The 67114-nt window shown below is 51.6% G+C and overlaps 5 protein-coding genes and 1 long non-coding RNA gene across 12 annotated transcripts; 5 read left to right on the top strand and 1 right to left on the bottom strand.

Moving 5' to 3' along the window:
• Positions 1-15674: 15674 nt before the first annotated feature.
• On the top strand, positions 15675-25827 carry RSPO1 (R-spondin 1). Its single transcript, XM_071453177.1, has 5 exons — positions 15675-15930; positions 19167-19358; positions 21188-21337; positions 22141-22329; positions 23105-25827. Exons 1-5 carry the CDS (start codon positions 15837-15839, stop codon positions 23254-23256), a joined length of 777 nt encoding a protein of 258 aa, XP_071309278.1. The 5' UTR covers positions 15675-15836; the 3' UTR covers positions 23257-25827.
• A 4098-nt stretch (positions 25828-29925) lies between these two features.
• GNL2 (G protein nucleolar 2) lies at positions 29926-41643 on the top strand. The gene is made up of 16 exons (XM_071453205.1): positions 29926-30248; positions 30327-30411; positions 32205-32299; positions 33179-33318; positions 34556-34740; positions 34987-35053; positions 36125-36283; positions 36837-36950; positions 37091-37219; positions 38198-38302; positions 38400-38558; positions 38702-38824; positions 39136-39569; positions 40194-40273; positions 40953-41047; positions 41463-41643. Exons 1-16 carry the CDS (start codon positions 30185-30187, stop codon positions 41610-41612), a joined length of 2184 nt encoding a protein of 727 aa, XP_071309306.1. The 5' UTR covers positions 29926-30184; the 3' UTR covers positions 41613-41643.
• Positions 41644-42283: 640 nt separating this feature from the next.
• Positions 42284-48177, bottom strand: DNALI1 (dynein axonemal light intermediate chain 1). Its single transcript, XM_071453207.1, has 6 exons — positions 48045-48177; positions 47843-47922; positions 47594-47763; positions 46394-46572; positions 43563-43727; positions 42284-42626 (listed from the first exon to the last, which is right to left on the bottom strand). The coding sequence occupies exons 1-6, from the start codon at positions 48123-48125 to the stop codon at positions 42591-42593; spliced, it is 711 nt and encodes a 236-aa protein (XP_071309308.1). The 5' UTR covers positions 48126-48177; the 3' UTR covers positions 42284-42590.
• Positions 48132-53418, top strand: SNIP1 (Smad nuclear interacting protein 1). 2 transcript variants are annotated; one of them, XR_011683526.1, is made up of 5 exons: positions 48132-48391; positions 48467-48569; positions 49614-50185; positions 51971-52364; positions 52473-53418. XR_011683526.1 is itself a non-coding variant. In XM_071453206.1 (4 exons), the coding sequence occupies exons 1-4, from the start codon at positions 48147-48149 to the stop codon at positions 52233-52235; spliced, it is 1185 nt and encodes a 394-aa protein (XP_071309307.1). In that variant the 5' UTR covers positions 48132-48146; the 3' UTR covers positions 52236-53418. The 2 variants fall into 2 exon arrangements, 1 of the variants encoding a protein (XP_071309307.1); XM_071453206.1 differs by having other exon boundaries at positions 51971-53418.
• A 1389-nt stretch (positions 53419-54807) lies between these two features.
• MEAF6 (MYST/Esa1 associated factor 6) lies at positions 54808-61296 on the top strand. 5 transcript variants are annotated; one of them, XR_011683527.1, is made up of 9 exons: positions 54808-54966; positions 55082-55197; positions 55283-55370; positions 55888-55933; positions 56432-56624; positions 59277-59306; positions 59409-59466; positions 60065-60098; positions 60543-61296. XR_011683527.1 is itself a non-coding variant. In XM_071453208.1 (8 exons), exons 1-8 carry the CDS (start codon positions 54871-54873, stop codon positions 60549-60551), a joined length of 612 nt encoding a protein of 203 aa, XP_071309309.1. In that variant the 5' UTR covers positions 54808-54870; the 3' UTR covers positions 60552-61296. The 5 variants fall into 5 exon arrangements, 3 of the variants coding, with proteins under 3 accessions (XP_071309309.1, XP_071309310.1, XP_071309311.1); XR_011683528.1 differs by lacking the exon at positions 59277-59306; XM_071453208.1 differs by lacking the exon at positions 59409-59466.
• A 2245-nt stretch (positions 61297-63541) lies between these two features.
• On the top strand, positions 63542-65473 carry LOC139602844 (uncharacterized). Of its 2 annotated transcripts, XR_011683498.1 has the most exons (4): positions 63542-63598; positions 63693-64017; positions 64094-64190; positions 64812-65473. It is a non-coding gene; the product is annotated as an uncharacterized lncRNA (long non-coding RNA). The 2 variants fall into 2 exon arrangements; XR_011683497.1 differs by having other exon boundaries at positions 63693-64190.
• Positions 65474-67114: the final 1641 nt, after the last annotated feature.

The following is a 67114-nucleotide window of genomic DNA, read 5'->3' as shown; positions in this document are numbered from 1 at the left end:
GAGGAGAATGCCCAGACTGCAGGGATGGGGAGCCAGGAGATGTGGCAGGGCCTGGAGAGGGGTCTGAACAGCGAGGTGGGCACACAGGAGCTGCCCTGGGCACACAGGAGCTGCCCTGGGCACACAGGAGATACCCTGGGCACACAGGAACTGCCCTGGGCACACAGGAGATACCCTGGGGACACAGGAGATACCCTGGGGACACAGGAACTGCTCTGGGGCACACAGGAGATACCCTGGGGCACACAGGGGCTGCTCTGGGCACACAGGAGATACCCTGGGGCACACAGGAGCTGGGCCAGCCTCACCTCCAGGTCCCCATAATGAACTCATCCAAAAACTGGAAGGGGCAAAAGGCAGAAAGAGACAGGGCAGAGCTGCCATGGCTGTGCCATGGTCCCTCCCACCAAGGGAGCCTTTCCCTCCTCATCCTCTGGGAGCCTGAGCCTGGCTCCCTGCCCAGCCTCCTCCACCCCAGCCTCAGCCTGCAGTGCCTTTCCCTCCTCATCCTCCCCATCCTGGCCTCCCCTTGCCCAGCTGTGGCTCTCAGCAGCAGCCTGGGGTGAGGATGGGGACAATCCCTGATAGAGAGGACAGGGATGAGGATGGGCACAATCCCCATGCCCTCAGAGAACTCTCAGAGACACTCAGAGAACCCTCAGAGAGCCCTTCAGAACTCTCAGAGAACCCTTCAGAACCCTCAGAACCCTTCAGAGAACCCTCAGAGACCCTCAGAGAACCCTCAGAGAACCCTCAGAGACCCTCAGAGAACCCTCAGAGAACCCTCAGAGACCCTCAGAGAACCCTCAGAACCCTCAGAACCCTCAGAGAACCCTCAGAGAGCCCTTCAGAACCCTTCAGAACCCTCAGAGAACCCTCAGAGACCCTCAGAGCATTTCAGCCAGATATGACCTGGTGTCCAGTCTGGCAGTGTCACAGACACTTTCAGGATGCACTCACTTTCCTTCTGCTTTCTCTGTGAGCGCCTTTTCTGCTTTTTGCTTGTGCTGAGATATTCTCAGAGGCTGCTGAGGCACCGGGGATGAGTGAGGCCCCTTCTGTGCCAGCTGGGAGTTTGTGGGCACTGCTGGGTGTGGAAGATGCTGTGGTGCAGAGCTGGGGACAGGCACAGCCCCCCAGCTGCACCAGGGGAGGGACAGGGATCCTGGGGGTCCCTGGGCAGGCTCAGCCTTCCATGGAGACACCTTCGAGAGAGGCAGAGGGTTTTGCAAAGCAGGAGCTGTAGAGGGATGAAATTGGACCAAAATATTGCAGGTTTTTAATGCAGAGTGTCAGGAGCCAGGAGATCCCTCTGTCTGTCCTGGATTGCCCAAACCCCTGCCAGGGGGCTCAGAGACCCAAAAATGCCCCTGTGGGTTTGATTATGACCCATGGAGCAAATTACCAACCTTAGATGAAGATCTGCAAGCCATGACAAATTAAGTAGAATGAAAGTGAATTTAGCACAGGGTGAAAAATAGATTTTGGGGTTTTCAGAATGGGGGTCCAGGGGGGCAAGATGGAGGGAACTGGGTGTGCCCAGCCTTTCTCCTTCTTCTTCTTGGCCTCCATCTTCTGCTGTGATGGTGGCACTTTTGGATTGGTTTAGAGTAGAAGCTCACTGTCTAACATAGGTGATAGGTATTGGAAAGTTATTGTAAATAAAGTACAGGTAGTTCATAGTATAAAAACTAACACCACCCCAAGGGCTGGAAACAATTACCAGCTTTGTGTGAGGAGTTACAAGCCACAAGAGTTTGAATAGAATGATAGTGAATTAATCACTATGACATGGTAAAAAATAGATTTTTGGGGTTTTTAGAATGGGGGTTCGGGGGGCAAGATGGAGGAATCTGGGCATGTCCAGCCTTTCTCCTTCTTCTTCTTCTTGGCCTCCATCTTCTGCTGTGATGGTGGCACTTTTAGATTGGTTTAAGGTAGAAGTTCACTGTCTAACATAGGTGATAGGTATTGGGAAGTTATTGTAAATATTGTGCAGGTAGTTTTTAGTATAAAAAGATAACACCAGAGTGCCTCTGTCTGACCTGCTGAATGGACCACAGCTGGACAGGAGAAAGAATTTTATAGCTAAGAAACAATAAACAACCTTGAGACCGAGAACTGAAGAGCTCTGACTCCTTCTTCAAGCGCCGGGCTGGGAAAAAGAGACTTTTAAAATATCTTGGGGTCACTGTGAGCAGCAGAGACCCCGAGAGTAGAGGAGGAGCAAGTCCTTTAAGGTGGGCTAGGGGATGTGGGGCAATTGGCACTCCCTGTGCAGAAGCAGAGTGGGGTTGTCCCCTCAGAGCCACTGTCCCAGCCAGAGGAGCCCAGGGAACCCCCTGTGGGTGTGAAGGAACCCTCTGCTTTCCATCTGGAGCATCTTGGCCTCTTCTCCTGCCAAAACAGGGAACTTCATGTCCTTTTGTACTGGAGAGAAACAACCTGTTTGGGATTAATTTAGGATCAGCCTCAAGAGCCATTAGCTAAAGAAAACCAAAGCTGCAAATGAGCTCCTGTCAGAGGGGGAGGAAATGCAGGACTTGCTGCTGGGTTTATTGAGCAGGTTTTAGTGTGTGCTTGACACTGAAATTGCAGATGTGTCTGCAATGACACCCATGGCAGCAGGGAGCTGTGAGTGTGTCCCTTTGCCTCCAGCCAGCCCCACTGCTCTGTTGGTTGGTCACTGCTGTGCTCTAGCCCTGCTGCTGCATCTGGAGCTGTTTATTTTACTTTTATATTATAAAATTTGGGTTTATTTCTCACTTGGAAACTTGACCTACAGCTGTCAGCTGAGGCTGCACCACTCCAGTATCAGAGAAGAGGTTTGCCTGCTCAATGTGCATGAAATACACATTGGGTTCATCAGATTTTTTACTCATCATATAGATTTTGGGTTCTGTACTCATCATACAGATTTTGGGTTCTGTACTCATCATGCAGATTTTGGGTTCTGTACTCATCATACAGATTTTGGGTGCATCAGATTTTTTTTTTATACAAAATACAGATTTTGGGTTCATCAGATTTTTTTTTTTTATACAAAACACAGATTTTGGGTTCATCAGATTTTTTTTTTTATACAAAACACAGATTTTGGGTTCATCAGATTTTTTACTCATCCAGTCAATGGAGCGATGTTGTCCCTGACAATGTTTGATGGCACTTGAGAGTTTCCTAGAATAGAAAGTTTAAAAAAAAAAAAGCTCTAAATATAAATAGAAAAAAGGTCTTGGCTATGGAGACTTGCAGCAGGGCCTGCTCAGCAGCTGCCAACAAACAGCACCCGCTCACCACCCTCCTGTGAGACAGCAAAGGTCTCAGGGACATCATTTACAAATAGGAAACCATTTAATGAGGTGCCAAGGAGAGTTCAGGATGAATGAAACATCCCTGCACATGAGCACTAACACACACAGGACAGAGGGAAAGCTGCAGGAAGGGTGAGTTTCCCCTCCTGCCTGAGTTTGGGTCTCTGTTTTGCACCTCTGTGCTCACAGCTGCCCCCACACAAGCTCTGTGTGAGGAATTGATGAGGATCTCTGGGTCCCTGTGTCTGGGGGGTGCTTGGTGCCCTGTTCTGTACCCATACCCCTGCCCTCCTCTTCCTCAGGGCTGCCAGGTCCATTCTGAGGCGCTGAGCACTCCGGGGCTGGTGCCAGCAGCTCCCAGGGACACTCAGGGACCTCCCTCCAGTGGGGGCTCCTGGCCAGCAGAGCATTGAAGGGGAACTGCCCTGGCCGAGCAGGGGACCCAGAGGGGCTCCAGGAGCCACCCCAGGGCTCCTCACACCCTTTGGAAGAGCCTGTGCCCTGTGGCTGCCAGCTCAGAGCCTGCCAGCTTGGGGACACTGCCAGGGTCCCAGGGGCTGCCTGCAGCTGGGCACACACCCCTGGCACAGCTCTGCAGGGCACCAGGGCCCCGAGCAGCCCTGGCAGAACCAGGGGTGAGGGTCCCTCATGGCTGCTGGCCCTCGAGGGGGCTGGTGGCCACCAGCTCCTCTGTGTGGCTTGTACAGGAGCACAGGCCAGGGCTCCTGGGAGCACCTGAGCCCCTGAGCAGGCTCTGCCTACCCCAGCAGCCATGGTGGGGTTCAGGTGCAGGATCTGCCCACCCCAGCAGCCATGGTGGGGCTCAGGGAACACCTGAGCAGGCTCTGCCCACCCCAGCAGCCATGGTGGGGCTCAGGTGCAGGATCTGCTCACCCCAGCAGCCATGGTAGGGCTCAGGTGCAGGATCTGCTCACCCCAGCAGCCATGGTAGGGCTCAGGTGCAGGATCTGCTCACCCCAGCAGGGATGGTGGGGCTCAGGGAAGGTGTCTGAGTCCCTGAGCAGGATCTGCCCACCCCAGCAGCCATGGTGGAGCTCAGGTACAGGATCTGCTCACCCCAGCAGCCATGGTGGGGCTCAGGGAACACCTGAGCAGGCTCTGCCCACCCCAGCAGGGATGGTGGGGCTCAGGTGCAGGCTCTGCTCACCCCAGCAGCCATGGTGGGGCTCTGGGAACATCTGAGCAGGATCTGCTCACCCCAGCAGGGATGGTGGGGCTCAGACACCTTTCCTGAGCCCCTTTTGCAGGATCTGCTCACCCCAGCAGCCATGGTGGGGCTCTGGGAGCACCCGAGCACTGATGTCCCCCATTTCCCTGCCCAGAGCAGGCTCTGCCGTGTGTTCACCCTGCTGGAGGAGGCGCGGGGAGCTGAGAGCACGGGGAGCAGAGCTCCCAGGCTGCTCAGGGGTGCTGCAGGGCAGGTGTCCCAGGCAGTCCCACCACAGCCATGCTGCTCCCCTGAGCAGGAGTGTTTCCTCCTGCTGCACAGCCAGCAGTGGAAAAACAACCAGGCTCTGAGCTCTCTGCCTTCATGCCTTCCCCCCTCCAGAGGATAATAAGCTGCTTTTAATATCTGACATGTTTATTAACAGATGCAGTTGTGACAGCTGATGACTTCATGTGCCACTTACCACTGAAATGTTAGTAATAACTCGGAATTAGCTGTCATAAATTAAAAAAAAAAAAGACTACAAAGACAACTGGATGGTGTGTCACTCTGCAGTAATTTACTGAGACCCTGCTGGCTCTGGATGCGAGGCTGGAAGGTCCTTTGTGGAGCTCCAGTCCGGGTTTTGCAACAGCCACACAATATTTTGGCTGGATATTGTCTTAGGAGGTGGTACCAGTGGGGTGGAATTCCCTCATGCAGGAGTTTGCACTGGATGCCTTTACAAAGCTGCATACTCTGGTAATAATAACAATAATAATAATAACAGCAACAATAATAATAAAAAAGCCCCCTAGAAGGTGGATGGGGACGGAGTCTGCGGACTGAGAGCAGGATTTATGGACGTGCAAATTGCTCTGAGGTGATCACGAACTTTCTGCTTTGCAGCGTGGGCTGATGGAGTAGGAGCCAGCCCGAGCTGCGATCCCGCACATCGCAGGAGGGTTCGTTCCTCTGTGCCAAACCCGGGACCCCCTCAGGAACCTGCCTCAAAAAACGAGCCACCAAAACCTCCAAACGCAGGACCAGGCTTCTCCATGAACTCGCCATGAATCTATTTTTCGTTTTTTTTGACAGAAACGTGCGCGTAACTTTCTCTGGAGGAACTGAGGAATTTTGTAGTTGTTCTTGTAGCGTTTTAAACCCGAGAACCCAGTAGAGTCTTTTCTGCAGGGATGAGGGAGTGACAAGTTGAAGGTAAGGGCTTCAAGCATGCATGTTTGTGTGGATGGAGCTTTTTGCAAGGCGGGCTGCTAATGAAGAACCCGAGAGCCGTGTCAGCATCTGCCCGCGGGCTTGCCTTGTGCAACGTGGATAATGAGCGCAGACAATGAGAGCTGAGCGGGATCACAGCACCATCTGTGGGATCCCCTTCCTCCCTCCCTCTCTCCCTCCCTCCCTTCCTTCCCCCGAGCTGCTGGGGCTTGCAGGGGAGCTGGGCTGATCTCTGTGTGTGCCCTGGCACCGTGTTAGCATCTGGGCTGGGACAGAGGGACAGAGGGACAGAGGGACAGAGGGACAGAGCTGGGCTGCTCTGTGTGTGCCCTGGCACCGTGTTAGCATCTGGGCTGGGACAGAGGGACAGAGGGACAGAGCTGAGCTGATCTCTGTGTGTGCCCTGGCACCGTGTTAGTATCTGGGCTGGGGACACAGGGACAGAGGGACAGAGCTGGGCTGCTCTCTGTGTGCCCTGGCTGCTCTCTGTGTGCCCTGGCACCGTGTTACCACCTCGGGCTGGGTACACAGGGACACAGGGACAGAGCTGGGCTGCTCTGTGTGCCCTGGCTGCTCTCTGTGTATCCCTTGGCACCGTGTTACCATCCTGGGCAGGGGAGAGAGGGACAGAGGGACAGAGCTGGGCTGCTCTCTGTGTGCCCTGGCTGCTCTCTGTGTGTCCCCTGGCACCGTGTTACCACCCTGGGCAGGGACAGAGCTGGGGTGTGGATCAGCTGGCTGGAGCTCCTGGCTGGTTCTGGGCCAGCTGTGGGCTCCAGCTGTGCCCTCTGCCCTCCCCCTGGTGCCAGGCACGGGGGCAATGGGAGGATGAGCAGGTAATTTGCTGCTGGCTCAGTCCTGCTGTGGCTGCACCTAAGGCAAGGCTGCTGCCAGGCACCCATGGAGAGCATGGGGTAAGTGCAGCTCTGTGCAGCTGGAGTGGGGGATCCGTGGGGAGATAATTAATAATTATAATAATTAATAATGGGGACGATGGCAGTAATTAGAGTGGTGTGAGCAGCTGGTGCTGGGTGCAGTGAGGGCTCCTGCAGCCCAGCTGGGACACAGCTCCCCAAGGGTCAGGGTGGCTTCAGCCTCGGTGCTGATGGAGCCAGGTGCTGTGAGATGTGGCTGGGGGGGTCACTGGGCTTGGAGTATTTTAAAGTCTCAGGCATGTGTGGTCCCCTGAATGGCCCTGGGTACCCAGGAAGGGCGTTCAGATGGTGTGGTTTGGGTTTAACGAGGCACTTTACAGTGAAAGGCATTAAAATAGGGTAATACAGGCAATAATCCAGGCAGACAAAGGGGATGGCACGACTCTGGAAACATAAATGATCTTCTTCTGAGGTCCCTTGTTACTCTGAAGTCCGCTAAAACCCCCCAGCTTTCATTTGCCTTTCTTGTTCTAGTTTTTCTAGTCTTTCTTTTCTAGTCCATGTGTGCACGCGTGGAGCCCCCACCCTGCTGCACGGGGGTCAGAAGGTACCCACACACACAAATCTGTCACCTGGAGGTCTGTGAGCTTGGGGCAGCGCTTAGAATGCTGGGGTGGCCAGATCTGTGCTGAGATCTGCCAGGGACTGAACGCAGTGAAGCCTCTTTTTGGAGGGTTCTCCATTCCCAGCGACTTTGTCTGAGCTCTGTTGGTGACCCCAGAGTGGGTGAACCCCTGCCTCCATCCCTCACCCCGCCGTGGGGCCAGGGCTGTGCAGGCTGGGTGGGAGGATGGCAGCAATGCCAGGGCTGCGGCACGCCTGGAAACCACCCTGGAATAAAGGATCAGCTCCCCCGGCCCTGCGCGGCCGCTGCCAGAGCAGCAGCACCACCCTGAGGGACGCGGCAGGGAGGAGCCGGGAGCAGGGACGCGCTCGGGAATGCGGGGCAGGGATGCCCTGAGCATGACCAGAAGCTCCGCAGATGCAGGGATGCCCTGAGCATGGCCAAGAGCTCGGGAAATGCAGGGCAGGGATGCCAAAAGCTGTGGGAATGCAGGGCAGGGATGCCCTGAGCATGGCCAAGAGCTCTGGAATGCAGGGCAGGGATGCTCGGAGCACAGCCAAGAGCTCTGGAGTTGCAGGGCAGGGATGCCCTTGGCACAGCCAAAAGCTCTGCAGATGCAGGGATACCCTGAGCATGGCCAAAAGCTCTGGAAATGCAGGACAATGATGCTCTGAGTGCAGCCAAAAACTCTGCAGATGCCCTGAGCATGGCCAAAATCTCTGCAGATGCAGGGCAGTGATGCCAAAAGCTCTGCAGACACAGGGCAGGGATGCCCTGAGCATGGCCAAAATCTCTGCAGATGCAGGGCAGTGATGCCAAAAGCTCTGGAGATTCAGGGCAGGGATGCCCTGAGCACTGCCAAGCCCAGCTGGCTGTGCCACCGTGTGCAGGTTTGCTGCTCCCAAATCTGCAGTCAGACCCCAAACACAGAGCTGTGCCTGCTGTACCCCACAGACACAGATTTGCTGCTCCTACAGATGCCAAACACAGAGCTGTGCCTGCTGTACCCTACAGACACAGATTTGCTGCTCCCAAATCTGCAGTCAGACCCCAAACACAGAGCTGTGCCTGCTGTACCCTACAGACACAGATTTGCTGCTCCCAAATCTGCAGTCAGACCCCAAACACAGAGCTGTGCCTGCTGTACCCAACACACACAGGTTTGCTGTTCCTTTTACTGCAGTCAGACCCCAAACGCAGAGCTGTGCCTGTTCTACCTTACAGTCACAGGTTTGCTGTTCCTTTTACTGCAGTCAGACCCCAAACACAGAGCTGTGCCTGCCAGGGTGATTCCAGTGCAGCTCCAGCTGCTGCTCTGGTTCTGTGGAGAAGCAGCAGGCACAGATCCTGCAGCCTGCCTGCCTCGGGGCTCTCCTTCTGCAGAGCAGCCTGTGTGCTGGCATGAGGGCCTTGGGAATCCCCCTGTAAAACATTTCCTGATGTTTTACAGGGCTGAAGCTCTCTGCTCCTGGAGGGAGGCCTGTGGCACTGGGGTTGTTTTGGAGCAGCTACTGTGGGGCTCTGAGCTGGAGCTGCAGGGGCTGGAGCAGCTCCCAGTGCCAGGGCAGGGCACGAGCAGCAGCCCCTCCTCAGGGTGTCACAGCACAGGGGATGCACTGCTGGAGCTGCTGGAGGAAGTCAGACCTCAGCAATGCTGTGGAGAGCTCTGCTGCCAGATGGGGCTTTTATTATTTTTATTTTTTTTTTTCAGTGAAGTTTATGGGTTTTTGCATGATAAAAACTTTTTTGATAGTTTTGTTCATCATTTGTCGCACACACACTGAAGTGTGCAAGGTATTACTACTAATATAATTGCTAAAACACTTAACACATATAGACTTACCTTGCAAAGTTTTTTTAGCTAATATGTAAAGTTCTATTTTTGGAACAAATCATTGGGATGGGTTTTTTTGGCACAGCTACTGTGGGGCACTTATTGGGCTTTTATTTTTGGGGCTTGGGGCACTTATTGGGGCACTTTGGGGCACTTACTGGGCTTTTATTTTACTGTTGAGCACTTATTGGGCACTTGGGCTTTTATTATTTTTTTTTTTTACAGTGATGTTTATGGGTTTTTTGTATGATAAAAACTTTTTTGATCATTTTGTTCATCATTTGTCTCACACACACTGAAGTATGAAAGGTTTTACTACTAATATAATTATATAATTATATCTATATAATTATAACACATATAGATTTATCCTGCAAAGTTTTTTTAGCTATGATATAAAGTTCTATTTTTGGAACAAATCATTGGGATGGGATTTTTTTGGGGCACGAGCAGCAGCCCCTCCTCAGGGTGTCACAGCACAGGGAATGCAGTGCAGAAGCTGCTGGAGGAAATCAGACCTCAACAATGCTGTGGAGAGCTCTGCTGCCAGATCGGGCTTTTATTATTTTTATTTTTATTTTTTTTTTCAGCGAAGTTTACGGGTTGGGGATTTTGCAGAACTTGGCGCTGGGATCTGATATCAAATGAGGACCTTCTGGTTCGGAAATGGGACTGAATGCAGCCCTCTTTTATTGCCTCAGGGATTAGGCAGAACAAAGTGGCTCTGCCTGTGCCTGTGCATGTGCAGAGCTGTTTGCCAGAGGCACGTGAGACACCCTGTGGCAGCTGGCATGGCTGAGCCAGGCCTGGTGGGACCTTCCACTGCACAGGGACTCACAGAGCTGCTCCTGGAGCACCAGCCCTGCTGATGGGCTTTCCCTGAGGGACTTTCCCAAAGAGAATGAGGCCCCAAACCTGCTCCTTCAGCCCTTCCCTGCCATGGGGTCACCAGCACAGGGCACAGGGCACAGGCAGAGCAGGCAGGGGGCTCAGGGAGCACCAGGGCACATCCCTGGGTGTGCTGTGGAACAGGGAATAACCACGGATAACCAGGGATAACCAGGGATAGCCAGCTGCCATCTCTGGTGTTTGAGGGGCCTGTTGAAAGCCCCACAAAGGCAGGCTGGGGAGGGAGCAGCATGGAGCTGCTGCTGCTACCCACAACCTTCCAGAGCTGGAGTCTGCCCTGGGGCTGGGAGGCTTTGGGGTGGTGTGTGCTGGGTGTTGGAGCCCTCAGGGTGGTGTGTGCTGGGTTTGGAGCCCTCAGGGTGGTGTGTGCTGGGTTTGGAGCCCTCAGGGTGGTGTGTGCTGGGTGTTGGAGCCCTCAGGATGGTGTGTGCTGGGTTTGGAGCCCTCAGGGTGGTGTGTGCTGGGTTTGGAGCCCTCAGGGTGGTGTGTGCTGGGTGTTGGAGCCCTCAGGGTGGTGTGTGCTGGGTGTAGGAGCCCTCAGGGTGGTGTGTGCTGGGTTTGGAGCCCTCAGGGTGGTGTGTGCTGGGTGTAGGAGCCCTCAGGGTGGTGTGTGCTGGGTGTAGGAGCCCTCAGGGTGGTGTGTGCTGGGTGTAGGAGCCCTCAGGGTGGTGTGTGCTGGGTGTTGGAGCCCTCAGGGTGGTGTGTGCTGGGTGTTGGAGCCCTCAGGGTGGTGTGTGCTGGGTGTTGGAGCCCTCAGGGTGGTGTGTGCTGGGTGTTGGAGCCCTCAGGGTGGTGTGTGCTGGCTGTTGGAGCCCTCAGGGTGGTGTGTGCTGGTGCTGGGAGCCCTCAGGGTGGTGTGTGCTGGGTTTGGAGCCCTCAGGGTGGTGTGTGCTGGGTTTGGAGCCCTCAGGGTGGTGTGTGCTGGCTGTTGGAGCCCTCAGGGTGGTGTGTGCTGGTGCTGGGAGCCCTCAGGGTGGTGTGTGCTGGGTGTTGGAGCCCTCAGGGTGGTGTGTGCTGGTGCTGGGAGCCCTCAGGGTGGTGTGTGCTGGGTTTGGAGCCCTCAGGGTGGTGTGTACTGGGTGTTGGAGCCCTCAGGGTGGTGTGTGCTGTGTTTGGAGCCCTCAGGGTGGTGTGTGCTGGCTGTTGGAGCCCTCAGGGTGGTGTGTGCTGGGTGTTGGAGCCCTCAGGGTGGTGTGTGCTGGGTTTGGAGCCCTCAGGGTGGTGTGTGCTGGGTGTTGGAGGCTTTGGGGTGGTGTGTGCTGGGTTTGGAGCCCTCAGGGTGGTGTGTGCTGGGTTTGGAGCCCTCAGGGTGGTGTGTGCTGGGTGTTGGAGCCCTCAGGGTGGTGTGTGCTGGGTGTTGGAGCCCTCAGGGTGGTGTGTGCTGGGTGTTGGAGCCCTCAGGGTGGTGTGTGCTGGGTTTGGAGCCCTCAGGGTGGTGTGTCCTGGGTGTAGGACTGGGAGATGTGGGACCAAACAAACCCTACAAAACCATGACTCCTCCTGCAGGAAGCCCCTCTGTGCATGTTCACACAGAGGAAATTCAAATTCTCCATGCAGCTCCTGGAAACCCAAATTCCCCAGCTCACAGCTGGGCTGTTGGCAGTTCCCAGGGGTTCATTCCTGCTGTAACCAGGTCTGTCCTGCCTCCAGCATCTGGTCCTTCTCTCCAAGGCTCAGTAAACCTTTGGAGAGCCTGTTTACATTTGGGATCCCTAGTAGGTTCAGCAAGAGGCAATATATCAGCAATTTAGTTATTGTGGATTAGGTCTCAAATGTCCTGGGGATATAATGTTGGTCTTTCTCACCTTGTGTGTAGGAGGACTAATGGCAAATTATCTGGATGGTTTACATTTTCTGGTTTGTATTGCAGCTCCCAAGGACCAATTTATCCTGATTGAATTGCAAACAAGGCTTAGTGCCATCTCAGATCCAGGGGCCAGGTCTCTCCATAAATGAACTCAGAACAATTCAGGTTACCCCAAATTCTTCCTGTAGATTGGATAATGGCATAAATCCTGCGAATGTTTAGACTGGAAATTGTTTGTAGCAACCTGAGCTTGACTGATGGCTGCAGTAACAGAAAGAATCATAACTCGTGTGCTGCAGGGAGGGTGGGGAAGGCAGTCCAGCCAGACAGCTCCCCACAGACCCCCAGGTGCTCATGGGGGGATTGGGGGACCTGTGGCTCATGTGGGACCTGCCAAGACAGCACCTAGAGTGCCTTTCTGTGCTGAGGCAGCAGCTGTGGCCAAGCCCAGGCTCTCTTTGGGCTAGAAAGCAAGGAAACCAGGAGGGAGAAGTGTGTGACGGTGTTCACAGGGGTCTGAGGATGAGGGAAGAGATGAGGATCTGACTCCATGTTTCAGAAGGCTGATTTATTATTTTATGATATATATTATATTAGAGCTATACTAAAAGAATAGAAGAAAGGATTTCATCAGAAGGTTGGCTAAGAATTGAAAAAGAAAGAATGATAACAAAGGCTTGTGGCTCGGACTCTCTGTCTGAGCCAGCTGGGCTGTGATTGGCCATTAATTAGAAACAACCACATGAGCCCAATCCCAGATGCACCTGTTGCATTCCACAGCAGCAGATAACCATTGGTTACATTTTGTTCCTGAGGCCTCTCAGCTTCTCAGGAGGAACAATCCTAAGGAAAGGATTTTCCATAAAAGATGTCTGTGACAGAAGTGTGTGCTCGCTTGGTTTGTGCTGCAATCTCAAGGTTTCCGTGGCACTTCCTGCCCTGGCTGCCCTCAGCATTGGGGTCCATGAGTTCCATGCTGTCTCTTGGCACACCGGGGCTGTGTTTGCCCCATCAGGACACCCATCCCTGCTGCTGTCCCCACGCTGGGGGCTGTGCCAGGCTGGCAGTGTTGTGTAAACACGGCGGAATGAAACACCGGGAGCGGCTCCTTGGGGACAGTCCGGGCTGTGCTGCACTGATGCCATCCCCAGGGTGCTGCGGCCGTGCTGGGCATGGGGACTGTCCCACAGCACCTGTCCAGGGGACCCTGCTGCCCTCCAAGAGCAGAGGAGCTGTGTGGATCCCCCTGTGCTCAGCTCCCTGAATGCTCCACCAGCCCAGCTGGAGCACTTGACAGTGTTTATAAAGCAGCTTGCAGCAAACAGGCTTGGAAGTGCAGAACAAGTCGGTGTTTACACAAGTGACTAATTATTTATTTGAAAATCCTGCAGAGGAGCCGTGGGCTGTAATGACAAGCACATGGAGAGTGCTGGGCTCCTGCCCCAGCAGGAACACAGGAGACACAGGGAAAGGTTCAGAGCCACCAGGACTGGGGACAGGGAAAGGTTCAGAGCCAGCAGGACTGGGGACAGGGAAAGGTTCAGAGCCAGCAGGACAGGGGGACAGTGGTGATGGCACAGGTGAGTGCCAGGAGTGTTCCTGCCATGGGCTGCCAACAAGGCTCAGCAATACCTGGATCACACAGTGAAAAGTTCAGAGCCACCAGGACAGGGGGACAGGGGAAGGTTCAGAGCCACCACAGTGGGGGGATACAGGTGAGCCAGGCACACTGAGTATTTGTGCCCTGGGCTGCCAAAAGGCTCAGCAATTCCCAGGTCACAGCAGCCCAGTGCTGCTGGGGCTGCCCCCTCCCTCCAGGTTGTGGCTGTGTGGCCATTCCCCCTCCGGTGGGCTGGGGCAGGGGGTGTTGTGCCAGTGGCCCTTCAGCAGGTCCCCCAGGCAGGGTGGGGCAGGGAGGGGACAGCCCCGTGGGGACCATCCCAGGCAGGGTCCAGGCTCACTCCCAGCTCTGTCGCCAGCAGTTGTTTGGGGCATCGGTGATTGCGCAGTTATTAGAAAGGGATTAAAACAATTTTCTGTTTCATTTGACTTCACAGAGCAGATGTTGTCGCCTCCATTCCAGCACAATGTCTGCTGTTGGCAGGGCTTGGCTCTGCCAGCTGCAGAGAGGAGTGGGGCTGGCTTGGCAGGGCCAGAGCTCTTGGTGCAGCGTGGAACTTGCCCTTCCTTACACAGGGCACAGGGAAAAACACTTGAAAAGTACAGGGGAAATGCCAGGAGCCAGCTAAGCAAGGGTTTGGGCACACTCAGGAAAGGCTGTGGAGTCCTGGCTGGCAGCTGGGCTTCCCTTCTCTCTCCCCAAGTTCATGCAGAGCTGCTGGTTTGGTGCCAGCCTGTGCTGCTGGTGCTGCCATCTCACCGCTCTGTCCTGCCAGGCACACTGGGCCGCTCTGTGCCATGGCTTGGTGAGGGCAGTGCGGGCTCTCTGCCCCATGTTGGGTTCTCTGCCCCACACTGGGCTTGCTGCTGCACACCAGGCCCTCTCTGCCCCACACCAGGCTGTCCCTGCCCCATCCCGGGCTCTCTGCCCCTCTCCAGGCTGTCTCTGCCCCGTGGCAGACTCACTGCTCCATGCTAGGCTCTCTGTGCCAGGCTCTCTGCCCCACACTGGGCTTGCTGCCCCACACCAGGCTCTCTCTGCCCCACATTGGGCTCTCTGCTCCATGCCAGGCTGCCTCTGTCCCTTGCTGGGCTCTCTCTGCTCCAGGCCAGGCTGTCTCTGCTCCATACCAGGCTCTCTGCCCCACGCCAGGCTCTCTCTCTCTGCCCCACACTGGGCTCTCTCTGCCCCACACCAGGCTCTCTACCCCTCTCCAGCCTCTCTGCCCCACACCAGTCTCTCTCTGCCCCTCACCAGGCTCACACCAGTCTCTCTCTCTGCCCCACACCAGGCTCTCTGTGCTGGTGAGCCCAGGGCAGAGCAGCTCCCGCTCTCAGCCCTGTGCAGGCAGCGCTGACCCTGCCCTGTGCCTCGGGGAATGAACGGGAGATGGGAGGTTTGGAAATTCCCTGCGAGCAGAAGAGCAGCAGTTCTGGGCAGAGGATCCCACCCCGTCCCCAGACACACCAGGCTGGCTCTCTGCTGGGCTCGAGCCCCAGAGGTGCCCCCTTGATGGGAAACATCTTGTGTGCCTGGCACCCACAGCAGCCATCTGCCCCTCAGGGAGGGCAGCCCAGGGCTCTGGCTCTGTTTGAAACAAGTTCCAGCCATAACTACTGTTTGCAGCACTGGCAGATGGCAAAGATGCACTGAGCATTCAAACTGGTTATTAGTCTCAAGCTATGTCAGGGAAAGGATAGGTTGGATATTAGGAAAAAGTTTTTCACTGGAAGGATAATAAAGTACTGGGATGCTCTTCCCGGGGAAGTGGTAGAATCACCATCTCTGGATGTGTTTAAAAAAAGCCTGGACATGGCACTTGGTGCTATAGTCTGGGTGAGGTGTTAGGGCATAGGTTGGACTTGGTGATCTTAGAGGTCTCTTCCAACCTCATCATTCTGGGATTCTGTGATTCTGTGACTCTGTGATTGATTCTGTGACTCTGTGATTGATTCTGGGATTCTGGGATTCTGTGATTCTGGGATTCAATGATTCAGTGATTCTGGGATTCTGTAACAGGGACCCTTGGATGAGGCTGGAGCACACTTCTCCCCACATCACTATCTGCCAGCACCCCCAGTGCACCCCACAACCCCCGTGCTCACCCCCAGCCATTGTGGGAGTGATGCTGTCTGTCAAATTAACCCATTCTCCTCTTCTTTTGCAGTTCCTGCCAGCATCCCTGGAAACTGTGAGCCCCTAACACCCACAGCTGAGCCCTGGACAGCCCTGGGGCCAAGCTCCTGCCCTGCTGACAGGGATGAAGGCAGAGCCATGTTCCCTGCTACCTGAGCTGGCTGGTGCTGCTGCAGCTTGTGGATATGGTGCCAGCCCTGGCTCTGTGCACAGACTCTCAGCTCTGAGGATTTAGGGGCAGCAGAGCCCCCAGCTGTGGAGCACGCTCCCCCAGCCACCCCAGCACGGAGGGGCTGCAGCTCTGGAGAGTTACTATGCAGCTTGGACTGCTTGTGGTGGTGGTTTTTCTGAGCTCCATGGATCCAACCGGCAGCAGCAAAGTGGTGAAGGGCAAGAGGCAAAGACGAAGTATGTATGAAATGCTTTTCTTCTCTGCTTCCTCTGGTGATGCTGTGCTGGTGTGAGTGTGTTTACAGCATCACAGGGGGCTGGGCAGGGCCTGGGGTGCCCCAAGAGCCTGCAGAGATCTCCAAATCCCACCCCCCATGTGCCCTGACCTGTCCTGGATGTAAGAGCTGAAATGAGAGATGTGGGACTCCAGGCTGCTCTCCAAAATGCAGTTTATTGCATCCAAGAGTTACAGAAGACCAGGGTCATGGGTGACAGAGCCTGTGCCCACAGCTGTCAGCTCCAGCTGCAGGCAGGCCTGGAGACCCTGAGTTTTGGTTACATTGCATTCTATACTTTTATTTTGGTTACAATGCATTCTATACTTTTCTTTTGGTCACATTGCATTCTAGACTTTTCTTTGCTCAGCATCTCAATACAGTAGAACCAATCTATACCTGAACTTTTATCTATAGCCTATCATAACTACTATAATTACTGTCTTCATGTTGCTATTCTCCAATCACTCAAAGTTAGTACATTACAGTTTAAGCTAGAAGTTGGTTTTCAGTTTTCTTGCAGTGGAAAATTCTGAGACCTTTTTTCTACTTGCAGCTTTGCTGACTTGTTTGCCTGTGCTCTCTTTCTGCTTGGTAAAAACATCTTCTTGTTTGGGGTGGGTTTATCCTTTGCTCTAAGCCATAAAAACCCCTTCTAACTAACACACCCTTTGCCTCCTTGGTTATCCAGTGAGACTGGCTCAGCAATTCTTTTCTTCTATATCAAAACTTGCTTCCATGTCTATTCCTTCATTAGACTCCACATTTAAAAATCTTTCTGCTAAGCACAGATATCTGTGAGACTTTCTTGTCAAACCTTCATCCTTCCCAGCACCCTGAGGTCATGGAGGGGTCAGTTCTGCCTCCAGCCCAGAGGGTCCCTGGAGGGGCTCATGCAGGGCAGAATTGGCACCAGAGCAGCCAATTGCCCTCCTTTATGTTATGCTCATGTTAGAGCTGTTTTACATTAAAACTGGTTTAAATTAAATTATAGAAAATTGATTTCATATTAAAACTGGGACTGCCGAGCCCTGGGAGAACAAGGAAAACCTGACGTCATGGCTAATGCTGTAAAGGGCAATTTCCAGTGGGAGCCCAGTTTATACCTTTGCCATGGAGACAGAGCTTGGCACCAGAGCCCAGCGCTGCAGGAGGGATGGGGCTGATCCCTGGGGGTCCCAGTCCAGACCAGGGGACCCTGCTGGCAGCTGGGGGCTGAGGAACCCCTGCCTTTGGTGTCTTTTCCCATGGCTGACACAGCCACAGGCCTGGAAATGGGGCTGGGACAGGCAGCAGGGGCTGCCAGGTCATGGGACAGGGACAGAGCAGCTCTTGGGTCATGGCACAGGGACAGGGCAGCTCTTGGGTCATGGTGAGGGGACAGAGCAGCTCTTGGGTCATGGCACAGGGACAGGGCAGCTCTTGGGTCATGGTGATGGGACAGAGCAGCTCTTGGGTCATGGTGAGGGGACAGAGCAGCTCTTGGGTCATGGCACAGGGACAGGGCAGCTCTTGGGTCATGGTGATGGGACAGAGCAGCTCTTGGGTCATGGTGATGGGACAGAGCAGCTCTTGGGTCATGGCACAGGGACAGAGCAGCTCTTTGGTCATGGTGATGGGACAGAGCAGCTCTTGGGTCATGGCACAGGGACAGGGCAGCTCTTGGGTCATGGCACAGGGACAGAGCAGCTCTTGGGTCATGGTGATGGGACAGAGCAGCTCTTGGGTCATGGCACAGGGACAGAGCAGCTCTTGGGTCATGGCACAGGGACAGGGCAGCTCTTGGGTCATGGCACAGGCACAGAGCAGCTCTTGGGTCATGGCACAGGGACAGGGCAGCTCTTGGGTCATGGCACAGGGACAGAGCAGCTCTTGGGTCATGGCACAGGGACAGGGCAGCTCTTGGGTCATGGCACAGGCACAGAGCAGCTCTTGGGTCATGGTGATGGGACAGAGCAGCTCTTGGGTCATGGCACAGGGACAGAGCAGCTCTTGGGTCATGGCACAGGGACAGGGCAGCTCTTGGGTCATGGTGAGGGGACAGAGCAGCTCTTGGGTCATGGCACAGGGACAGAGCAGCTCTTGGGTCATGGCACAGGGACAGGGCAGCTCTTGGGTCATGGCACAGGGACAGAGCAGCTCTTGGGTCATGGCAGGGGGACAGCAGCTCTCTCACCTCTAGTTCTGACACTTGAGCACTGTACTGCTCTGTGCTTGCTTTTGAAGTGTAGTAAACATGGTATTTAAAAGAATACATCTTTTAAATACACAGCTTTTCTATAAACAAGGACATGGCTTGCATAATAAACTAATAAAAATAACCTGCATTCTAGTCTGCAAAGAATGCCATTGGTTTCAAAACAAGCAGCATTTTATATGATAATTGAAAGCAGAAAACTCTCAAGACATGGGATTGAGTATTTTTATTGGACTGAATGTAGGAGCTGAGAACACATCTCTATTTTGGGGGCAGTGACACCTCCTGACTGCTAGAGAGAATTTAACATAGGCAGGGTCAGGGGGAGATCCAGCCTGGGACAGAATTAACGGAACAGTTTTGCTCCAGGGCCATGAACTCTGCTCCTCAGCATGGAGGCACTGCAGGGGAGGCAGCAGGAGGTGCTGAACCCCTTGGAAATACCCATGTTAGTGTGTGCCCCACATGGGCACCAGGGATGGGAGGCAGAGGGGTGGGGTGGGCAGTGCCGGGTCCTGGGCAGAGCTGGTGGCTGTTTCAGGGCTAGGGTGTGTCCCTGGGCACAGCTCTGGCTGTTTCAGGGCTGGGGTGGGTCCCTGGGCACAGCTCTGGCTGTTTCAGGGCTGGGGTGGGTCCCTGGGCACAGCTCTGGCTGTTTCAGGGCTGGGGTGGGTCCTTGGGCACAGCTCTGGCTGTTTCAGGGCTGGGGTGGGTCCCTGGGCACAGCTCTGGCTGTTTCAGAGCTGGGGTGGGCAGTGCCAAGCCCTGGGCACAGCTCTGGCTGTTTCAGGGTCCTGCTCCTCAGCACAGCCACGTTGTGACTCTTGTGCCCATCCTTGGCACAGCTCTGGCTCTGTGGCATCCCTTACCAGTGTGCCAGGGCCGCAGGGCCCTTGCTGTGCCCCCGTTCCTGCCCTTTGTGCCACTGGTGCAGTGGTTTGGGGGCACAGCTGGTGCTGCAGAGCCCAGCACTAACCAGGGCCTCTCTGCTGCTCTTCCAGTCAGCACGGAGCTGAGCCAGGGCTGTGCCAGGGGCTGTGACCTGTGCTCTGAGTTCAACGGGTGCCTGAGGTGCTCCCCCAAACTCTTCATCCTCCTGGAGCGCAACGACATCCGGCAGATCGGGATTTGCCTGCCCTCCTGTCCCCTGGGCTACTTCGGCCTTCGCAACACGGACATGAACAAGTGCATCAGTGAGTGTGGGGCTGGGGGAGGCTGTGGGGAGGGCTCTGCAGGGCAGCAGCTGCTGTGGTACAGGAATATTGCCAATAGAGCTGGACAGGACGTGCCTGAGCTTGTCTGGCCTTGCTGCTGAACCAAACAGTGGCACTGTGGTGTTTCGCCCCAGAAACACTTTTGGCTGGCTGGGTGTTGTCTTATATATCAAGAGTCCTATTATTATTATAGTGCAAGGATTCCATATTGCCAGAGTTTTGTACCTCCTCGATGTTTCATGTAGGCAGCTCCTGTAAGCACTGACTCTTCCTGGTCCTTGCAGCAACCATCAGACTCCAGATCCCCCCAATCCTCTTTTGTACCACTGTTCTTATTGGCTACAGGTGTGGCCTGTTCAGATCAGGCCTGCTCCTATCTTTAGTAATTGGTTGAGCTGCAACCCTTTGGGGGATAAGATTACATTCTGTACCACCTTCATTTACCCATACTGTATCCCCCTACAGCTGGGTGTGTGGTGTTTCACCCTCAGACACTTTTGCCTGCCTGGCTGTGTGGTGTTTCACCCCACAGACACTTTTGCCTGCCTGGGTGTGTGGTGTTTCACCCCACAGACACTTTTGCCTGCCTGGGTGCTGCAGCTGGCACTGCAGACAAGTCCAGGCCTGCAGGAGCTCTGGTGGTGCTGGGATGGAGCTTCCCCCCATAACAGGGGCTGCTCCTGGGGTTTCCCTCTGTGGAGAAGCTTTAAGGGGATGGTGAAGGAAAGGAGTCGATTCTGATGGAGGGTTTGGATCCAGAGCTTTATTCTGGCCCTCAGGCCTCTGAATGCAGCACCAGCTCCAACAGAACTCCCTGAGCCCGTGGCTGCTGCTCCTTTAACCCCGGGGAGAGGGGCAGGGAAGGGGCAGGGAGGCACCAAGCAGGGACAGGAGGGGAGGGACAAAGGGACAAAGGACACCTGGATGGCCCAGTGCCCCCCAGGGGTAGAGGGCATCCTTTGGATCTGCCAATCACTCGAGGCCCTTCTGGAATGCCAGGAGTGACAGACAGTGCTGGGAGGGGAGAGGAGAGGGGACTGACACACCTGGGAGGGAATTATCAGGGGAGGGACCTGAGGTTCTGGGGTAAACCCTGAAATCACAGCACAACACTGTGGCTCTGGGGAAGGGGTGAGGCAGGGCTGAGCATGGCAGCCTGAGAACAGCCCTGCTCAGCACTGCACAGGCTGTGGATGTGGGACCTTGCAGGGCCTCTGGGCAGTTTTGTTACATGGGTTGCCACACTGGCAGCCTTTGGGAGGAGGGAGATCCTTTCAGGCACTTAGTGCCTCTTTTCCTGCTCTACTGCTCACCAGCCTCAGGCAGCTCTGAGTGAAATCCCTGACTTGAATCTTGTAGCCAGAGCACTAGAAAGAGCTGGACATGGGGATCACTGCCCTGGCAGGTCCATGCACAGCACCCTCACAGCCAGCTTTCCATCCAGCTCCCTTCCCATGCAGCCTGTCCTGCAGCTGCAGCTGGAGCCAGGGCTGTGCCCTTTGCACTGTCCCCTTTGGCTGACTGATCTCAGCTGAACCCCAGCCCAAAACCTTCCCACCCTGCCTGATTCTGGCCTGGCAGGGGCTGCTGCTGGCTGGCTGTGAGAGCTGCAGCACAGGGCTGTCCTGAACAGGGGATGGTGCAAAGAAAACTCACTTCTGAGTGGCACAGCCAGGCCTGGCAGGATGCTCAGAGACCTGGCTGCTGCAAGACCCCTGGCTTGGCAGCGTGGAGCTTCTTGAGCCTTCTGTTCACATCAAACTACATGATGGCTTTGGTGATTTTTTTTTTTTTTTTTCCCTCCCTAGAATGCAAAATTGAGAACTGTGAGTCCTGTTTCAGTCGAAACTTTTGCACAAAATGTAAGGAAGGTTTGTATTTGCACAAAGGGAGATGCTACGTCACGTGCCCCGAAGGCTACGCTGCTGCCAACGGCACCATGGAGTGCAGCAGTCCTGGTAAGCAGCCCTGCACTGCCCTGGCTGCCCTGGCTTCTGCTGCAAGGGCGTGGAGGTGATGATCCAAACCCCTCAGGGTGCCCTTTGTGGGGCAGAGCCCTCTGGGAACCAGCCCGGATGGGGAGCAGCCCCTGGTGTTGTGAGCTGTCACCCAGAGGTGGTGTGGTGTGGCAAGGAAGGGGTGCTCAGGGATTGAGGAACCTGCTGGGGAAACACAGACTCGAAGGGGTGCTCAGGGATTTAGGAACCTGCTGGGGAAACACAGACTCGAATGGGGTGCTCAGGGATTTAGGAACCTGCTGGGGAAGCACAGAACGGGTGCTCAGGGATTTAGGAACCTGCTGGGGAAGCACAGACTCGAAGGGATGCTCAGGGATTTAGGAACCTGCTGGGGAAGCACAGACTTGAAGGGGTGCTCAGGGGACTTAGGAACCTGCTGGGGAAGCACAGACTCGAAGGAGTGCTCAGGGACTTGGGAAGCACAAACTTGAAGGGGTGCTCAGGGATTTAGGAACCTGCTGGGGAAGCACAGACTCGAAGGGGTGCTCAGGGATTTAGGAACCTGCTGGGGAAGCACAGACTTGAAGGGGTGCTCAGGGACTTGGGAAGCACAAACTTGAAGGGGTGCTCAGGGATTTAGGAACCTGCTGGGGAAACACAGAGTCGAAGGGGTGTTCAGGGATTTAGGAACCTGCTGGGGAAGCACAGACTCCCTTGCAGCCTAAGGTGGGGGAGAGGTGCAGTGCTGTGCTCTGGGGTGGCCTGGACCAGGAGTTACAGCTGGGCTCTCTTGTTCTCTGCAGCACAATGTGAAATGAGTGAGTGGGGGCCGTGGGGGCCCTGCTCCAAGAAAAGGAAGCTCTGTGGCTTCAAGAAGGGCAATGAGGACCGGACACGGCGGATCCTGCAGGCGCCCTCTGGGGACGTGTCCCTGTGCCCTGCCACCACGGAGGTGCGGCGCTGCACGGTGCAGAAGAGCCAGTGCCCCGAAGGTGAGCAGAGCTGGGGGCTCCCATCCCTCCCCACACCCCAGGGAGCTCAGGGACAGGCAGTCAGACGATTGTCCAGTGTCACAAATGTGCTGGGCAGCTGCTGGCTCCTCTGAAGTGCAGGGGATGGGGATGGGATGGCACCTGGGAGAGCTGCAGGTGGAAGGGCCACAGCTTGTTGTGTGCCACAGGTTTGACCTGTTTTACAGAATTCACAGAATGCAAGGCTGGAAGAGGCCTTCAGGATCGACTCCACCCCATGCCAAAAAAACCCCCATTTTAGTTTCTTCCCTGGCAGAGAGCAGCCAGGGTGCATGTCTGTGTGCTGCTGTGCATGCCTGCACAGCCTCCAGGGGGGTGATCCTTGGCACAGCTTGTTGTGTGCCACAGGTTCCAGCTATTTTACAGAATTCACAGAATGGCAAGGATGGAAGAGACCTTCCAAATCATTGAGTCCAACCTGTGCCAAAAAAACCCATTTTAGTTTCTTCCCTGGCCAGAGAGCAGCCAGGGGTGCATGCCTGTGTGCTGCCATGATGGGAGCTCTCTACCAGAATAGGTCTGTTTTTCCCAAGAATTAGAGCCTTCAGGATGAATGGTGGTTTGGTTATCTTGTTACAGAATGGACAAGGATTGCAGCTGTGCTGATTGTTCTGAGGGGAGAGGGCTCTGAGCAGTGATTAAATTAACAGGAATTAACCAAGGGGACAGGGTGAAGGGGACAGCGCCAATCTGTTCCCCTCACTCCACCTCACGCTGCCCCTTTGCTTTACTGCAGGGAAAAGGAAGAAAAAGGAAGAGCAAGGAAAGCAAGATAATGGGAATAGAAATCGGAAAGACACCAAAGACACTAAGTCTGGCACCAAGAAGAGGAAGAACAAACAGAGAGGGGCCACGGTGCCCGCGACGCCCGCTAGCCCTGCCCAGTAGCTGGCAGTGTGTCATGGATGGCAAGACTCCATTGCTGCTATGTATATGAAAGCTTTATTGAACAGAGCACTGCTACACCATGTAACGTGTCCAGAGACAGACATATACTCCAGACTGACCCACAGACTGACAGAGGCCACACACACACCCTGAAGGAGGCTGCACACACACACCCTGCCCAGGGCTGTGGGACAACGCTGCTGAGGAGTGGGAGCAAAGCCACAGCGTCCCCAGGGCTCTGTGGGGACACTGCAGGGAGGAGAGGTGGAGCATGAGCCACTGAAGGACCCAGACATGGGATTGATTTCATGATCAAAGGCCTCAAATGGAGCCCAAGCACACAGCCCCACTCAGCCAGGGGATGAGACTGAACCCACGTGGCCACTCTCCCTGACCTGGGACCCAGACACACACAGCAGGGGCCTCTTTCTCTTCCTTCACCCCTTATTTTGTGTTTTAAGCTGTATGACTTTATCATTGCAAATACATGTTTGTGGTAAGAGGTCAGTGGCATCTGCCCTGAATCTGCTTCAAAGAATTATTTCAAATTAAAAAAAAAAAAAAAACAAACCCAAAATCAAAATGACAACCAGCTTCCTGAGTGTGTGGTTCATACCTTGGCCCCTATGGAGGCTGGTGTCCCACAGGACAGAGACTCACTTGTGGAAGGGAAACTCACCAAAGCTTTAAGAAAATCCCAGGAAACGCTGCCAGCACAAATCAGCCGTCCTGTGAGAGGGACTCCAGCTGCACCCCGAGGAACTCCCCACTGAAGGACCCACTTAACACACAGCAGATTGAGAAAATGAGAGGTTCCAACAAACCACAGGTTGCTGGAACATTTCTTTAATGCATACAGACTGTGACTGGGGTCTGCTCCAGCAGCCATGTTCTTCTGCCATGGGCAGTGGATCCATACATGTGCATTTTTTTACCTCCTTTTTATCTGCAGTGCAGGTTTCCATTACACATTCTGCACTTGTTTCATACACACACGATTCCTGTAGAAATCAATGGAAGTCCTATGTGCAGAAAAGCACATTGTGCAGAAAAGCACATTGTGACTCTGCTCGGCCAGTCCCAGCTGTGGGACAATCCCAGGTTGGGGACAGCTGGTGCCACCCCATGTGTGGCAGGAGGGAGGTAGGTGGGAGGGGAAGGCACAGCTCAGGTCCTGCAGGAGAGAAACAAATTTATGGATTGGGTAGAAACTACCTGTGTGCATAGCACTGGCTGGAATTCCCTGGATTCTCCTGCTCTGCCAGAGCTGACAGCTGGGCAGAGGAACTGGGACAAGGACAGTGCCAGGCAGTGTCCACACCCTGTGTGGCTTTGCTGCCTGCTCTGCTCAGGGCAGTGTCACAGGGGGGCTCCCCCTCCCTGCCCTGGGGTTTTTAAAAGTGATTTCTCTGGATAAATCCATAGAGACACATTTCATTTCTCTGGAGTTCAGCAGAAGCTCTCTGCTCCCAAGGGATGTGCCATGGCTCTCAGGGTGGATCAGGGACGTGCTGCTGGAGCTCCAACTCCCCTGGCAGGGCAAAGGGCAGGGGAAGCTCACCCAGACTAACCCTGGTGAATCCAATCTTGGCTGTACTGCTTCCATTCCATCTCTGCTCTGAGGTTTGGAGCCAACAGGAGTGCAGGAGAGAGCTCCTGTCCCTCTGAGGGTCACCTGCCCACACCCCCAGCCCTGGTTCTCTCCTGTGGCTCTTGGTGACCACTGAGGACTCAGCTCTGGCCAGGACACCCCAGCTCCCTTCACCCCAGGGCTGGCTTGGCTCGGGCAGGACGTGGAGGCTGCACATTGTTTGGGCTCCAGAGCTGTACCAAGCTCTCCCTGACTGCTCTGCTGGCAGAAAAACCTTTCAGCCTCTGGTCCACTTTGCGTTTAAGTAAACAAGAAGCTGTTCCATCTTTGAAAGGGGATTCCATTTCAGCACAATGATAAACGACCAGCATACCAAGCAGGAGGAGAAAGAGGTTCTTAAAAGTCATCCTTTAAGTTGTTTATGGATCATGTTCATACGATTTCTGAAAGCTTCCCAGCTGAATGATCCAACCTTGCTCTATTTTCTAGCCTGTGAGAGGAATATTTTGCTTGTAAGCAGAACCATTTTCCCTTCCAGTTTTACCAGCACCCACTGGTGAAGCTCAGCTCCCTGTGCCTCCCTCCTGGAGCCACGTCCCCAGCGAGCTCTCAGTGAGGATTAAGGAAAAGAGAATGCATTAGGAAAGTTTCCTACATGAGGCTCTGGTAATGACTTGATTCCCTACAGTAACTCCTGGCACTATTAGCACAACTATTTCAAAACTAAACTGCATGTAATAAATCAACAGAACCTATTTTAGAGAACTCTAGGGATTATTAGAAAATCTGACAAACTTCTTTCTGTTGTAGCCTTTCCCCTACTTTCTTCCTTTTTTTCAGAGCAAAATGGGAAGAAAAAGGGACAAAGGCAACAGGAAGTTTAAGATGCATATTAAGAATATCCAAGATTTTTCAGTAGGGGTGATTTTAAAATTAAATTGTTTTAGAACAATTAGGAGAAAAAATATAAAAAAATAAAATCCAATTTATTTTCTTTCTTTTTATTGAGTCAGCTCAAGAATTGTGCTTATTCCCACTCCCAGAGAGCTGGTTCAGTTATGAATATAGGACTTTGAACAACATGAACTGCACACTGAGCTCCCCAGTCCAAGCTGAGATGTCCTTAGCTGGGTGATGTCACCTCAACTCACACACATGTGAATGCTCTCTTTCCATGCACTAAATTACCCTGTTGTGGCGTTGTCTCCATGGCATCAGTGTAAAATACATGTCTTTAAACAAATAAATCAATAAATGGGTTTGCTGAACCAGCTTCATTTGTTTATTCACCAAAACTGGAGTCAAACCCAACTGATCAAAAATGTCCACACACTCCTCACACAGGAATTCACTGACTTTCCACCCCCAGAGAGGTGGAGGTAATGTATATACTCCTTAGCCCATGTTTATGTTTAAATGATTTCTCACTCAGGAGAAATTTTAGCTTTGATTAAAGGAAACAAAGTAGGATAGTGAGAAAAAGGTTATCTCTAAAACTATGGTTTGGATTACATTGTCTGAGAACACTAAAAGGGATAATTTAAATATATATTTACAAGTTTTATGAAGTCAATAGACTTCACAGACAGACATGATAGGCATCACATTTAAAAAATCTATATTAAAAGTACAGAAATACCAGAGTATTAATCAGTCACCATCAATGAATCACCCTGATGGCATTTATGTACTCAGTAATACATCACACCCAACTGAATGCCAAACGATAGCTGGATGGAGCTGCTTGCTGGAATTTCCAGGATTTTTGAAGAACAGGAAAAGAGAAGCAGCCAGGTAGGTGGTATATTGTAATTTCCAGCCTGAGGTGAAATGCTGGTTTAGAGCACTGACAGGGCCACAGAGGAGCCCAGAAATTACTTTTCCTGACTGTTCAAATCAAACTATGAGGAAACATTCCTCTTTAAGTGCTTTATCTCCCAGAGCACTGGTGCCTGCTGGATCTGCAGTGCTGGCAGATGATTCCAGGGTGAAGCCCAGGGCTCTGCAGCCCAGCTCTGAGCCTCCCCAACCCTGCCAGGGCTGCACCCTGCTCCACAGCTCAGCCTGAGCTCTCAAAGCCCTCTTACACCTCTCTGTCTTTTTCTTGACTTCAGTTTTTCCTCCTTCAGTCACCATTTTGGGAACTCCATATTCAAAGCAACAATCCAGGATCACTTTGTCTTTCCTGTCCCACCTGGAACCTTTTGCCAAGGAGCCCCCCTGCTCCTGCTCCTGTATCCCTGGGAAGCCAAGGCTGAGGAACTGAGCTGGGAAAGCTGCTGTGGTGATAAACTTCTGAGTCTGATCTTCTGCTGTGATTTTTGAAGATGAGCTACAAAATCCACTTGTGCTCTGCCAGAAACTGCTGCAATAGAGGGAGATGACTGAGGCTGCTTTATCCTGTTAATGAAAGAGAGGAGCTCAATACCACACTGAAAAAGGGCTCTGAGTGCAAGTCTGGTCTTGTTCTGAACTCTTGGAAATCTACTTTTCCTTCATTTAATTGACAAAATCTGTAGATCATACGAGGAAGACAATCCCTGCCAAAAATCCAACATCACTAGTTTTTAATAATACAATGGGAATAACCCCTCAGAACATATGTAATTATGGGAATGAATCATTCTGATGGCATCATGTAACCACATTCACTGGGATTTGACAAAGATGAGGCCACATAAAACTCAGAATTATTTCATTTCAACCCTGGTAAGGCAGAGGAGCTGAGGCCATGTAGCAGAGGAGAGGGACAAGGATCTGTGACCTTGCTGTCCTGGATGGTTGTGGCCAGGACAGAATGAGAAAAAGCTAAAGATTGAAATGGGGGAGGAATCATCAACAGCAAAGGAAAAGTTGTGAGTCATGGAACAACAAAACAACAGTTTAGTGGAGCAAAATATCTGACTTGCACGTTATCAGATACACAGCAAGCAGCTGCAGCCTCAGGGATGCTGCAAGTTCAACACCAGCTGCTGGCCCCAGTGCTGGAATTTGGGTCAGGGGATCTGTGAGAGTGAGGAAAGAGCCACAGCAAGGTGCCAGTTTGAATGCAGGTCCCACACATTATCAGCAGGATCTTTTCTTATGACACCAAATCCAGGCTTGTAGCCCACCCCAATGGCTGGTAAAGGGTCTGAGCCTTCCCACCAACACTTCCAACCTGGGAATTCAGCACCCAACTCCAGGGCATCCCCAAGACAAGCTCTCCCTGCCACAGCCTCCTGCCCAAAGCTGGCTGGGTCTGTTTCCTCACAGAAAGAGACGGCGACTTTCTGGCTGCTCCCCAAGATGTCTTGCTAACAATAAAGAGGGAGTTTTCTTAAGGGAAAGGAAGAAAGAGTTGGGGAGAGCAGAGCAAAAGTATTACTCAACTATTTAGTCTAAAATTTTGAAAATCAAAAGGCTCTTCTGACAGATTGATATCGACTCTAATAGAAAACACACTTGTCCCGGGACAACTCTTCTACATGAGCCTCGAGTCTGATAGCTTAAACAATTATCTACAATTTGGAATTGATTTTTTTATAGCCACATCAATGTGTACTTTTTCAATGCCCAAGGCACAGATAATTCTATTAAAGAGAAAAACCAGAACGTGTAGGCTTAAGCCAAACAGCCTCCAACTCCAGACTCAGTCTTACAAAACATGTCCCAAGGCCTGACTCATCGTGGCTCCCTTGTGCAGCAGGGACTCTGCACCTCACAGCAAAACGCTGAAAATCATTAGGAGAACAAAATCCCAGCAGCTCTGTTATTGTTCTGGGTTTAAAGGAGCATTAGCAGCACCAGAAGGACATTGCTGTGCTGCTAATAAGTGTTTGGGAAGGATGGGCCAGAGCTGTGTTTTGGGCAAGTATTCCCCAAGGTGCTGAGCTTGGCCCCAGCCCAAGCTCTGCTATCAATTAACACAGTTTCAGCTCAGCTTTGTTCATTCCCCCTAGGTGAGGGGCTTTCAGATTGCTGTTACAGTCTGGCAGTAACAGGGATGTGGGTTTTGGACACAGACCTTGCACAGATTTGATCTCTTAATGCACCATCCGTGCAGTTCTTCACCCGCACAGGAAAACACGCAGCGTTGTTATTGCTGATTTCTAAAATTCTTTGTCAGTAACCCAGAAAGAGCAGCCCTGTGTGCCTGTAAACACCCAGCAGCACTGCTTTGTACTCGAGTCCCTGCTGCAGCAGCATCCCTCTGGCTGTCCCAGTGCCCCTTTACCAGTCCCACTGTCACACCAGCAGCCCCAGTGTCCCTTTATCAGCCCCAATGTCCTTCTGACTGCCCCAGGGCCCTTCTGGCTGCTCCAGTGTCCCATCAGCAGCCCCAGTGTCCCTGTGGCTGTCCAAGTGCTCCTCTGGCAGCCCCAGGGTTCCTCTGGCTGTCCCAGTGCCCCACCAGCAGCCCCAGTGTCCCTCTGGCTGTCCCATTGCCCCTCTGGCTGTCCCACTGTCCCTCTGACTGTCCCAGTGTACCTCTGGCTGCTCCAGTGTCCCATCAGCAGTCCCAGTGTCACACCAGCCACCCCAGTATCCCACCAGCCACCCCAGTGTCACCAGCAGTCCCAGTGTCCTATCATCAGCCCCAGTGCCCCTTTAGCATCCTCAGTGTCCCACCAGCCACCCAGTGTCCCACCAGCCACCCCAGTGTCCCACCAGCCACCCCAGTGCCCATTTATCAGCCCCAGTGTCCCACCAGCCACCCCCATCCATCAGCGAGAGGCAGGGAGCGCTCCTGCCGCTCTCCCGAACGATTTCCATAATGTGTCACTGAACAAACTCCATTCCCGAACAATGGGGGCTCCCGTGCCAGCGCCCCCGCCGGGCCTCCCAACACCCCGCGGGCCCGGGCCGGACCCGGCCACACCGCGGCGGTCCGGGCGGGCACCGCCACTCCGGAGACGGGCAGTGACGCGGAGCACAGCGACACAGAGCACGGGGGCACAGGGGCACGGAGGGGACACTGGGGGACACCAAAGGACCCCGGAGCCCCGGGGCCGGGCAGGCCAAGCCGAGGTTGCCGTGGCAACCGGGCCCGGAGGTGCCACTGCGCCTGCGCCGCCGCGCGGTGCTCCCGGAAGTGCGTCAGGCGCTGCAGCGCGCCGGAAGTGCCGCGCGCGTGTCCGCGGCCCGGCCCGAGCGCTCCGGGCCTGTCCCGGCACCGACACCGGAACCCGCACCCACACCGATACCGGCACCGGAACCCGCACCCACACCGACACCGGCACCGGAACCCGCATCCACACCGATACCGGCACCGGAACCTGTTTCGACACCGGTACCGGCACCAGAACCCGCACCCACACTGTCACCGGCACCGACACCAGCACTCACACCGGCACGATGGTGAAACCGCGCTACAAGGGCCGCTGCTCTATCAACCCCTCCCGCGCCAGCACCAACCCCGGTACGGGCAGGGCCACGGGCTGGACCGGACCGAACCGAACCGAAGCGAAGCGGGGCTGATGTTCTTTTGTGTCCGCAGATCGCATCGGGGGCGAGGGAGGGAACAACATGCGGGACCGAGCGACCATCCGGCGGCTGAACATGTACCGGCAGAAGGAGCGCAGGTGAGCGGCCCGGCCTGGCCCAGCCGCGGTCCCGGTACCGGCCTGGCCCAGCCGCGGTCCCGGTACCGGCCTGGCCCAGCCGCGATCCCGGTACCGGCTGGGCAGGGCCGCGCCAGGGACAGGCCACAAAACACCTCGGGACTGGTACTGGGAAGGAAAGATAACATTGTTTAATAAAAATTCTTGTTTTTCAATAGGAAATTGCCACAAAAATTAGTCCCTGTGAGGGCATTGAGGCCCTGGCACAGGGTGCCCAGGGCAGCTGTGGCTGCCCCTGGATCCCTGGCAGTGCCCAAGGCCAGGCTGGAGGGGGCTTGGAGCAATCTGGGATAGTGGAAGGTGTCCCTGCCATGGCAGGGGTGGCACTGGATGGGATTTCAGGTCCCTTCCAGCCCAAAGCCTTCTGTGATAGGCTATGATACTGTCATATTATGATCTGATTCCTGATAGTGTGCCAGCTGAAGTTCTAATGCCTCTAACAGCTTCTGTGCCTTTCCTGAGGCTGCTGCACCCTGCAGACACTCACATGATGAATTTGAACTGAAACACATGTGTTTTATCCTGTACCAGAAATTCTTGTTCATTCAGCCTTCATTTTCTAGTACATTAAGTTCTAGTTCTTGCCATTTTTTTCACTGTGTCCAAACCATTATTTTGGACTATTGGTAGCTGTTTTGTCATATGGAAACTTTGTAAGTTCACTCTGTGGTGAGCTCTGTAACCCCATGAGCTTGGGAGCCTGATCCTGAGCCTGATCCCAGGTCTGATCCTGAGCCTGATCTCAGGCTTGATCCTGAGCCTGATCTCAGGCTTGATCCTGAGCCTGATCCCAGGCTTGGTCCTGAGCCTGATCCCAGGTCTGATCCTGAGCCTGATGCCAAGCTTGATCCTGAGCCTGATTTCAGGCTTGATCCTGAGCCTGATCCCAGGCTTGGTCCTGAGCCTGATCCCAGGTCTGATCCTGAGCCTGATCCCAGGCTTGATCCTGAGCCTGATCCCAGGCTTGGTCCTGAGCCTGATCCCAGGCTTGATCCTGATCCTGAGCCTGATCTGGGCCTGATCCCAAGCCTGATCCCAAGCTCTCAGCAGCCCAGCGATGTACCAGGGATACACCTGGGTAGCCCTTGATGCATCTGCCTGGAGAGACCCAAACCACACAGAATTCTTGAATTTCCCAGAGCAGCACAGCTCAAAATCTCCCCCCAAAGACCTGAAGAGCCTCAGCTCCCCTCAGCATCTCCACAGAGGGTGCCCCTGTTCCCCTCTGTGCCACCCTCAGAGATCCATGGCAGGGGAGCAGCACCCACGTGGCTGTGCCATGGCAGTTCTGTTTCACATCACCTTATTTGGTTTCTTGTGCCAAATTTCCCCCTGTTTGGGGAGCAGGTGGGGAGGGTGGATTTTGGGGTATTGCTGAGTTCAAACCACGTCTCCTCTTGTAAATCCTGTGTGGGTGAGTCCTGCAGTGGTGGTTAAAGGGCTTTGTGAGAGAACTCAGTGGGGTTTGCCAGAAAACAGCACTGGTGCCTTTTGCAGCCCCAGGAGCCCTTCCTGGCTGCCTCAAGCAGCTGCAGGGAGGGTCTGGCCAGGCTGGAGTGACACCAAGGGCTGTGACTGCCATCACTGCCACTCAGGGTTGGGTAACTCACCTCATGGGATGCACAGCAGCATTCAGCACTGCAGGGGAAGGGTCCCTCTGCATTTTGTGCCTCTGCTTCTGGCCTGGCACATACAGGGGCTGGAGGGGTCGGTGCTGCCCTTTGTGCACTGACATATCTTCATTTGTCCCTTAGGAACAAACGTGGCAAAGTCATCAAACCTCTGCAGTATCAGTCAACTGTGGCACCAGGCACTGTTGCAAGAGTGGAACCAAATATCAAATGGTTTGGTGAGTTTTGTCCAACTTCCAGACTCAGCAAGCTTCAAAGCTGTTGAACTTAGTGTGATGCAAGGTGTTTGTTTCAAAATGGTGACCTGAGAGCTGTGTGGGAAGGTGAGGGACCCCTGCTGCTGTTGATGCCTTGTGTGACTACCTAAAAACAGAGGCCAGACAAAATTAAGGCAATAAAAAGCAGTTCTGTTTATTGAAGGGCTTCAGGGACATTTTGGGCAGACAAAGCCCCCCAGGGCCACCCAAAATGGACAATGGGTCACAGCTTTTCACACTTTTATCAGTTTGGGCCATTTGCATATTGGGGGTTCATCTTCCAATTACAGCTTCAGCTAATGAAGTCATTGACCCCAAGTTTGCTGCCCCCAACTCACTTTTGTTTCCATCTCTCAGGGCCTGAGGCAGTGAGGTGTCCCTGACTGCCAGGCCTGGAGAGGAATTGTTGTGTCTGCCCCAAATGGGAAAGCAGCAGCTCCCACTGTGTGTGGAGTTTGGAGTTCTACACTAAAGAACTGCAGGATTACAAATACATGAAAAATAGAAAAGCTGAAATCCTGAGGCATCATTGTCACCCCTTGCCTGTACCTGTGCTTTGGGGCTTTGCTTTCCCTAAGGGGGGTTATTTTGGCTCCTGTTTTGTTCCCCAAGGTTTGCCCATGTGTATGGCTGTTAAATATCCTAGAGATACTTTCAAAATTTCCTATAAATGGTGGGAAAGAAAGGGATTGGCTGCTTCTTTGGGCTTGGTCTCAAGTAAAATCCTTTGGGTTTGTCACTGGTATTTTTGTTCCAGATGCAAAGTTCATGTTTTATTAGTGTCCCCAGTTGGAGCAGTTGAGATCAGGAAAGGCCAGGTGTGATGTTTGTTTTTTATAGGAAATACTCGTGTGATCAAGCAATCATCCCTGCAGAAATTCCAGGAGGAGATGGAGACTGTGATGAAGGATCCTTACAGGGTGATCATGAAGCAGAAGAAGCTGCCCATGTCCCTGTTCCACGACAGGATCAAGCCACACGTGGGTATCCCTGAGTGTGCAGGTGTGTGCACAGCTGTGAGCAGCTCTGCTGTCCTGCTCAGTCTGGAAATACTGGGAAACACTGCCCCCTGCAAGGGGCAGCTGGAGTGGATTCCTTGGGCAAGGGTGGTTCTGATTCCCTGTCACTGTGGCCATCAGGTGTGAGGGCAAAGAAAGATGCATTGTTTCATAAAAATTCTCATTTTCCAATAGGAAATTACCCCAAAAATTCTTGCCTGTGAGGGTGGGAAGGCCCTGGCACAGGGTGCCCAGAGCAGCTGTGGCTGCCCCTGGATCCCTGGCAGTGCCCAAGGCCAGGCTGGAGCCACCTGGGACAGTGGAAGATGTCCCTGCCCATGGCAGGGGTGGCACTGGATGGGCTTTAAGGTCCCTCCAGCCCAAAGCCTTCTGTGATAGGCTATGATACTGTCATCTTATGATTTCTGATTATGATTTCTGATAGGTTAATGTGCCAGCTGATGTTCTAATGCCTCTAACAGCTTCTGTGCCTTTCCTGAGGCTGCTGCACCCTGCAGACACACACATGATGAATTTGAACTCAAACACATGTGCTTTATCCTGTACCAGAAATTCTTGTTCCTTCAGCCTTCATTTTCTAGTACATCAAGTTTTATTTCTTGCCATTTTTTTCACTGTGTCCAAACCATTATTTTGGACTATTGGTAGCTGTTTTGTCATATGGAAACTTTGCAAGTTCATGTCATAAGAACATTATTTAAATTAGGGAAAAGGTTGTGTTAAAACATGCATTACAAAAACAAATTGCTCCTTTCAGCCATGGACTGTTTGCTGTTCCAAGACAAGCTGGCTTTCATTGCAAGCTTAAAATCTAGTTTTGATTGTAATTATCCCTGACAAAAATCTGAGAATTTGGCGAGATTTGTGCTCTTGTTAGAAAAGCAAGCAGTGATCAAAGATAGCAGCTGAATTTTCATCACAGTGCTTGTAATTGCATTTGACACCATTTATGGTGGAAGAACTGAAGCATGGTTCGTTGGCAAGTGCAGAATGTTTTGTTGCTTATTAAGTATCCACTCTTGTGTTTCTCAAAGCTTGAAGTGGAAAACTCAAACATTGTTAAGGAAGTGCCTGTCACTTACAGGCTGCCAGGGCTGTGTTGAACTTGGGGCTCCTTCCCTGTGTGTCACAAGAGATTGGAAAAAAATGGTGCTTGGGGTTTGTTTGTTTTTTTTTTAACCAACCTGTTTTTCCTCAGACCTCCAGAGTTCACATTCTTGACACAGAAACATTTGAAACAACATTTGGCCCCAAAGCACAAAGGAAAAGACCAACTCTGGCTGCAAGTGATGTGCAGTCTCTGGTGGAGAATGCTGAGGCCTCATCAGAGTCTTATGACCAGGGCAAGGACCGAGACCTGGTGACAGAGGACACTGGTGTAAGGTGACTGCAAAGGAAAAATTATTCATTGTATACACATATGAAAAGCCAGCCTTGTTTTTAAATAAGGATCTGGTACCTCCATCAATGCTGTTACTGTGTGAGGAGGAAGGAAAAGGAGATGAGCTGATTGTGGGATTTTGGCTAAAGACCAACTTGGGCTTTGTCCCCTCTTTTGTCTGTAAATGGATTAAGAGAAGATCCTGACTCTGCATCTGTGGTGCTGATGTTTCTGGTGATGTCTTCTAGGGATGAAGCACAAGAGGAAATCTTTAAAAAAGGACAGTCCAAAAGAATCTGGGGTGAGCTCTACAAGGTAAATTGCACTTGGATTTTGCAGCAGTCACATCTGTCAGCCTTTACACAGTTAGGGACTTCAGCACAGCATTGAAATCCTGTACAGCAACAATGAGAAAAACTCAAAAAGAGTGGATTTTAATTTCCAAATCTCTGCCTGATTGAGCTTGATTCTTGAGTTCTTGTCCTAGAGGAACAAACATTCTTAAAATACATGATCTAGAAGAGGACTGGCAGAGTGAAGGTGTCAGTTCCTCTCGGATTCCTGGGTCTTCACCACAAGTAAAAGAGTCATGTTCCCTTATGTTTCTTTAGGCTAAAAACATCTGGCATGTTGATGGGGTCATCTTGGGAGAGCTCTGACCCTCAGTTCTCCATGAGCCACCATGGCTGCCAGAGAAATGGAGACTGAGTGAATTGGGGTGGTATGAGCAGCTTGTGTGCTCTCAGTGACTCTTAGGTGTGAAATTGCTTGACTTTTTGCTCTGAATTTCTGAATGTAGCTTAAAACCTTTTCATTTGGATCTAAAAACACTGGGAATGGTTGAGAAAAACAGATTTCAGTAAGAGGCTGCCAAAACTGCAGGAAAAAGCTGTGAAACAAATTCACTTGGCTTGAAACAAGTCATAAATGACAGCTCCCTGCTGTAGTTGCTTCGTGGACTAACAGCAGGTTCCTGCTTGGTTGTGTGTTTCATATTGGTCCAGGAAACATCCTTTATACCCTGATGCATTATGAAATGGGAGAAGGGAGTTGTTGCTGAATGGAGGATGAACACTGGGGGTTTGTGAGCTGCAGCACTTTAGTTTTCCCATTTGGGTGTAGTGTTTTCTTTCCCTGGTGCATAGGAGCAGGTAAAAGTCGTTCAGTTGTCCAGGCTGAATTTGGAGGGGATTTAGGAGAGGAGAGAGTAGAGCATCAATAGATGTTAGCCTGAACTTCACTGTGGGGAACCAGCAGTTTGTGAAGGATACAAGGTTTTTAAATTAATGAGGTAGTTTCAAATATGACTCGTTTTCATTTGGGAGGTACAGATATCTTGCTTTCTGCAAAATCCATTACTTCTGTGTGGATTTTTTTATTTTTCAGGTGATTGACTCATCAGATGTTGTTGTTCAAGTTCTGGATGCCCGAGATCCAATGGGCACTCGCTCCCCTCATGTGGAATCCTACCTTAAAAAGGAGAAGCCTTGGAAACATCTCATTTTCGTCCTGAACAAATGTGATCTCATTCCTACCTGGGCCACTGTAAGCACAGTCCTGCCTGATATTCTGTGGACCTTCTTTGTTCCTGTTGTGGCTGCAGCTCTGTGCCAGTCCCCATGCTGGTCTGGAAGGGCGTACTGCAGCTGGGGCGCTGGGAGTTCTCTGCTTGCCTGCAGTAAAAGTAACAATTACCATGTAAATCTGTCCAAGTTTGGCCAAGTTGAGCAACACACACCAGCCACAAATTCCCTACTTCCTCTGTCTGGATTTAACAGTTCAGCTGTTGTCTCCAGAGTGTGCTAAATGTTAGTCTGCCTAGGATCCATATCCATCCCAGCTGGTTTGCTTTATGTCATTAAACTAATGAGTTTTAGCTAGCAGTGAAGGCGTTTTTGGGAAATTGTTTGTCTTTAATACAAACAATACTCAGAGCTTTTAGCTGTTGGGCTGGGGAAGTGCTTCAAAGGTTCTTCCCTAGCAATGTTCATGGCCAGTTGCAGTTGTGAGCCCAGTGCAGAGGCTGTGTCCTCCTCTCTGAGCTCAGAGTGTCACTGTCCAGCCCAGGTCTCTAACCCAGTCCTCTTTGCCTCTCCAGAAGCGCTGGGTTGCTGTCCTTTCCCAGGAGTATCCAACACTTGCTTTCCATGCCAGCCTCACAAACCCGTTTGGAAAAGGTGCTTTCATCCAGCTCCTCAGGCAGTTTGGAAAGGTACAAAACAATTTTGGGGATCTGTGGTTGGTTTGAGGAGGTTACTGTATGTGGTCTTTTGCTTTGTTAGCATTTGAGGTTCAGGACTGCAATGGTATTCCTCACTCCAAGATGTAAAAGGATCTGTTATTTCTCATCAGTTACACTCTGACAAGAAGCAGATCAGTGTGGGATTCATTGGTTACCCCAACGTTGGCAAGAGCTCAGTGATCAATACCCTGAGGTCCAAGAAGGTCTGCAGTGTGGCCCCCATTGCAGGGGAAACAAAGGTAGGAGCATCCCAGTGCTAAAGACACAAATGTGCTCACGTGAAACAACCTAATGACCTTGTCAGGTTCTGCACTGACCTGCACAGGTTGTGTAACCCTGAGGAGGGGCTGATGGACAGTCCCTGCTCTGGCAGCATTCCCAAATTCCCACTCTGCTGTACTGCAGGGCTGTGATGGGAATGGTCAGCTGCCCTCACTCCTTGATCCAAATGCTGGGTCAGTGTCTTGGTTTGGAAAGACAGGAGTCTGCTAAGGAAGGCAGGAGCCTCCCCTGAAATGGAGAATGTAAACCCTCCCCACCCCTCCCTATTGCTATAAATTTTAAATTAAGGGGCTCTCAGGCAAAGATATGGGAGCAGGAAATAGCAGTTCTTTAATAGGGAAGAAAAATAAAAGGACAAAATAAAGAATGCAGTGAACTAAAGCAACAGTGCCAGAGTCAGAGCACAGCCTGACACCCTGTGGGTCAGGCTGTTGGCAGCAGAACCATTGGAATTGTGGCTCAGCCCTCCTGCAGTGCCAGGGCTGGTTCTGCTGGAGCAGGGATCCTGGAGAAAGGTGCAGTCTCTGCCTCTGCAGATCCAGGGCAAGAGGCAGCTGCTGTTCCTCTGGGCAATGCAGTGCAGAAGCCGTGCTGGTGTTCCAGAATCTCCAGATTCTATCCGGGTAGGAATGCTTGGCTCCTCCCTCTGGGCTCCCATCTGCCAATGGGATGCTGTAGTTCTTATCAGCCATGCAGGGACATTCCAGAGCTGTTATCAGCAGGTGTGTCCCTGGAGGGAGGAGTGAATGTGGTCACTCAAAGAGAGATAAGGCAAACTGCCCCCTTGACAAAAGACAACTGCCATGCAGATGGCAATAGAACACATCCTGCCTTGCAATCTGGATCAGTCATGCTCTGTTTCTCTGACTCTGATCTTCAAAAATGAAGCAAGGCCTGTGTGGAGGTGCTGATGGGGAGCTGCTGGTCTCTTCCAGGTGTGGCAGTACATCACCTTGATGCGGCGGATCTTCCTCATCGACTGCCCCGGGGTGGTTTATCCATCAGGAGACTCAGAGACAGACATTGTGCTGAAGGGAGTGGTATGTGCCTGCATGGGGGCTGGAAGGCTTTGCTTGTTGGCTCTGTGATGGTCTCAGAGGGTTGATCCTCTACTGATGCTCTGCTGTGCTTTTTCAGGTTCAAGTTGAAAAGATTAAGAGCCCTGAGGACCATATTTGTGCTGTGCTGGAAAGAGCCAAAGAAGAGTACATCAGGAAGACATACAAAATTGAGTCCTGGACAGATACAGAAGACTTCCTTGAGAAACTTGCTGCTAGGACTGGAAAACTGCTAAAGGTGTGCCAGCTTCCTGCATTGTGGGCTGGAAGGGCCTGTGGCCTGTTCTGAACATGGGAAATGGCAATGTTTCTGTTGCTCATGGGGCATGGGAGGGCTGTGTGCCCCACAAACGTGGACATGAACTGTTCTGTTTTTCTCAGGGTGGTGAGCCTGACTTGCAGACTGTGAGCAAGATGGTTCTCAATGACTGGCAGAGGGGCAGAATCCCTTTCTTTGTGATGCCACCAATGGCAGAACCAGTGGCAGGTCAGCCAGATCCCCAGGTAAGAATGTGATGCTTGTGCCTCCTCTTCCCTCATATTTGATTTTCCCAATGGTATTCACTGCTGCTTCTCCTAGAGTGTCATGGATCTTTGGCAGTGCATGTCCTGGGCTCTGCCCAAGCATGATCCTTCATGTGACACCTGAATTTGGTGAGGACCAGGTAGCAGTGCTCTTTACAGAGATGTCTGAGTCATTACTCCCAGAAATGTCAATAATCATGTTGTGCTCTTGGGCTTTTTCTGATGAGAGAAAATGGAAGTTGTTCCTGGAGACGGTGGGACAGACTTTTACATCCTGCTCTTCCTTGCAGCCTCCTGTTTTGGAAGCAGCTGTGACATCCAGCCAAGATATCACAGAGGAGAAAGTCTCTGAGTTGGTGGCACCAGGTGTGGAGGCAGCAGGAGAGGGGAACAGCACAAACAATGAAATCAGGCAGCTCATGTCCCACGTTCGGCAGAACTTCGGCAGGATTAACGTGGCACCTCAGTTCTCAGAAGAAGACCTGGTTCCTGTGGATGTGCCAGGTTTTGATGACACAGACCATGATTCCTCTGGGGAGGAGGAGCAGGAGGAGGAGGAGGAAGAGGAGAATGAGGAACATCAGGATCCAGGAGAGGAGGAATTGCAGGTGGCACCAGGTGTCCAGGAGGGCCCTAAAGCAGCTCTTAAGGCTTTGGAGGACAAGATTGCAAAATACAAAAAATTTTTGGATAAAGCTAAGGCCAAGAGATTCTCAGCAATAAGGTACCTAAATCTGTCCAATACATTGCAGGGGGGGAAAGGGCTGATGAGGCTCTGCTGTAGATTGACTCCATTTCTGACTTGCTTGACACACATAAGTTGCCACAGCTTATCTGGCTTAGCTATAAGGGTTGGGAATTGGGCCAAGTAGCAGTTTGTTTTTGAAAGATTATTCCAAGAGCTGCTATTTACCAGCAAATTAAAAATGTTCTCACTTTTGGAAAGCTGCCTCTCAAACTATGGATAAAGTTAGCATTATCTTGGTTATCTGGGCAGCAATACTGCATCCTTGGATCTCTCCTTGATGTTGGATAATCCCAAGGCTGGATAAGCCTGGGTGTTCATGCATGTGCAATGAATCCTGGCCCATGCAGCAGGCCCAGTTTTAGCAAAGCTCACCCTCCAGCCTTGTGAGGAGGGAGATTTCAAGGTTTAAGTGCTACATTTTCTCTCTCATATAACTCACAATCACAGTAACTCCAGCAACAAGGGTATTGCAATATTCTGGTGCAAAGACTGGCTTTGATGCTGACAGGGGACTGGGATCTGCTGGAGTCTGATGGCTTCTCAGAGGTGGTCACTGTTTGTGTAACAACAATCTTTTATTGCTGGTTTTATCTTCCACAGAATCCCCAAGCGACTGAGTGACCAAGTGTTTGCAAAATCCATGGAGAAGGCTGAAGAACCCAAAGAAACTGGAAACAGAGGTAAAACAAGATTAGTAGATGTTCTTAATTTACATTTGGAAATCCTATGAGCCAGAGAAAAAAAATGGCATTACAGGGAGAAGCATCCACTGGATCCTGTGTGCAAGATCTTTTCCCCTAAAACTACTTAAATCTCCCTTTAGCTGTCCCAAGGGCTGCTGCTGACCTGGTGTAGCCTTCCTGTGGAACAGCTGTGTGTGTGATGGGAGGTGTCCCTCTCAGTGAGGGAAGATGCAGTGGAAGCAAGTTTTGAGTTCCAACAGCCTGGGCTCCAGGCAGGCTGCAGCCAGAGCAGCTCCCCTTCCATGGGGTGTTATAGGAAGGAGTAGTTGGGGTTTGGGATGTTATAAAAGCAAAGATACTTCAAGCTGTAGGTTTTTACTGAGTTGTTGTCAGTTTTAGTAAAGGCACAATCCAGTGTGAGAGCCCTGTCCTGACAGGATTGTGGAATTCTCCTGGACTTGGATGGGGCTGGAGCAACCTGCTGCTCAAGAGCAGTTTTCACAGTAATAGCTGTGATTCTCTTGTGAGGAACATTCATGTTGTTTTGGTAGAAGCTCTTAAATACAGCCAAGGGAATATGTTGCTCAAGGAGTTGAAATGGTGACCTCAGCCTGCAGTTCTTCAAACAAATGAATGTTCTGGAAGATACCAAGGGCATGATCTCTGCTGTTTGCAGGCACAGAGAAGAAAAGAAAGATGAAAGAAGAGGAAAGTGATGATGATGATGACCAGTTGGGTAAACAGCCTTGTAAGAAACTCACATCCAAAGAAGTAAGTTTGCTTTCCTGTAGTACAACTGAGCAGGGAAATAAGCTGGCTTTTTTATCCTTGGCCATATCACTAATGAGCCTGTTGTCACTGAAGAGCTTTGAGACTTTGGGCACGAACAGAAGGGGAATGAAATCTGAATTCTGTTCTGAATGTTCTGTGACAATTTCTATGACCCCCCTCTTACCTGACTATGCACACCAGATTGAATCTTGTGTCTTGCTGCAAAGACTGAAGTGGAGCTTTCTCCCATAAGAGCAGGGCGGGTGGGTTCCGTACAGAGTCACATCAGTACCATTTAGTTTGAAATTATTTATTTTACTTAACGTGTGTGGAATGCAAAGTGAACACCATTGGAGAGTTGCAGACACTGAGGCTCTGGATGCTGGGGATTTGCTAATGTGTTTTGTGTTTGCAGAGGAGACGAGCCGAGAGGCAGCAGCGCTCCAAGAAAGTCGGAGTCCGGTATTATGAAACTCACAACGTGAAAAATAAGAATAAGAACAAGAAAAAAACTGGCTTGGAGGGACAAAGATCAAAGCACAAAAAATACAACCATAAGAAATAGCTGCTTATTCTATTAAATTTTACATAAAACAGCTCTAGTATGTGGTGGCTTTTTTTACTATAAAACTTGCGGTTCCTGTTCAAAGCCCAGTGTGACCGGTCTGTCCTGGCCCCAGGAGCAGCATCTCTGTCTTTGTTTCTGCATCATCTGAAAGTTCTTTGTGCAGTTGGAGCTGGTGGTATTTCCACATCGCTGTCCCAGGCCAGCAAATACTGCAGTAGCCAAGCAGCCATTCCAATGTTGCTCAGTGGTGGGGTTTGGGTGGGTTTAATCTGGAAATTGGCTTTATGGGGTTTTTCACATGACTGCAGGGAATTCTCTCTCCCTTGTTCACCTTCTATGTACCAGCTGCTCACAGAGGTACCTCAAGCAGGGATTTCATTTGCTTCCAGTGCGAAGTGAACTTGTGACTGCCATTGTTCCCCTTCCTTTCACCAGAAACAGTCACACCCAGAGCTCTGTGCTGCCTGTGCTGTTACTGCTGATGGTTCTGACAAGGGATTTCCATGTACAGTTGACACCAGCAGATACTCAAGGAAATGCTCCCAAGACACCTGTCCAAGAGTGAGCTGCCATTTCTTTCTTGGTGCATGTGACTTACTTTGCTTGCAAGCACTTTTATATTTCTGAATCTTCTACAACATTTTCAAATTAATAATGTCAGAGAGATGTTTGCATTTAAAAATGTTTATTAGTTATTGCTTTGAAGGTCATTAGCACATTACCAACAGGCAAGTTCCAGACAAGTTCACTGTTCAAAGAGCTGACTGCTGAGATGGCTCTGAAGGAGGGAGCAGTAATTAATAAAGCTCTTGAATTTCAACTCTTCAAGAGAGAAAGAAAGAACACAGTTACACTGCCTGCTGTTACTGGTAAGTGAAAACTCAAGATCATTTTAGGAAGACAAATCTTTGTCACTAATTGCAAGCTTCTTGCTCTGACAGCTCTTCTGAGCCTGCCTTGAGGACAACAAAACAATTAATTCTTTGCTGCAATGATGCATTCAAGTTGGGCCTGAAAAACAAATGAGACAGTGAGACAAATTAGATTTCCTAACCTAAAAAATAAACCTTCAGTGCTGTGAAGGGCTAAATTTTCTGTTGGATGTTCACAGCAAGGAGCTGAGGGATGCTGTGCTGCTGCCAGGAGAGCCAGGCCAGGTTTGTTCCCCAGCAATTCCGTTCCTACATGTTTTATAAATTAGTTTGTCGTTCCTGGCATGCACACTTGTTGCATTCTGAGGAGAAGAGAGCTGGCCTTGGCTCTGTACGATGAGAGACTCTGTTTAGAATGTGAAGCATTGAGGAGGAAATTAAATAAAAGCTGTTGAAACAGTGGTCTGAATTCTCAGATTTGAAGCTGGACTATGTGAGCTAAATTAAGTATTTGGCTCTCTAGCATTTGGAACATGAACTGACTCCGGGACAAGAGGAGCTGGGAACAGCAAATTCTGTGATTACTGAGAAAATTTGATGCCAGTTAGGGCATGGATGGGAGCAGCCACCACAATAACCCTCAGCAGTGGCACACACAGCTGGTCAAGTACAGGTACTTCAAGGAAGAATCTGACTCAGGGGCAACACACATCTGATCTAAGATTTTGTGTCCTAAGCAGCCTAAAAATATGAGTTTGAAAGTAGGATCTGCAGGAAAAGCAGCTTGCTCTAAGGGAGATGTTTTTAGCTGGAGCCAGAAACATTTGATGCTCTTCAGGGTGACATTCTTTCCTTACTTAAAAGATGTGAGGTTTTTTTTTTTTTCCTTTTAAAAACAAAGTACAGAGCAGAAGCTCTGTTCTCCCCAAAGCCACAAGCACAAATAATTATCTGGTCCCTGCACAGTTGTTCTTGGGTAATATTTAATGTTAAATGGTGTGTTGTGTTCCTAGGGCTTTAATGGTTTTAATGAGAATTTTACCACTAGTATTTGGAATTTTGGAGTTTTACTGACCTTCAGCTGCTGGTTTGTCCGTTTGAGGAACAGAACCTCCTCACTGTGTTTCTTCTCTTCTATTTCTCTCCGTTCTGTTTCTTGCCTTTCAATGGCCTCACATTTCGCTTTCTCTTCACTCACTTGTTTTTCCAGCTCCTCCTTCTCCTCTTCCAGCTCTGCAATCTTGGGAAAGAGCACAGATGTCTCAAGTTTTGTTGGCAAACAGTCAATTTTCAGTTCAGATGGGACTGGTGCCTTGAGAGGCTACCTAGAACAGAGGCTAGGCAGAGTTAAAGGAATGGAGAAGGTTTTATTTAAAGGCCTTCAAAGGATACACCTTGGGCAGTACAAGAGCCTGGCCAAGGCTACACCCAAAATGGACCATGGGTCAAGAGTTTTCACACTTTTGTAAGTCCATTTACATATTGGAGTTAATTGTTGAATTACAGCTTCAGGTTATGAAGTCCCATCCTCCCAGTTTGCTCTCCTCAATTTGCTGTTGTTCATACTTTTTGGGCCTGAAGCTATAATGGTGTTCTCAGGAAAGGAAAAAGGATTGTTTTGGCTAACTAAACTGTGAAGAGAACTTGCTAACACTCTGTATGAAGTTCAGAGTTATATAATAATGCAGTACAGAATCTGAAAAATACAAGAGTTAAAATTTAAGGCATCAGGATAAAGTGGTGTGTGGTGCAGTCTTTAAAGCTGTGCAACAAGCTTCAGAAGGGCAGCTAAGCCCGAGGAGCATGAGCTGAGTATTCTGATGGTCTTTGCTGCCATCCTGTGGAAATGGAAACAATGAGTTTAAGGATATAAAAATCGGCTGTGTTCAGGTGCAGAAAGCTCCATCATGGGGCCCCAAGGCGTCACTCACATTGTCTCACTTTAATTTTCAGTGAAGACTTGAAAAAAGAGAACAGGTTTCAGTGAAATAATTCTATTACATTAATTGGGATACTAGCACTAATTAAACTCTGCTTTTGCATTGTTTTCAACAGTAAAAGAGAAAAAAATTCAGTATCATAGTTCATACATGGTGACCAGAGACAGTGGACTATGTTTTTAATGTAATTATTTAGAATCTGTTGTGCAATGGGAAGCTGTAAAGATTTAAAGAGCAGAAATTTTCTAAACACTATCAAAGAAGGATCTTCCCATAAAATAACCCACCACAACAGACACTTGACATAAGCACTGTAAGGCAAACAGGAAGGTGTCAAGGTGGAGGTTTGGAATTAGCATAGCAGACAAAAATTCCACTGTGCAGACCACAGGAAAGGAAACAACTTTCCCACAGTTCACGCAGTGCCTGCAGAGCACCTTGTGGAACCTGTCAAGGACATATTTTATTAAAAATCCTTTTGCTAGGATTTTTCTGCTGAGAAGCTGAGAGGCCTCAGAAACAAAATGTAACCAATGGTTATCTGCTGCTGTGGAATGCCACAAGTGCATCTGGGATTGGTCTCATGTGGTTGTTTTTAATTAATGGCCAATCACAGTCCAGCTGGCTCGGACTCTCTGGTCAGTCACAAGATTTTATTATCATTCCTTTCCTTCCTTTGCTAGCCTTCTGATGAAATCCTTTCTTCTATTCCTTTAGTGTAGTTCTAATATATAATTTTCTTTTAATATATTATATATCATAAAATAATAAATCAGCCTTATGAAACATGGAGTCAAGATTGTCATCTCTTCCCTCGTCCTGGGGCCCCTATAAACACCACCACAGGAACCCAAGGAGTTTGGCAAGGTGTTGGGAAGGATGAAAGTTTGACAAGAAAGTCTCACAGATATGTGTGCTTAGCAGATTTTTGAATGTAGAGTCTGATGAAGGATAGAAATGAAAGCAAGTTTTGGTATAGAAGAAAAGAATTGCTGAGCCAGTCTCATTGGATAACCAAGGAGGCAAAGGGTGTGTTAGTTAGAAGGGATTTTTATGGCTTAGAGCAGAGGATAAACCCACCCCAAACAAGAAGATGTTTTTACTAAGAAGAAAGATAGCACAGGCAAACAAGTCAGCAAAATTGCAAGTAGAAAAAAGGTCTCAGAATTTTCCACTGCAAGAAAACTGAAAACCAACTTCTAGCTTAAACTGTAATGTACTAACTTTTAGTGATTGGAGAATAGCAACATGAAGATAGTAATTAATGTAGTTATGATAGGCTATAGATAAAAGTTCAGGTATAGATTGGTTCTACTGTATGAAGATGCTCAGGAAAGAAAAGTATAGAATGCATTGTAACCAAAAGAAAAGTATAGAATGCATTTGTAACCAAAACTAAAGGGTCTCCAGGCCTGCCTGCAGCAGGAGCTGACAGCTGTAGGCAGAGGCTCTGTTGCCCATGACCCAGGACTGCTGTAACTCTTGGCTGTACTAAACTGCATTTTGGAGAGCAGCCTGGAGTCCCACATCCCTCATTTCGGCTCTTACAGTGGCACCCAATGTGCAGCACCATTATTAATAGCCTGGATGAGGGATGCAGGAGTCCAGCTGTAGGCACAGGCTCTGTCACCCATGAGCCTGGACTGCTGTAACCTCTTGGATGGAATAAACTGCATTTTGGAGAGCAGCCTGGAGTCCCATATCTCTCATTGAGCTCTGAGAGTGGTTCCCAACATGTGGCACCATTAGTAAGAGCTTGAATGAGGGATGCTGTTCTTCAGGCTTGTCTGCAGCTGGAGCTGACAGCTGTAGACACAGGCTCTGTCACCCACAACCCTGGACTGCTGTAACATCTTGGATGGAACAAACTGCACTTTGGGAGTCCCACATCCCTCATTCAGGCCCTTACAGCAAAGAAATTCCTTACACCCCATGGCTTTTACACCCTTCAGTGCAGGTGGCTCACCCTTTTCTCCAGGTGGGCCTTGCCCTGCTCGGCCTGCAGCGCCTTGCGCACGCCGAAGGCCACGCTGCTCTCGTAGAGCGCCTGGTACGCCGACAGCGTCAGCTGCAGCTCGTCCCGCACGCGCAGCAGCAGCAGCCCCCGCTCCGCACAGCTCACCGTGGTCTGCCGGATCAGCTCGTCTGCAAGGGAGGAGGGACAGGCCCTGCAGTGCCTCTGCCAGGGACTGGCTGCTCGTCGCGCTGGTTTTTGAAGGTTTTCTAAGCGTTCTGATGTTTGTGTTCCTGTAACGAACTTTCTCACGCGCTTTGTGTAAATAATTTACTGTTTTGCAGTCTTTTGTGGAGGAGGAGGAATTTGGTGGGCTGTTGGTTTGGGCAGTGTCATTGGAGAGGTGGCACTTTCACCCTCCAATCCACTGTCACTTTTGGAAATCTATAAATGTTGGAGCCAGGAAAATAAAGGTCCCTTTTCTACCTTGGAAAGAGCAGCGAGTCCACATTGTGTTGCTTCGTGTCCTATATTGACATCTCACCTGCGGCTGCAGCTCTCTGGCCACAAACAGTGAACAGCTCTCTCTGGCCAGCGAGAGAAACAGTGAACAGCCCTCTGGCCACTGAAACAGTGAACAGCCCTCTGGCCACTGAGAGGAGCAGCGAGCAGCTCTCTGGCTGCTGAAACACTAAACATCTCTCTGGGCACTGGGAGAAACAGTGAACAGCTCTCTGGCCAGTGAGGGAAACAGTGAACAGCCCTCTGGCCACTGAAACAGTGAACAGCCCTCTGGTCACTGAGAGGAGCAGCTATAAGTTACTTTAGATAAACTTAGTTGAAGTGAAACTAAGAGGATAACTACGAGGATTCGAGGTTGTTTTCCACTTGCAGGCAACCCCTCACCTTTGGGAGCCCACACTGTAGAGCGTGTAACACACACAGAGCTATAAATAACTTTAAGTAAAGTCGGTTGAAATGCAGCTAAGAGGGTAACCAGGAGGATTTAAGGCTGTTTTTCACGTGCAGGCATCCCCTCACCTTTGGGAGCCCAGCACTGTGTCATAAGAGTGTGTAACCCAAACCCGGCTATAAGTTACTTTAAATAAACTCGGTTGAAGTGCAGCTAAGAGGATAAGATCACTAGGAGGATTCAAGGCTGTTTTTCAGGTGCAGGCTGTCCCCGGGCTGAGAGCTGTGTCGGGCACTGACCGAAGCACTGCGTGTAGAGCTCCCTGCGCACGGGGCACAGCCCGGTCTCCCGCGCCTGCCGCTGCTGCAGCTGCCGGTCCAGCTGTTCCTGCAGCTGCACGACGTCGCGGCGGGTGCTGGGCGCGGTGGACACCTCCTGCACCCACAGCTTCTGCGCCTCCTCCCACTCCCTGCCAGACAAGCACCGGCCGTTACCGGAGGCACCGGGCGCCCCCCGGGCACCGCCGGCCCCGGCCCGGCCCCGCTCACCGCGGCGGCAGGATGAGGTTCAGGAGCTCCTGCGGCTGCTGCGTGGCGGAGAAGCCGGCGGGGGTGCGCGGGGCCTGACCCTGCGGGAACACGACAGCACAGCGCTGTAGGAGCGGGCAGGGCACCGCGGCACGCCCGGCCGCCGGCCCGCTCAGCCCCGGCGGAGCGCGGTGCCCCCCTGCGTGCCCCTGTGGGTGCTCACCGCCGCGGAGGGCCTGTCTCCTCGGCGGGACACCAGCACGGGCGGGCAGTACCGCAGCAGCGACTCCGGCGGCGCCGCCATGGCGGCCGCGGCACTGTCACCATGGCGACCGCGCCGCGCAGCAACGCCCGGGAGGAAGCGCTGGCGGACCGGAAGTGCCGGCGGACCGGAAGTAGCGGCACTTCCGTCGGGACGGGCGCCATGGAGGCCGCGGCGGAGGAGCGGCGGAGAGAGCGGCGGCGGCGGCGGGAGGTGGCGGTGAAGGCCGAGCGGCGCAGCCCCCGGCGCAGTCCGTCGCCGCCGAGCGAGGAGCGGCGGGGCCCGGCAGGACCGCGCGCGGGCAGCAGGTGAGGAGGCCCAGCCGCTCGGCCCCACCACGCTCGGCCCGGCCCCGCCGCTCAACCCCTCCCGTTGTTCCCCAGGTCGCCCCGGCGGAGGAGCAAGTCCGGGCGGAGGAGCCGCTCCCCGCGAGGCAGGAGGAGCCGCAGCCACAGCCCGCACCACGGCGCCGTGAGGGTGAAGCAGGTAAGTGGGGCTGTCGGTACAGCGGGGCCCGGCGGGCGCGGTTCCCGGGACTCGGCCGGGCACAGAAGGCGCCTCTTCACTTGTCAGTTCGGACTGGGCCCTGCTTGGTGTCCCGTGAGCAGAGGGGGGATCTGCGCGAGTCAGGAGCTCCTATCGGAGCCCTGCCGGTGCCACAGCACAGGCGTCCCTGGGAGCTGCGTCCTTTCCCCAGCGCAGGCTGCACTGCCTATTTCTGGTGCTTTATTCCATGCAAATTGCGGGAAGCCAAGTAGTTTGGTAGGGAAATCTGTTCCACGTGGTGTCAGAGCTGTACCCCAGCAAGGTGGCAGTACCCTTTGTGCATCCTCTGTAAAAACTCCCTATATGTTTACATCAATGCCGTTTGCAGTGTCACCAATGGTGGGTTCGGCCATTGCACCCTCATCTCCCCTGTGTGCACAACCACAGGTGTTCCTCCCCATGCCTCAAATCAGAGGGATATCCACCCCAGTATGCGTTTTTCCAGTGTGTGGGATTGGGATTTTCTAAAAGGCCGAAGTAGATGAGCTGCTGTTTAGTTCATGTCTTTACAGTTTAAAAGTTCATGTTTTTACAGGTTAAAAAGTTACAAGACTCTTACTTATAAGCTATCTTCCAGTACCAGTGAGAGCTCAGGGACTGGCAGGAGTTTGGAAGGAATTTAAAGTGATTTTTGAATTGGTTTTAATAATGTAGTTGGATTTTTTACATAAGTAAGAAAAGTGAGTTTAGTTTGTGTTTGTAAGTATAGGTTAAAAAGTTACAAGACTCTTAGTTATAAGCTGTCTTCCAGTACCCGTGAGAGTTTGAGACTGGGAGGAGTTTGGAAGTAATTTAAGATGATTTTTGAATTGTTTTTGATAATGCAGGTTTTTTTTGTTTGTTTTTTTGCATAGGTAAGCGAGTTTAGTTCATATTTTTACAGTATAGGTTAAAAAGTTACAAGTCCTACTTAGTTACAAGCTGCTGATTTTCTAAAAGGCCGAGGTAGACGTGCTGCTCTTTGACTCTGGTTGTCCCTTGCAGGAGCGGGAGGATCACTGTGGCAGGGGGAAGGAGGAGAGGAAGCAGAGGCACCCAGCAGAGCAGGAGCAGCGGCGGGACCGGGACAGGAGCGGGGACAGGGACAGGCACAAGGAGCACTCAGACAGGAAGAAGAACCCCGGTGACCGGCCAGGAGCTCGCAGCCACGACCGGGACGCACAGAACCTGCGGGAGCAGCAGGCGGAGAGGGAGCTGCACAACGAGAGGAGGCGAGAGCACCGGCAGGGCGAGCCCAACGCGGAGCCCTGGCAATCAGAGAGCAAAGCCAAAGAAAAACCCGCCGCCAACAAAGAGAAACCGAGCTTCGAGCTGTCGGGGGCGCTGCTGGAGGACAGCAACACCTTCCGGGGCGTGGTGATCAAGTACAGCGAGCCGCCCGAGGCGCGCATCCCCAAGACGCGCTGGCGCCTGTATCCCTTCAAGAACGACGAGTTCCTGCCCGTGATGTACATCCACAGGCAGAGCGCTTACCTGCTGGGCCGGCACCGCCGCATCGCCGACATCCCCATCGACCACCCCTCCTGCTCCAAGCAGCACGCCGTCTTCCAGTACCGGTGAGGCTCGGCAGGGCGGGGTTTGGAAGGAATTTCAGGGTTTTTAATTGGTTTTGATAATGCAATTGGTTTTTGTTTTTCTTTTTACATAGATAAGAGAGTTTAGTTCATGTTTTTACAGTATACGTTAAAAAGTTACAAGTTAATACTTAGTTATAAGCTGTCATCCAGTACTGGTGAGACTCAGCAATGGCCGGGGTTCAGAAGGAATTTAAGGGTTTTCAATTGGTTTTGATAATGCAGTTTGGTTTTTTGTTCTTCTTTTTACATAGATAAGAGAGTTTAGTTCATGTTTTTACAGTATAAGTTAAAACGTTACAAGTTAATACTTAGTTATAAGCTGTCTTCCAGTAGCGGTGAGAGCTCGGGGACTGGGAGGGGTTTGGAAGGAATTTAAGGTTTTTTAATTGTTTTTGATAATGCAGTTGTTTGGTTTTTTTATGTAAGTAATAAAAGTGAGTTTGGTTCATATTTTTACGGTATAGGTTAAAAAGTTACAAGTTCTACTTAGTTATAAGCTGTCATCCAGTACTGGTGAGACTCAGCAGTGGCCAGGGTTCGGAAGGAATTTAAAGGTTTTTAATTGGTTTTTATAATGCAGTTTGGTTTTTTTGGGTTTTTTACATAGGACAGTGAGTTTAGTTCACATTTTTACAGTATAGGTTAAAAAGTTACAAGTTATGCTTAGTTATAAGCTGTCCTCAAGTACTGATGAGAGTTTGGAAGAGGGAGGGGTTTTTAAGGAATTTAAGACAATTTTTGAATTGGTTTTGATAATGCAATTTTTGGCTTTTTTTTTCTACGTAAGTACTAAAAGTGAGTTTAGTTCGTGTTTGTAAGTACAGGTTAAAAAGTTACAAGTACAGGTTACAAGTTACTTAGTTATAAGCCATCCTCCAGTACCAGTGAGAGCTCGGGAGTGGGAAGAGTTTGGAAGGAATTTAAGTTGAGATTTTTGAATTGGTTTTGATAATGTATGAGGTTTTTTTTCCTACATAAGTAAGAAAAGTGAGTTTAGTTTGTGTTTGTAAGTATAGGTTAAAAAGTTACAAGGCTCTTAGTTATAAGCTGTCTTCCAGTAATGGTGAGAACTCGGGAGTGGGAGGGGTTTGGAAGGAATTTAAAATTATTTTTGAATCGGTTTTCATAATGTAGGTTTGTGGTTTTTTTCCTGCGTAAAAAAAAAGTGAATTTAGTTCATGTTTTTACAGTATAGGCTAAAAAGTTACAAGGCTCTTAGTTATAAGGCTTTTTAAAGATTTATTAATTAATAAAACACATCCCCATCGACCACCCCTCCTGCTCCAAGCAGCACGCCATCTTCCAGTACTGATGAGAGCTCAGGACTGGGAGGAGTTTGGAAGGAATTTAAAGTTATTTTAATTGTTTTTGATAATGCAGTTGTTTGGGTTTTTTAACATAAGTAAGAAAAGTGAGTTTAGCTTGTGTTTGTAAGTGTAGGTTAAAAGTTTCAAGATTCTTAGTTATAAGCTGTCTTCCAATGCTGGTGAGAGCTCAGGAGCGGGAGGGTTTTGTAGGAATTGAAGATGATTTCTAAATTGCTTTTGATAATGCAGGGGGTTTTTCTTGTTTGTTTTCTTACATAGGTAAGTGAGTTTAGGTCATGTTTTTACAGTACAGGTTAAAAGTTACAATTCTCTCAGTTATAAGCTGTCTTCCAGTACCGGTGGAGCCCCACCTCCCCGCAGAGCACAATTTCTGCCTCTGCTGCCTTTGGGACACATTTGCAGTGTCTCTGGTGGCTCAGCAGCGTTGTTGTTGCAGGCTGGTGGAGTACACCCGAGCAGACGGCACCGTGGGCCGCAGGGTGAGACCCTACATCATCGACCTGGGCTCGGGCAACGGCACCTTCCTCAACAACCAGCGCATCGAGCCCCAGCGCTACTACGAACTGAAGGAGAAGGACGTGCTCAAGTTCGGCTTCAGCAGCAGGGAGTACGTGCTGCTCCACGAGTCCTCGGACAAATCTGAGGCCAACACCAAGGACGATGATGAGGATGAGGAGAAGGAGGAGGAGTCTGACAGTTAACGGATGAGGGAGAAGCTGGGGAGAGGCAGAGGAGGGAAACTCCTTGCGGTCGAACGGGACTGGGATGTGAACACGGAGCATTGCAGCACTGATGCCTCTTGTTGCCTTAAAGTCCTTTCTCTGTTGCTGGTCTGTTCCCATAGTTTGTTTTTGGGGGGGCTTTGCTCATTATTCGTGTTTGATAGTTTTGCATATCAGGAAATACAGCTTTATTTTTTATTTTATTTTTCTCCCAAGAAGCCGAAGAGCACCTGGATGTGAAAACTCTTGGTGCTGGAAACCCTCCACAGATGTTGCCAGACTCTTCCAGAAAACCATGTCAAACACAGACAGCATCTGGAAAATTATTTTTATGACTTGATAGCCCTTTGAAAATACTACAGACTGAAAGGTTAGTTAGAGAGTACCTGATGCACGTCCTGTTCCGTAGTTTGCCAAATTCCTCTGCCTGTTGGGAGTTCTGACAGGAGAATTTACCTGGATCACTGCTAAAATGGCAGAAATGTGGCAAAGATTCTCATGTATTTGTATGTTTTTGGTATTTAATTTGTCTCATGGTGACTGAGGGACGGGCATTTCACTGGAATTCCGCCTGGAAATCACAAGGGAATGTGAAACAGAAGTTAAACAGTTCCTGGAATTTCAGGTGATGAGACTGTGACCCCAGTTCCCTGTTCCCACACATGATGCTGAAGCTGTCCTGGATGTGGAGTGTCTGGGTTGTAAGCTAGAACCCTCATTTCTGACCCCACCCCAGGGTTTGTTAGTGTCAGACAGAAACACCTTTGATAGGGTGACATGTTTTAACCAGTTTGCACTATTTAAGTTCTCTTTTTATAAAAACTTACCCAAGTCCATTGTTTAACAGTGAAGAAGTCAGTGTTTAGGGAGAGAAGCACCAGTCCCACTCACTGGGAGTTGCAGAGTTTTTTTGGTGTCTCTCCAACGTTGCTTTATGTTCAATGTGTGTGTCCCACACTTCACTGACTCACCTGGATGTTTGTGGTCTCACCTGTTCATCCCTGCTGTGTACAGACTGTACACAAAGGTGCTTGTTGTACACATGGATAGTGTAAATATGGGGCATTGCTGTGGGGTTTCAGATGGGTAGGATGGGGTTTGAGCAGGAGGAGCTCCTTTATATCTACTCCAAGGGTTTTTAAATAAACAATTTGTAAATTTAGCCTTGATTGCTTTCAGTTGTAATACTTGTCTAGCATCCTTTTTTCTTTTTTCCTCAGAAGACTTGAAGTTTCAGCACTTGTTTCTGTAGTAAAGAAACCAAATAAGTTCAAAACTGCATAATTTGTATGCTGGAGAATCTGTGAGCACAGGAGGTTTGTATTGCTCCCCTCTCTCACCCCAGAGTGGCTCACTCTGTGTCTGGGAAGTGACAGAATTGCTGTACTGCAAAAGAGCAAAGTGGCCCCCAGTGTCACTGCAGAGGACTTGAGTGACACAGTTTAATAGAATCACAGAAGGGTTTGGGTTGGAGGTGTCAGGAAAATTAATCCACTAATACCAGAAGGTTGTGTCCAAAAAGGAGACAGAGGAGTCCTGGAACTTTATTCCAATCAAGGGAGAGGCCATGGAGCGTTCCCCATGGGGTCTCTCAAATTGTTTGAGGATGCAGCCTCCTTTTTATCCCAATTTCCCAGCTGCATTTCCCTCTCTCTTTGCCCACTGACTGAGGTACTTGAGAGGTACAGACTTCCCAAAACACCTAATACAGAACCCCTTCCAATATATACCTCCCCTTTTTTCCCTTGTGTGGAATTCCTGTGGAATTAATGGTTCTTCCCATTATTTCTTTTATCTCTCAGTTTCCAGTTTTATTTATCAGCACACCTACAGTTTGTCTGTAAAGACAAATCCCTCTCAAAAGGGAATCATTTATCAATTAGCGGAATCCTTCCCATTATTTCTTTTATCTCTCAGCGCTGGTTTTATCTACTAGCAGACCCACAGTTTGTAAAGACAAATCCCTTTCATTCCATTTATCAATCAGCAGAATCCTTCCCATTGCTTCTATTATCTCTCAGCACTGCTTTTATCTACCCACAGCTTGTTTGTAAAGACAAACCCCTCCTTCCTTTTAGAGTGACCCTAAAAACCACGGAATTGGGGGATATCTGAATTTTTAGCAGAATTTTTAGCAGCAGAACCACAGAACGCTCCAACCTTTGGGGCTGCCCCGGTGTCGCTGTCACCGAGCCTGGGTCCTGACGACCAGGCTACCCCAGGGTGTTGCGTTTGGTGACAGAATTTTGGTCCATGCAGTTATTAGGGCAGAAAGCTTTAGGGCTTTGATTGTGTTTGGGGTGAGGAAAACAGTTGCAGTTATTATGGTGTATAGGTAGAAGTTGAGGAGGGTAAGTTTAGGGTTGTAGATGATAATGATTGCTCTTCAGCCTAGGTGGGAGATGGAAGAAAAAGCTAGGATTTTTCGGATTAGTATTTGGTTGAGCCCCATTCATCCTCCCAGGGCTAATGAGAGGATAGGCAGGGTAATTAATTAGGAGTGTCGGGTTTATTTAATGAGGCTGAGGTTATCGCCCCGCCCCTCCCGCCTCACCAGCGCCCCTGGCGGCCGCCGCCGGCACCGGCCCGCCCCGCCCGCGCAGGCCGCGCCGCCATGGCCGCGCTGCACGCCAAGGCCGGTGGGCCCCCTCAGATCCCGGACACCCGCCGGGAGCTCGCCGAGCTGGTGAAACGCAAGCAGGAGCTGGCGGTGAGCACCGCGGAAGGGCTCGGTGCGGTGCGGGTGGCGGCGGAGCGGCTGGGGGAGCGGCGGGGCCGGAGCGGCGCGGCCCGGCCTGCTCCATGCGCGGCGGTGTTCCCGGCAGGAGACGCTGGCAAACCTGGAGAGGCAGATCTACGCCTTCGAGGGCAGCTACCTGGAGGACACGCAGATGTACGGCAACATCATCCGCGGCTGGGATCGCTATCTCACCAACCAGAAGTGAGTGAGGGGCGGAGGAGGCGCTGCCCGCCCGCCAGGGCCCCCCGCCCGCCCGGCCCCGCCATCGCGCCTGTCTCTGTTTCAGGAACTCCAACAGCAAAAACGACCGCAGGAACCGCAAGTTCAAGGAGGCCGAGAGGCTCTTCAGCAAGTCGTCGGTCACCTCAGCAGCGGTGAGTGCTGGGACAAGCCCTGACCCCATAACCGTCCCTGTGTCCACCCCTCTCCTCATCCGCGTCCTCATCCTTGTCTCCATTCCCATCCCTTTCCATGTCCCCACTCCTGTTCCTGTTTTATCCCCATTCCTTTCCTTGTTTCCATTCCTGCTCCTGTTTTATCCCCATCCCATCCCATCCCATCCCATCCCATCCCTGTCCCTTGGTGCCTCAGTCCTGCTGTGATCACCTGCAGAATGAATTCCCCATTTGAAATCTCATTCTTGCCCTGGCTCCCTGCCCTAAGCATCCCCATCCCACCCTGCAGCCTCTTCCAGAGCCCCTTTCCGGGAGTTTGGGGGTGGGAGGGTGTCTCTCCCTGGTGTCACTGCTGTCCCCTGGCTTTGTCTGTGCCCCAGACCCCCAGTGCCACATGGGGCACTTCAGAGGGACGTGTCTGTGTGACCTGGTCTCTGTGCTTTGAGCCCTGGGAAGTGAATCCCTGCTTGGCCTGACATGCTGTTTGCTTTTGCAGGCTGTCAGTGCGTTAGCTGGAGTGCAGGACCAGCTCATTGAGAAGCGTAAGTCCCTTTGTCATTTTTCTCTGAATTTGGGAAGAATTACGCTCTCCCCACCGTTCTGCCCTGTCTGGGGTCTGGCTCCCCAGCCCCTGTGTCTGCTGCCCTCAGGCTGCTCCTGGCTTCCCAGGTTCCTTCCAGGCTCAGAGGGCTTTGTTGTGTGTGAAAGGGATTGAAATTGCTTTGGTGCTCTGTGGAGGAAGAGGCTGGAGGAGCTGAAGCCCTGCATCTGCAGATGTGTCAGTCACAGGAGGCCTGGGGAGGGACCACTCACCTCCAGGACACTGAGAAACCTTTTTGTGACCAGCAGCAAATCAGATGTGGTTCCTCAGAGCTGGGGAGCAGCTTCCTGTCCATCCTGCAGAGCTGTTTCCCAGGCTCTATGTTTCACCTGGTGCTGCAGGGCTCAGGTGCCTCTGCTGCTGTTCTGGGGCTGTTTCTCGCCCTCAGGGCTGTGCCAGGAGCTCACTCTGGTGCTCACCTGGCTTTGTCCTGCTCTAGGGGAGCCGGGCAGTGGCACAGAGAGTGACACTTCTCCAGACTTCCACAACCAGGAGAATGAGCCCAACCAGGAGGATGCTGAAGAGCTGGATGGCTCCGTGCAGGGTGTGAAGCCCCAGAAAGCTGCTTCCTCCACTTCCTCTGGGAGCCACCACAGCAGCCACAAAAAGAGAAAGAACAAAAACAGACACAGGTCAGTGGGACCAGCAGCCTGCTCACCACACCTGGACAGCTGGCTGGGGCTGGATTGAATTTATTGCCTGAGGGGAACCAGTAACACCTTGGAATAACCAAGAGGCAGCTGGGGTCAGTTCTTTGGGTGGTTTTCCTGCTTTTGGACGAGGAGGGGAGAGTGCTGAGGAAGTTAAACAAGCAGCACAGGGTGCTCACTCCAGCTGTGGCACAGCTGGGCAGCTTCTCCAGCTCTCCCATCTCTCCAGGATAAAGCTCATTCCTTCCAGCAGGTCCTGACCTCCTGAGCTTGCTGCTTGGTTTCTGCAGAGCCCAGGGATGTTAGTGCTTGCTTTGAGGGAGGGTGGAAAGCCAGTGGGAATGTTTTTGGGGTTTTGGACACTGCCTGTGTCTGGATTTCCAGTCCAGCCCCTTCCAGCTCTCACATCCCACCTGAGTCTCAGTGCTGGCATAGAGGAGTTGCTGTGTCACCTTCACCTCAGAGTGTTTGTTATTAAACTGACCTGAAATTCACGTGGAACAGATTCATTGAACTCTTTTCTGCTTGGATTTACCTGTCCAGCTCTGCCCCTAAGGCATAATGAGGGCAGTGAGCTGGTCCCTGTGCCCTCAGCCAGGCTCTGGCAGTGACAGTGCCTGTGAGTCAGGCCCTGAGGGAGGAAAACCCTGGAGAGGAGACACTGCAGAGCTGTCTGGAAGGATTGCTGAAGCTGGGGCTTAAGGATCTCATAGAAGTAATGGGGCTTTTAAAACTTTCTAGTTTTAAAAGTTCTCTCAGAGCCATTCTGTGCTGGCTCTGAGCTGTTGGCTCTGCCTAGGGACAGGCTCTCCTCTTTAAGGGACCTGCCATGCAATTAGAGAAAGGGTTTAAAGTGGTAAAACTTTACAAGGGGGGCTGGGGACAGTTGGGGTGGGACACGAGGTAGGTACAATGCTTGAAAAATGCTTAACTCCTTTTTTGCCTTCATTAAGTGTTGAGTCATTAGCATGTCTTTAATTCTTAGGTCAGAATTTGCTTCCTACAGCAGCCTGAATTGGGCAAATATCCAAAAGGACTGGATGTCCCTTTGGTTCCCCATGAGCTGGGAATCCAAAGAAGTTCAAATCTCTTTTTTTGCCTGTAGATATTTGGAAGAAGTTCAGGAATAACACAAGAAACTACATCCGTGAACAAGTCCAGAGAAACAACCTGTAAAACAGAAGTACAGCTTAAGGAAACTGCCATTTCAAACAAATTAGAAAATATTCTCCCTGGACAAACCATGGCCAACAACATGGTGGGGTGCAGGGCAGGTGCTGGAACTGACACAAATCTCTTTGCTCTGGTCCATGACCCGGACTTTAGGGACAGGAGCTGAGGCTGTGTGGCTCTGGGTTCCTTCACATCCCCCCTGTGCAGCTTTGGCTGGACAGGAGCCCTGCCCTGCTCACCTGTGGCAGCTTCTGTGTTCCCTTTCAGACACTCCGAGGGGCTCAGCAAGGCAGGAACTGACTGTTTGTAATGCTCAGCAGGGCCAGATAGACAATTAAAAACCATAAAAAGATCATTAAATTTGTCTGTAATAAAAGCTCTGTTAAAATTGTGATTGCTGTTACTGAGTATCCCCTAAATTTTGGCAGACAAGACCAAACAATTCTCGAATATGTTTAGGTTAAAAACACCCCAGCAACAACGTGCAGCGAGGGCATCCCAGGCCCCACAACCCCACAGGTGCTCCAGCCAGACCTGTGGGTCTGTCCCCTGAGGGGTCTGGCATGACAAAAGAGAAAAATAAAAGAAATGTTGCCTTTTCTCTTTATTCAGAAGCTCTTCCTCTTGCCAGCCCGACTCTGGGTTGTGCTGCCCCGTTCTGGGAGGTGCTGGGGAAGGGCCCTGCTGCCTTCCCCTCTGGGATCTTTGGCTCCAGGTGCACCCAGGGCCTCAGGTGTGGCTGCAGGGGCTGTGCTGTCCCTCTGCTCCCTGCCACACCACAGCAAGGCCAGGCTGGAGATGATTTTCTGTGTGCTTGGCTGGGTTTGAGGGAGCCCAGTGCTGTTTGCTGTTAGTGCAGTCCTGGAATGGGATTCCGTGATCAATCCTGCCAGCTGTGGGCACAGCTGGGTCTGGGGGGTGGGACAGTCCCCAAACTGCTCAGCTCTGGCCCAGCATCCCTGGGCCACCAGAGCTGGGGACAGCAGCGTTGTTGGGGTGTGGGGGGAGCAGCCCAGTGCAGGGTTGGGCACCAAGTTCTGTGTCACCTCTGCCTGAAGCAGCTTTGCCTTGCCCTGGCAGCCCAGCCCCCTGCCCAGCTTCCTGACCCCTCACTTTGGTTTTCCAAGCCCTCGGGTTCCTGTCCTGCCCTTGGGTCTGGCAGCTGCCCCTCCTTCAGCTCCTAAAATCCCCTGTGTGAGCCAACCCCACCTCTGTGCTAACACCTCTTGTTCCCAGAAATCCAGTGGGGAGGGGGACTCTGCATTGCCAAGCCAGAGAGCTTTTTGTGTCCAGTCCTGGTTAAGATACCTGAAGAACTCAATGGTGTTTGAACACTGGCTTTATTATTTATTTCATTTCATTTTTTTAGCAATCTCGCTAGGGTGGCTAATCAATTAATTGATTTAATTCATTAGTATATTAATTTCTATTGCTTTCTTCCTTTCAAATGCTGCCCCTCAGCCCGTCTGGCATGTTTGATTATGACTTTGAGTAAGTTTGACTTGAATTAGTACTTGTGCTGTGTTGTTAGTGTGTAGACACGATGTGCCTTTTGAGACCTCGCTAACCCCTAGTTTATCTGTTTAATTGTAGGTATGTATATTAGGTTAGGCTGGGAAGTATTTTTTAAAAACAGAAAAGCGTGATGGAGGTAACATTTTATTTAATAACTTCAGCAAATTATAAATTAACTTCACTCTTCTTTACCTTTCTGTTTCATATTTGAATAGATAAAACTTTTTAACTTTAAAACTTAGTTTAAAAACTGATTCTTTTGGCTTTGCTGCTTAAGGAGATAAGTATAGACTTGGATATTTCCTTTTGGAAAAATGTACTTAACTCAGTAATTTTGGCTCATATAATCCCTGTCATCCTAACTCCTCTCTCTATCCGAGTAAATAACTCTCACGCTATGTCTGGCTAATTACCTGTGGCATAGTTACACCTCTGGCAGATTAAATTAACATAAAGCATGCCTGGTTCCCCTTGTTCACTGCCTAAGTGCCCTGTGATTGACTGTGCCCCTTGATTAACTCTGTCTGGGAGTGGATGGAATCTGCTTTTTGGCAAATAATAGCTCTGCTCTCCTGTGCTGCTCTCGTGCCCAGTAACCCTGGGAACAGCCCCTGGCTCAGCCAGCTGGGAATGGATGGATTAACCATAGTCTCTGTCTAGCTGTGCCCTGTGCAGTAACTCTGGTGTTGGGTCAGGTATTGACATGGACGTTTCTCTTGTCTTTCCAACCACAGGATTGATCTCAAGTTAAACAAAAAGCCAAGAGCCGTAAGTATCCGTGCTCTGTCTGTGTTTTCATTGCTCACTGGAAGGGCTGGCTGACTCACAAGCTTTAAAAACCCTCCTGCTGCTGCTGCTGTCATTTGAGTTCTTATTGTCATGGTTGAGGAGTCGCAGTGTGAGGTCAGCATTGTCCCCTGGCTGTGGCAGCAGCTGAGCCCAGGTCACAGATAACTCCTGTGTGCTTCTCATGGAAAAAGCTGCTTTGCATCCTGTTACCTTGTCATGATCTGGAGCATCAAAAGCATCTGGTTTGAGTTGATACTCAAGGTTGGAAGGGTCCTGCTTTTCAGTGTTTAGCTGCAAGAGAAAGATCTGTTCTGCCTGCAGCTAGTGGTGTGTGAGATGAGAGAGGACTGAGAGCCCCCAGCTCCAAGAGCAGACTCGGAGGTGGGAAGGTGTTAATGTGCATGTGCTGTCCTTTCTCTGCAGGACTACTAGAGCCATCAGTGCTGATGCTCCTGGGATTTAGGTCTGTGACTCCCCTCTGAGAAGCCCTGAAGCAGGATGGCAGCTGCAGCAGGAGTGACTCACTCTAAGGGACTTGGATGGGGGGAGGAAATCCTGGACCATGTACTTTGCATCATTTTTAAATCACCTGAGTTGCAGGAGGACAAAGGTGGTGTAGTAGTTGTAGTAGTTCTGAATTCCTGACTGTTCTGTGCTTCCACCTTGGTCGGGAACTTGCTGAAAAGGCTGCCACTGCTGCCCCCCTGTCACCTGCAGACCCACAGAGAGGCATTTCCTTTTCCACTGGAACTGGGCTAGGATTCAGTGTGTCCCATCCATGTCGTGAGACTTAAATTACTTTTGTTGCTGATATTTAGCTTTGAAGGTTTGGTTTTTTTTGTTTTGTTTTATTTTGTTGGTTTTGTTGTGCCTTTTTTAAAGCTGAAGTGTATAGTTACAAGTTGACTTTGGGTTTCTTTGTTTAGTCCGTGTAGTGGAAGGTTCTTCATTTTGTGGAGCAGCTTTTGATTCTTACTCAAGCAGAGAAGAAGGCAGTTTAACCCTTTTCTCTTTCATTTTAAACACCATCTCCCAATATTCCTCAGTGCATTAGGTGCAGGAAGGGCCAGAGCTCAGAGCCAACTCTTCACTGTCGCTGACTTTGGGTGGGTTCTCTTTTTAATACAAACCTCTGTCATTTGTACATAAACAATAAAAGTTCCATGTTTGTCTCTTCTCATGGTTTATTCAGTCCAAACTTTGACTCCTGCTGCTTTTTAGTGTCCATCTGCTTTATGGGGACTTGCTGGGCTTCTTCCCCTTTGGCACTGGAGCTGTTCCTTGTCCTGTGTCCCATGGGAGGTTCTCTTGGTGCTTTCTCTCCTGAGGCAGCTGTTCCTAAGTTGTGCAGGGAGTGCCAGGCTCTGATCTCCAGCTGTGTTTGGCTGATCCTGCTGCAAGGCATGACTGGAATGTCCATGGTTCTGCTGGTCAGGGAATATTGCTGGCAGGTCAGGGATGAGGCAGCTGGATTGTCCCTCTCCAGGGACAGGAATCACAGCTGGGTGCTTCTCGCAGCAGCCACGTCAGAATCTCGTTGCTGCTGTAGATCTGAGCTGTGGGGAATTGCTTTATCAGTGCTGGGATGTGTTTGTGTAACCCCTGCTGCTATGGGACAGGGCTGTCACTGAGTCCCCAGAGGTGCACAGCCTGTGGAACAGCCACAGGTTTGAGTGTTCTGCTGCACCTCTGCTCCCCTGGGATTTGGGGTCTTCCCAAACTGGGGTCTTCTCCAGGCACTGGGACTGTGAGGGAGCAGAATTCTGCTTTGGGCTGTGTCTGATCTGGGGATCAAGGCAGCTCTGTATTTGTTCCTGGAGGGAGCTGGCTTATCCTGCAGGGAGCTGGGACTGGTGGCTGCTCCTCCACGGAGGGGTCATGACAGAGCAGCTTAAAGGCCAAGCTGCAAAGCCGGCCTACTTCTGTGTTTTAAGCTACAGTTTAAGTACAGGGGGCTTGAGGATCTAAAACAGCATAAACTACAAGGCCTTGCTCCTCTATAGTTCTGGAGAAAAGAATTCTCAGCTGATGGTTTTGGTTCCCCGGCCTCGGTATGAAAACAGTTCTGCTGCTGCTGCTGCTGCTCCAAGCAGGGATGGCTGGAGCACCTGGATTTCAGAGGCTGAAGTCTCTGCTGCACCTCTGCCCTCGAGGAAAGCTGCCAGGCTTTTTTGGGTGGAGCATTTTGGAGAAGCAGCAAAGGGCTGGTGTAGCTCAGAGGCTGTGTGCAGGCAGGGTCAGCTCTGCATTCCCTGTGACACGCTGGGTGCTGCAGGGACAATGTGAAGTGCAGCCATTCCTGCCTCTGGCCGTGTTTGTCACCAAAGGAGGGGACAGCCTGTCCTGCAGCCTGAGGGGGGCACACGGATGGGGCGGAAAGAGAAATGGCACACACCCGATTCAGTCAAAGGATCAGCTGTTCCCTGCTGGGTCCTGACTCCAGCAATTGTGCCTAAAACTTCATTTGACTTCTGAACGCTTCTGTTTTACTTCCTAAAGAGCCTGAGTCACTAAAGACCCGCAGGATGGCCAGTGCCTGAGCACAGGAGTCAGAGGAAGCTGCACAGGCTTTATCTGAAAGCTAATTAAAGCTAAAAGTAGTGGTTAGAAATACATCCTGAGTCCTTTTCTTGTGAAAGATGCATCCTGAGCAAAGGAAAGCACAGGAGAGCAACCCCTGTCCTTCTGGACCGCAAAGGTGGAGCGTTAGGGAAACGCTAATCCCTGCACAGCCTCGTCACCAAGAGGATTAGGCAGGAGTTCATCTGGTGGCCGAGGGGCAGGAGGGGCGCGGTGCGCGGCTGGGTAAGGGGGCAGCGGGGAGGGAGCGGGGGTCCCGCGTGTGCTGCTCACGGCGAGCCGGGACAGAGCCCGACCGCCCTCGGTGTCGCTGCTGGGCGGCCCCGGCCGAGCCCGAGCAGGTCCGTGTCCGGCCCGCAGGTGCCCATCATGGGCCGGCCCCGAGCCCCGGCCGGGCCCTGCTGGACGCGGCTGCTGCGCGCCGGGGGCCGGCGGCTCCTGGAGCTCTGCGGGACGGCGCTGCGGGGGCTGCGGCGGCTCTGGAGCCTGGCCTGGGTCGGTACCGCACAGCCCCTTCCCCAGGGGGCTCCCCAAACCTCGGCCGGCTCCAAACGGGGCGTGCTGGGGTGCAATACCTGCACCGCTGCTGCTGCGGGTGTTGCTCTGGGGTCAGGGTGTAATCCCTGCACCGCTGCCGCTGTGGGGGGACTGGGGTCAGGGTGCAATCCCTGCACCGCTGCTGCTGCGGGTGTTGCAGCTGCCTCACCGCAACACCCGGTGCGGGAGCGGCACCCTCGTCCCTTGGGGGCTGCTCGGCTCAAGGCGCTGGGCGGGTGCGGTTGTGGCCGCTGGGGACGCGGGGACGCCGCTCCAGGGCGGGGGTGAGCCCTCCTCTCGCCCAGGTGCTGCTGATGTGCTACAAGAGCTGCTGGGATGGCGCCTTCCAGGTGACCGAGGAGGTAAAGCCCGGGACACCAGCGCCTGCTGGGTGGCACCAGGGGGGCTCTGGTGCCCACGCACCTGCGAGCCCCCACTGTCCGTGTTGGCTTCCAGCTCGGCACAGCCCTGCAGCTTAGACTGGAGGGCAGCGAGGAGGAGGAGGAGGATGTGGACTCAGATTCTGCGTGGGAGCCTGCACAGACAGGTGGGTCCCTGGCCCAGGGGTGTCCCCGGGGCTGGCAGTGCCCTGGGGGGTGGCAGGAGCTGATCTGTGCTGCCAGGGCAGTGGCGTGGCCAGGGCAGCGAGGCCGTGCTGGGGAGGCTGGAGGCTCTGGAGGCCGATGTGCGATTCCTGTGCACCGAGCTGGGGGCTGAGAAGCTGCTGTGGAGCAGCCGGTTCCTGGAGCTGCTGCGGGAACAGCAGAGCCTGCGCCAGCGGGTGAGTGCTGGGGGTCCCGGGGGGTGCCAGCCCCCACAGCCCCTGTGACCCCCCGGACCCTCACACCCTGCTCCAGCTGCAGGAGCTGCCCTGGAACACTGGGGACAGCCCCGAGCTGCTGGGGGAAGCAGAGGAACAAAGTGCCAGTGGGAGTGAGGGAGAGAGCCCAGAAGGTAGGGAATGGGAATGGTGGGGGGGCACAGGGAGGCAGTGGTGGGGAGGGGGCAATGTGCTGAGCTCTGCTGTGGGCAGTGTGGGTGAGCCACCAGCTCCCACCTGTGTGTGACCGTGCTCACAGGGGTCTGAGGATGAGGGAAGAGATGAGGATCTGACTCCATGTTTCAGAAGGCTTGATTTATTATTTTATGATCTATATTATATTAAAACTATACTAAAAGAATAGAAGAAAGGATTTCATCAGAAGGCTGGCTAAGAATAGAAAAAAAGAAAGAATGATAACAAAAGCTTGTGTCTCAGAGAGTCTGAGCCAGCTGACTGTGAATGGCCATTGATTAAAAACAACCACATGAGCCCAATCCCAGATGCACCTGTTGCATTCCACAGCAGCAGATAACCTTTGTTTACATTTTGTTCCTGAGGTCTCTCAGCTTCTCAGGAGGAAAAATCCTAAGGAAAGGGTTTTTCAGAAAAGATGTGTGTGACACACCTGGGCACTGGGTGGCACTGGGCAGCCCGGGGAGGGCGGTGCTGGGAGAGGCTCCCGGTTCTGTTCCCAGCAGGAGCCTGGCTGGGTGCTCCCACTGGTGTCTCCTCTCTCCTCTGCTTTTTTCCAGGATGCCCCTGGATGGAGGCACCTCAGCAAGCACGTGGCTCCATCCAGCCTGACAGGCAGAAAATGTAAGTGAAGGTGTGAGCAGGACTCAGCAAACCAGGCAGGATCCACACCTCCCTCCCTGCCCGGGCTGCTGCAGTCCCAGCTGCACCCCTGTATGTGCCTCCATCCATCCCTTGGTGCTGGCTGGGCCCAGCCCATCCAGCAGAGCTGCAGCCATTCCCCAGGAGCAGGAGGCAGCTCAGGACAAGCCACTGGCCCTGGGTCTGCCCCAGGACACGGCCCAGCCCTCCCTGCCCAGGGCTGACTGTGCCTGGTGAAGCCCACCGAGGAGCATCCTCCTGCTCTGCTGCTTTTGGGAGTTCCAGAACCAGAGTCTGGTCAGCACCAGCTTCAGTCACCTTGCACTGGGGTGAGGGATTGCAAAACTCACCCACTGACTTCCTGATGTTCCTGCACACGTCACAAACCTGGGTCGGCTCCTTGAGACAGCAACCAAGGGCAGGCAGCTCCCCAGGCATGGCTGAGGGCCCTGTGCTGGCCACACCACCTGGCCCAGAGCCTGCAGGGCTGAGGGGCTGCCCAGTGCCCGGGCCTGGCCCAGCACAGGGGGCTGCACCCTGCCCCAGGCTCACCCTGCTCAATAGAGGCAGCTGCTCCCCATCGCTTGTGTCTGCCTCGTCTTTCCCCAGCAGGGCTGGGACAGCTCCACCAGGCCCTGCAGGCTCTTTGGGGAGGGGGACAGGATGAGCTCTGGCTGAAGCAGAGCAGGGGCCAACACACACCCACAGCAGCAGCAGGACTGGCAGGGATCTGTGCTCCCAACGTGCCCATGCAGCTCCCACATGCAGGGAACTGAGGCAACGCCAGCAGCAGCAGCCCTGACTCACCCTGCACCCAGGGACTGCCCCGAGCTGCTCAGAAATGCCACAGAAAACCAGGTCCTGGCAGGTGCCATGGGGGCCCCAAGCTGGCCTCCCATGTGTCACACACATCTTTTATGGAAAATCCTTTCCTTAGGATTTTTCCTCCTGAGAAGCTGAGAGGCCTCAAAATATAAATATTGATTATCTGCTGCTATGGAATGCAACAGGGGCATCTGGGATTAGCCCATGTTGGTTGTTTCTAATTAATGGCCAATCACAGTCAGCTGGCTCAGACTCTCTGTCCCAGACACAAACCTTTGTTATCATTCTTTCCTATTCTATTCTTAGCCAGCCTTCTGATGAAATCCTTTCTTCTATTCTTTTAGTATAGTTTTAATATAATATATATCATAAAATAATAAGTCAGCCTTCTGAACCATGGAGTCAGATCCTCATCTCTTCCCTCACCCTCAGACCCCTGTGAGCACGGTCACACCCAGTCCTGCAGGAATCACAGCACCCTCCATGCTGGGACCACCAGACAGTGACAAGGTCCTGCTCCTGCTGCAGCCTCCATTCACCTCTCCATGGCAATCCTTGGGCTGGAAATCCCCAGCCAGCCCACAGGGAGCAGGAGGAGGAGGGTGACACCAAGCAGGATGAGCTACAGCCCCCAGCTCTGCATCCCCATGCAGCACCTGCACCTCCCCACAGCACCTGCAGCAAGGCAAGAGCCACAGGAACCTTCCCCAGCCAAAGCTCCTGAACTGTTGCTTAACCCGAGGCTGCATTTCCTCCAGCACACTTGTGCAATGCTGCTCCACTGGCCAGGGCCCTCGGTGGCTTTGGCAGGAGGGCTGAGCAGGCTGCTGCTGCCCCAGACTTTGGCTTCCAGGGGCAGCCCCTGGATTTGGGGGGCTCTGGGGTGTTCAGGGCTCTTAGGAAAGCGTGTGAGACCTGGAAAGCAAGGGCTGACAGCATCCTGACAACACACACAGATACAATGAGCATCAACAAATCAATTGCTTCTGGCCTGCAAGTGCCAGGAACATTTCTGCATCCCTTGCACAGCAAAATTCCAGGGCCAGAACCAATTACTGCAGCAATTGGTTTTGCTGTAGTAATTTAATTTAGGTATTTAAAATCTCTTACAGTACCTACAATAGAAAACATCTTACAGAGTAAGAGGAAAGGAAACAGGTAGCACCACCAACGTGGTGGTGTTCACAGGGGTCCCAGGACAAGGGAAGAGATGAGAGTCTTGGCTTCATGTTTTAGAAGGCTGATTCATTATTTTATGATGTATATTATATTAAAAGAAAATGATCTATTCAAAGAATAGAAGAAAGGATTTCATCAGAAGGCTAGCAAGGAATAGAAAGGAATGATAATAAAATCTTGTGACTGACCAGAGAGTCCGAGACAGCTGGGCTGTGAT

Source organism: Agelaius tricolor, unplaced genomic scaffold (assembly GCF_023055355.1).
Source record: "Agelaius tricolor isolate 1412-34295 unplaced genomic scaffold, bAgeTri1.0.p SCAF_36, whole genome shotgun sequence".
Lineage (NCBI taxonomy): Eukaryota > Metazoa > Chordata > Aves > Passeriformes > Icteridae > Agelaius > Agelaius tricolor.
Note: the sequence above shows the minus strand (reverse complement) of the source record. Positions and strands in the feature narration are given on the sequence as shown.

Coding starts and splice junctions, on each gene's coding strand:
- RSPO1 (XM_071453177.1), top strand. CDS start 15,837: ATGCAGCTTGGACTGCTTGTGGTGGTGGTTTTTCTGAGCTCCATGGAT. Junction 15,931..19,166: donor GGGCAAGAGGCAAAGACGAA/GTATGTATGAAA, acceptor CTGCTCTTCCAG/TCAGCACGGAGCTGAGCCAG. Junction 19,359..21,187: donor GGACATGAACAAGTGCATCA/GTGAGTGTGGGG, acceptor TTCCCTCCCTAG/AATGCAAAATTGAGAACTGT.
- GNL2 (XM_071453205.1), top strand. CDS start 30,185: ATGGTGAAACCGCGCTACAAGGGCCGCTGCTCTATCAACCCCTCCCGC. Junction 33,319..34,555: donor ACGACAGGATCAAGCCACAC/GTGGGTATCCCT, acceptor GTTTTTCCTCAG/ACCTCCAGAGTTCACATTCT. Junction 41,048..41,462: donor AGAAACTCACATCCAAAGAA/GTAAGTTTGCTT, acceptor TTGTGTTTGCAG/AGGAGACGAGCCGAGAGGCA.
- DNALI1 (XM_071453207.1), bottom strand. CDS start 48,125: ATGGCGGCGCCGCCGGAGTCGCTGCTGCGGTACTGCCCGCCCGTGCTG. Junction 47,923..48,044: donor GAGACAGGCCCTCCGCGGCG/GTGAGCACCCAC, acceptor GTGTTCCCGCAG/GGTCAGGCCCCGCGCACCCC. Junction 46,573..47,593: donor GCTCTACACGCAGTGCTTCG/GTCAGTGCCCGA, acceptor CCTCCCTTGCAG/ACGAGCTGATCCGGCAGACC.
- SNIP1 (XM_071453206.1), top strand. CDS start 48,147: ATGGCGACCGCGCCGCGCAGCAACGCCCGGGAGGAAGCGCTGGCGGAC. Junction 48,392..48,466: donor GGACCGCGCGCGGGCAGCAG/GTGAGGAGGCCC, acceptor GTTGTTCCCCAG/GTCGCCCCGGCGGAGGAGCA. Junction 48,570..49,613: donor GCGCCGTGAGGGTGAAGCAG/GTAAGTGGGGCT, acceptor TGTCCCTTGCAG/GAGCGGGAGGATCACTGTGG.
- MEAF6 (XM_071453208.1), top strand. CDS start 54,871: ATGGCCGCGCTGCACGCCAAGGCCGGTGGGCCCCCTCAGATCCCGGAC. Junction 54,967..55,081: donor AACGCAAGCAGGAGCTGGCG/GTGAGCACCGCG, acceptor TGTTCCCGGCAG/GAGACGCTGGCAAACCTGGA. Junction 56,625..59,276: donor AAGAACAAAAACAGACACAG/GTCAGTGGGACC, acceptor GCTGCCCCTCAG/CCCGTCTGGCATGTTTGATT.